The 62503-nt window shown below is 32.8% G+C and overlaps 2 protein-coding genes across 2 annotated transcripts; both read left to right on the top strand.

Moving 5' to 3' along the window:
- Positions 1–24900: 24900 nt before the first annotated feature.
- LOC134706286 (uncharacterized) lies at positions 24901–30662 on the top strand. The gene is made up of 3 exons (XM_063565075.1): positions 24901–25173; positions 29859–29930; positions 30148–30662. Exons 1-3 carry the CDS (start codon positions 24930–24932, stop codon positions 30624–30626), a joined length of 795 nt encoding a protein of 264 aa, XP_063421145.1. The 5' UTR covers positions 24901–24929; the 3' UTR covers positions 30627–30662.
- Positions 30663–40017: 9355 nt separating this feature from the next.
- Positions 40018–41467, top strand: LOC134706279 (uncharacterized). Its single transcript, XM_063565061.1, has 3 exons — positions 40018–40193; positions 40408–40479; positions 40955–41467. Exons 1-3 carry the CDS (start codon positions 40079–40081, stop codon positions 41446–41448), a joined length of 681 nt encoding a protein of 226 aa, XP_063421131.1. The 5' UTR covers positions 40018–40078; the 3' UTR covers positions 41449–41467.
- The last annotated feature ends 21036 nt before the right edge of the window (positions 41468–62503 follow it).

The following is a 62503-nucleotide window of genomic DNA, read 5'->3' as shown; positions in this document are numbered from 1 at the left end:
ATGATCAACTATGGATCGTTACGGATGGTTCTGTAAAAAAACATGGCTTAGGCGCTACCCTTTACATAACACGTGATGATAAAATACATGTTTCAGGATTTTTTAGTGCAAAACTGCGAAAACGCCAACTAACGTGGCTGCCTTGTGAAATCGAAGCACTGTCTATTGCCTCAGCTATTAAGCACTTTAGTCCGTATATCATACAATCAAAACATAACACTTGCATATTGACCGATAGTAAACCCTGTGTTCAGGCATTTGAGAAGCTGTGTAGGGGAGAATTTTCAGCAAGTCCACGTGTTTCGACATTTCTTTCAACAGCCTGTAGATATCAAGTAACAGTAAGACATGTAGCAGGAGCTGCTATACTTCCGTCCGATTTTGCAAGTCGCAATGCTCCAGACTGTGAGGATTCAGCCTGTCAAATCTGTACATTTGTGCAATTTACTGAAAATTCAGTTGTTAGACATATCTCAACAAAAGACATTCTTGAAGGGATTCAAAAACTTCCGTTTACAAGCAGGAACGCCTGGATATCAATCCAAACAGAATGCTCGGACTTACGGCGAACACATGCTCACTTGCGCCAAGGGACCCGACCGTCAAAAAAACTTACCAATGTGAAGGACATAAAACGCTATTTGAACAATGCGTGTATTGCTAAAGACGGTTTACTCGTTGTTAAGAGAAACGAGCCGATGGCTCCTACACGTGAATGTATTGTTGTTCCTCGTCAGGTTTTAGATGGACTACTTACATCGTTACACATTAAACTCGACCATCCTTCAACCTATCAACTTAAATCTGTCGTACACCGTTACTTCTTCGCACTTGATATGGACAAAGCAATTGAAACTGTCAGTAATGGATGTCATCAATGTGCCGCTCTTCAAAAAATTCCTCACAAGTTAAATGAACAATCTACAGGTGACCCACCAGAGACAATAGGGTCTGCATTTGCTGCAGATGTGATGAAGCGTGAACGACAGCTTATCCTAGTTGTGCGCGAATATGTTACGTCATACACAGCCGCTCGCTTGATCACAGACGAGCGCCAAGAAACTTTACGTGAGTCTTTATTGTGTCTTTGTGTTGAACTATGTCCACTCGATGGACCATTTGCCGTTGTTCGTACCGACCCTGCACCAGGATTCCAAGCTCTGGTCAACGATGAACTGTTGCGTCGACATAGAATTACCATAGAAGTTGGTCGTTTCAAAAACAAAAACAAAAATCCTGTAGCCGACAAGGCAATTCAAGAGTTAGAAGACGAAATTTTGCGACAAGATCCGAATACACGATGTATATCACCCCTGTCACTCACTCTGGCTATTGCCCGTTTAAATTCTCGCATTCGTAACCGGGGTTATCCGCAAGAGAAATGTGGACTCAACGTGACCAATTCTCAAACAACCAAATACCTTTGACAGATCAGAGTCTTATTCAGCGTCAATATGAGTTACGAAAATCGAACCACAGTTACAGCGAAATTACTAAAGCTCCCTCTGGAGCCCTACCCGAATCTCCGCATTTAGAAGTTGGTGATCTAGTTTACTTATATAACGACCGAAACAAAACTTGCGCTCGTGACCGATACCTAGTTGTTTCTACAGACAATTCTTGGTGCAACATAAGAAAATTTGTTGGTTCTCAGTTACGCAATACATCATACCGTGTAAAAAGGAGTGATTGTTATAAAGTCCCGTCACTATTAAACACTTTACGCCAACAGGATACTTATAGTTACGACAATTCTACATCTTCAGACGAGGACGATAATACAGGAAAACCACAAAGCCCGCCTAAACCTCCTGACATTCCGAATGTAATATCCATTCCTCATTTACAGGAGTTAGAACCGGAACTTTTCGAAAACGAACCAAGTGACTTAGGCTTACCAATAGGCGAAAACGAATTACAACACGAACCTGATGATCCAGTAAACACCGATGTAATTCGACGATCCACACGGGAACGCCATCCTCCTAAATTTCTTCAAGACAATTATTTGCTATCTTAGTGAGAGACAAATTATTGCGTTCTAATATAACTAGTGTGGACTATTAGCACAAAAACAATTTGCGTTGGAATAGCAAATTTAACTATTAATTGTTTGATTATTATTATGTATAAGTGGGGCAGAATAATCCCCGATATCACTTGAGGGCAGTCTACCCTATGAAAGTGTGTTTTTTTCTACAATTAATATGTTTGTTCTTGTAACATTTATGCAGAGTCTTAAAAGTAACTTTAATTTCATATATGAGAGAAAAAAAAGAAAAACTGGTAACGCCATAATAGGCTCTATTGTCCGGAACTGTCAACTATGTTTTAGCTCGCTCTCTCTCTTGGCTCTCCATTGTAAACCAAAGATCATTGTATACATGTGTTAATCTAAAGCTGTATTAAACAAGTAACATTCAATTGCAGTTAAGTAATGACTTAATGCCCTGGTGGAGTTTCATCCTAACTGGCGAATAATACTTTATTTCCGTAAGCAAATACAGCTTATTGGATTTACACAATATAAATATCCAAAAGATAATATACAGCATAATATAACATTTATACACAAATTATACAAATCAATGAAAGAATTAAGCGGAGTATGACATATAGACATATTAAACTAAAAATAAACATTTGAATAATTAACCAATACGTGCTTTTTCTGCAGAAAATAAATATTTTCCTAGGTTGTTTAGCTCTTTGACATTTCTTACAGATAACAGTTGTACTAATTTAAAAGTAGATGGTTTCTCAAAATAATAACTCTTTAAATATTTACATCTGATGTCGTTATATTTATCACATTCTAAAATAAAATGATACTCATCTTCAATAGCATTTTTATTACACATGCTACACAAACGTTCATTTCTGGCTATATTATAGTATCTACCTGTTTCTATACATAGTGCATGAGCATTTATTCTATATCTAGTAATATAAGATCTATACAAACTGTTTAATGGACGACTAAGGTAAAATTGCATAGTGTGGCCATCATGTAAATACTGATACAAAGTACATTTCGACGAATTTTCAAAATATGATAAACCTTCAGATATATAATTATCTATTACTCTTTGTTTAAATTCACTCAAAAATAAATCACTGTTTCTAACTCTCTGTGAAAACCAAACATCACTGAAACCATATTTACATAATATATCTCGTATCTTACAAGACCAATTTAGCTTGTCATTTGGCTTCACACAACTAGATTCGTACATATCTTTATATACATGTTTTAAAATACAGTTCTCTGTGTCTAACAATCTCAACCAGTAAGTTACCATTTTCACATATCTATTTACATACAAGGGCACTCTGCCCAACTCAAAATATACCATGTTATTAACAGTTCCTTTTCTAACTTTTAAAATTCTTTTCATATAATATAAATGCAATTTTTCTATATCTTCGGCTTTATGAAAGCCCCAGACTTCACTGGCATAATTCATTATACTTGTAACATAAGTATCAAATAAAGATAGTAAAGTTTCTATATTAAAAAATTCATCATATGTTTTGCTAAGTAAGCTGAAAGTAGCTTTTCTACCCTGTTCAGTTAGTGTCTTTTGTGTTACAGTAAATATACCGTTATAATTAAACAATAAACCCAGGTAAACAAATTCATTACATACTTCTACTATGTTACCATTTAAATACCATTTTTCATTATCTCTTATTTTACCTCTATTACGAAAAATTACAATTTTTGTCTTACTTAGATTTATATGTAGCCCATACTGGGTTGAACACTCATTCACTGTATTTATCATTTTTTGTAACTCAATTACACTTTCACTAAAAAGAACTGTATCGTCTGCATACATGAACAAATATAAATTTAACATTCTGACTTCATATGGCTCAATACCCTGTTTGATTAATTCTATTTCTATATCATTTACATAGAGCGAATATAAAAAAGGAGATAATGACTCCCCTTGCATCAATCCTGCGTTACAACTAAAAAACTCTGAAAACTGACCATCTAACTTAACACTTGTTTTCAATTTAGAATACATAGATTTAATTAAACACAATAGATTACCATTTATTCCACACTTAAGCATTTTTTGCCATAAAATAAGATGTGAAACGCTATCAAAAGCTTTAACATAATCAACAAAGCAACAATATAACCTTTTTCCTTTACGTAAAGATTTAGCTATAACAGAATGAAGAGCAAAGATTGCGTCCCTTGTACCATATCCTGGAATGAAACCGAATTGCGCATCTGTCAAAATACTGTTTTCTTTACACCATTTCATCAATCTAGTATGTATCACCGATGTGAATAACTTTCCAACGTGAGAAACCAGTGATATTCCTCTATAGTTACCCGTATCATTCATCGAGCCTTTCTTGAATAGTGGTACTAATACGCTAGTAACCCATACTTCTGGGAACCATCCTGTACATAATATAACATTAAAAAGCTTGCACAGTAACGGTAAAAGGACAGTTTTACACTCTTTAATAAATTCATTTAAAATATTGTCATATCCTGGCGCCTTTTCACGTTTTAGTTTCTTCACACATATATCTATTTCTTGTTCTGTAAATGGGCGATCTAATTCTGAATAAACCACATCATAGTTTTCATCATTTCCTTGACCGTCTATAATATTGTCTTTTGATACTAAGTTCTTGAAATGTGCGACAAAGTCATCTAATGTTAAATTGCTATTTAGTGTTTTTCTTTTTCTTCGAAATTTTCTGCAAAAGTATTTTGGGTTGGTTCTTCTCATCGAACTAAACAAATCTCCTCTCTGGGTTTTGTAACGCCTTTTTAAAGTATTTTCCATACGCTTAAATCTTTGTTTTGAAATATTTAAGTAAAGCCTATTTTCCTCACTACTGCATAAATTAAACTGTGATAATGCTCGTTTGTAAGTCCGGTATAACTCTTTACATTCGTCACTTATCCACGGCTTATCTCGGTTAAAATCAGTTACTCCTAAATTTCGTTTTTTGCCGTTACAATAATCACACTTAACAGTTTTAATCACTTCTCTTTTTGTGTATTTTTCTGTAATGTTTAAAAAAATGTCGTTCGTTTCAGCCACAATTTCGTCAATATTGTCCGTTTCATTCATTCTATTCACAAGATCGCTTATTTTATCTGCACTAGCACAAAGGTCTCTCTTTACATCATCTTTATACTCTTCATTCCAGTTATAGGTATTATATTTTATAATTTTACATGAACAAAAATCAGTTAATGATAATCCTTTCAGTTTGAAATCAATAATTACAGGAGCATGACATGAAAATGTATTAAAATTACCAATCATAAAATTATTTACTATAGAAAAAGATTCATGAGATAATAACACATAGTCAATAACGCTACAACCATTTTTATTTTGAAATGTAAATTTACCACTGCTTTTCCCGAACCGTCCATTACATACTCTAACCCTAGACGATTTACACAAGTCCAAAATCTTTCGACCAAAAGTGTTAGCAGGCTTTATGTCCTCAGTAGTTCGCTCACTCGGTAAATCGGGTGTGTAATCAATTAAACCACTTATATCACTTTGTAATTGAGTACTCAATAGATCATGCCATATAAAGTCGTTTGCTTTACCAATTCGTCCATTCAGGTCACCAATTATAGCAATGTTACCTAATGCACCATGATGCTCTATATGTTCCTGTAAAACTTCAAATACGTCACAGTCATATTTGCGGTAAAATATATTTTTATCTGGTGGTACATCTATAGCACATAAATATAAATCTTTACAATCAGACATAATAATATTGCTTATTTTCAACCATATCATACTGTCTGCACAACATTTTAAGACCTCAAGATACGAATTTAACCACTTTTTATAAAAAAACAATAACACCGCCTCCATTGCATTTCTTCCTTTGCACATAATGTTTTTCGTAACCTGCTATCTCAAATTCTTTTGGGCATTTAACCCAACATTCGTTAAAACATAATATGTCATAATCAGCAATTTCATGTTGAAATTCGGCGTCGGCTAATTTTCTTATCAAACCTTTAGAAATGTTCCAAGAACATACTTTTAATGAATATTTAACGATTTCTTTTCTGTTTTTATTTGTATCATCCCCCGCTAATTCCTATTCATCGTATAAAACTCCCTCAACGTATAACTTGTCCCCAACCAAGTACGCAGTCTTCTTTTCTTTTCGTTTTTCCAACATTACCGGTATTAACTTTTTTCGTTTGGCTAACACTTCTTGTGGATATTGTGGACTAATTCCGAAATCTGACCCCTTTAGTCTTTTTGATGACTTTCGTACCATCTCGCGGTCACTGTACTTAGAAAATTTTACCACTATTGGCCTAGGTCTACTTTCTCCGACTTTTGTTTTACCAAGTCTGTACGCTTTTTCTAATTTAAGGTTTGCTTTGGCATTTTCAATTTTCAATGTTTGTTCACAGAAGTCTAAAATTATGTCTAAACAGTTTTCTTGTATGTTTTTCTTTCCTTCTCCGATATGACCTTCATCTACATTACCCTGAGCCCCGTTCGTCTCCATTTCTACATTTACTATTTTTTCTTCAATTTCAAAAAATAAAAGATTGTTACTCAAGTTTTGCGCTTCAACACCTGCTAATCTCTCCTTCACTGAATTACTGGTAGTTTTTGATACTTCAAAACTTTTTGTCAGAGTTTGAATTTTAGCTTTTATCGATTTGTGTTCATCTTTAATGTCTGACATAAATGCCGCACTATGTTCCAATACACTTATTCTTTCTTTACATTTAATTATTTCGGTATCGACATTGCTAAATTTCTGTTCAAAATTATTCAATCTGTGTTCAATAGAATCCAATTTATTGAGTTTGATTTCAATATTGTCTACTTTACAACATAAAGTTTTTAGCATTAACTCAATATCACACGTATTTTGAAGCTGCTGTGGTGTTGGAGGGGGAGGCGGGCTTGTGAAAGGATGTGGGTACTGTTGGAACTGTTGTACAGGCGTAAAAGGGTATGCCACATTTGGGGTACTGGACTGAATTGGCGTGTATTGATTGTAACCTTGATTCATAGTATATAAGTCAATGGTAATGTACATTCAATGATTAATCAGATTAAACTTACTAAGAATGTGTTTGTACAAGCCTAGAGGATGGTACAACAAACAACCAGATGTTCAAGAATTTCATAGATATCTAATTAATCACATTAACTATAATAAGATTAAATACAAACCCAATTACAACAAGCATGTTGCCGATCAAGAAATTGTTTCTGTGTAGAAAGCATGGTAGATTACGAATATAAAGAAATATGTTACATCTGGATCAGTGACAAGATCTATATTTGCTAATCGGGTGAAGTTTTTCAAAACGATATTTGATGATTTCCAACCTTGCAGAACCTTAGTAGCATTTATTATCATTCATAATTTTTTAGGAATTGCATACTTTTCCGGTTCATCTGATTAACTGTTAATGAAAAAACCTATTCAATTCATTGTAAATTGATTTGAAGTACTTTTAAATTGAATGGGAAAATAATCACAGCAGGTACCAAAACATTATAAAGTGAAGATTTGAAATGTGAAATACATTTGTGTTCATCTTTGCTGCGAAAAATCCGGTATACCGTTAACCAAGTTTTATAGCTGACTATGCGGTATGGGCTTTGCTTATTATTGAAGGCCGTACGGTGATCTATAGTTGTTAATTTCTGTGTCATTTGGTCTCTTGTGGAGAGTTGTCTCATTGGCAATCATACCACATCTTCTTCTTTTTTTTTTTTATATAAGATAGGAAGTGAGTCCGTAAAACTGTCTCTTGGTTCAGTAGTTTTCATCTAAACCACAAATCTCTATCAAAGCAAACCCTGATAAGAAATATCAGCTCTGAATTTCTAATTTCTACGTCATTTTGGTCTTTTGAAATTTGTCTCATTGGCAATCATCTCACACCTTCTTATTCTTATTCTGAATGATTGTATGAACTCAAAAAGGAAAGTCCTTTATCAAATGGCAAAATCAAAAAAAGCTTAAATTCATCAAACGAATGGAAAACAATTGCAATATTCATGAATTGGTACAAGCAATTCCTTTTGTAAGAATTGGTGATTGCATCGGAAGATACCTCTAAATAAAACTTTGAATCTTGAATCTTTCAAAATATTCTATATCAACAAAACACAATGGACTTGCAGTATAGATTCTGGGAACTGACGTTGTTTATCATCTAAATAACATATTATAGTATTCTTTTATTTGTCATTTTGATTATTACTTTAATTGTTGCGTAGTTTTTTTTATATCAATTTGAAGTGGCTCGGTACTTGTACATCCCGTCGTTGTGTTATTCAATTTGTTTGTTTTTTTAGTGATTGTAACACACATTATGTGATTGTAGCACATTGTTGACTGTTGCACTCCTATTTTGACATGTTACCTGTTGTGTCTGTTTGTTCTGTTCACACATCATTGTCAATAAGTTGGAATTGTATGCGGCTGTCATATAAGTTTAACTAGCTATACAACCGGTTAAATCCACCATTTTCTTCCAATCATGTCCAAGATTTATTCATATGTCGATGTTCGCTATAAACATCCCTGACACACTTAGACATAGCTATAGCTTCATAAGACAATGCATGTACAAAGCCACGAATGAGACAGTTTCTATCCATTCGTTTGATTGTTTGATTTTGCTATTTGATAAGAGGCTATAATCCGTTTAGAATTTTCCTCAGATTTTTTTTTCTTTTTTTTTTTTATACTTTTTAAATCAGGTTTTATAGATAGTTGAATAAATTACACATTCACAACTACACACACAAAATAATAAATATTGAACGTTTATAATTTCAATCATATGTATGTGTATGTTTTTTGTTTAATTATTAATAGTATAATTTTTTATAAAGTTTTAAGGAGATGTGAGAAAATTGAGGCGGATATTTATAGAATATCGTTGAGATGACCAATCTGTTTATCGCTATTTTACCTATGATGACGTTGTCAATTTCATGTCAATTTTATTAGCAACGTCACGGGCGTCCTTACTTTCTAGCGATAATTTTCCATCTCAAGCGAGTAGCATGATATGAAAAATTATCACAAAAAAAGATCAATGGAAAAATGCACAAAATAGATAAGTAATTTTATTGCTTCATTTTAGAAAATTCCTTAAAATCTGAAAACTGGACTTTGAAAGTGCCAAATTAATATCTAAGGAAAACATAAAACAAAACCAAAAGGTTGGTATATAATATTGATGCAGTATTTGCTTCTATAATTCTTTACATTTACACCGTATGCATGATAAAAGTCTTTAAATTCTGTAAATAAACTCATAATAGTTATCAGGATTACAATTTGTATATACGGCAGACGCGCGTTTCGCCTACAAAAGACTCATCAATCCAAAAAAGTTAAAAGGGCCAAAAAGAACGAAGTTGAAGAGCATTGAGGACCAAAATTCCTAAAATGTTTGCCAAATCCAGCTAAGGTAATGATACTTTAATAAAACAATGGTTTGCGCTTTGTGAAATGAGGATAATTGTCCAACTTCAATTTATTTATGTTACCATTACTAAGTATATGGAACAGTCTTTAATTTTGTTTGGAACAGATTTTTTTATATACTAACTAACAAAAGAGGGGCAAAAGCTACCAAAGAATAATCAAACTTTAAAGTTGAAAATAAACTGACAATGTCATGGAAAAACAGACACACAGACAAACAATAGTACAAAAAACACAGCATAAACAACTATAGACTGAACACCATCAAAACATTTTTTGAAATCAAGTGCTCCAGGAGGGTAAGGAAAAATAAAAACGGAAAGTTATTTATCAAATGGAAAAATAAAAATCTAAAACACATCAAAAGAATGAAAAACAATTATCACATTCCTGAGTGACTATGAGCAGACATTTCTTTGTGTAGACAATAATGGATTAAACCTGTCTGTTTTCATTGAAGAAGGCCATACAGTGACCTATATTTGTTAATTTCTGTGTCATTTGGTCTCTTGTGGAGTGTTGTCTCATTGTCAATAATACCACATCTTTTTTTTATGTATCTAATAGTCAAATATGGTGTACAGCAGTCGTCATTGTACGTGTTATAATCTTATTTACTTTGTCAACAAAAGAAAACAAAATTGCATATGACATTCTATTGTTTAATATGCACATATACCAAGGTGAACGAGAGCCTCTAGTTGTAATATCTTTTTAGCTTGACACGGAATTTTTATACCGCCTTGCGTTATTTAGCAATGGTCATTTTTTTGACAAAAGCGAAAGACAAGAAAACAAAAAAAAAAGACCATTGCTAAATAATAATTGTAGCAACACGAATTTTCAGTAAAGTAAGATCTACAAACACATCACCATCATCAAAACACATTTTTTTACGAATTTATCTGTGTCCATTGTTTAATATGCACATATACCAAGGTGAACGAGAGCCTCTAGTTGTAATATCTTTTTAGCTTGACACGGAATTTTTATACCGCCTTGCGTTATTTAGCAATGGTCATTTTTTTGACTAGAGTCTCTCAAGAGCGTGTGTCTCTCACCTTGGTCTATGTGCATATTAAACAATGGACACAGATAAATTCATACCAAAATTGTGTTTTGATGATGGTGATGTGTTTGTAGATCTTACTTTACTGAACATTCTTGTTGCTACAATTATCTCTATCTTATAATGAACTTGGCCCAGTAATTACAGTCGAAAATATTTTCTAAAAATCTACAAAAAATTATGAAAAATGTAAAAAAATGACTATAAAGGGCAATAACTCCTAAAGGGATCACCTGACCATTTCAGTCGTGTTGACTCTTTTGTAAATCTTACTTTGTTGAACATTATTGCCGTTTACTGTTTATCTCTATCTATAATATTATTCAAGATAATAACCAAAAACTGCAAAATTTCCTTTAAAATTACCAATTCAGGGACAGCAAACCAACAACAAATCGTTCGATTCATCTGAAATGTTCAGGGCAGATAGATCTTGACCTGATAAACAATTTAACTCTATCAGATTTGCTCTAAATGCTATGGATTTTTAGTTATAAGCCAAAAACGGCATTTTACCCCTATGTTCTATTTTTTACCATGGCGGCTATCTTGGTCGGTTGACCGGGTCACGTCACACATTTTTTTTAAACAAGATACCCCAAAGATGATTGTGGCCAAGTTTGGATTAATTTGGCCCAGTAGTTTCAGAGGAGAAGATTTTTGTAAAAGATTACTTAGATTTATGAAAAATGGTTAAAAAATTAATATAAAGGGCAATAACTCCTTAAAGAGTCAACTGCCCATTTCGATCATGTTGACTTATTTGTAAATCTAAATTTGCTGAACATTATTGCTGTTTTTTTATCTCTATCTATAGTAATATTCAAGATAATACTAGTACCCAAAAACAGCAATTTTTTTTCAAAATTACCAATTCAGGGCAGCAACCCAACAAGGGGTTGACCGATTCATCTGAAAACTTCAGGGCAGATAGATCTTGACCTGATAAACATTTTTACCTAATTTACAGCCAAAAACTGCATTTTACCCCTTTGTTTTATTTTTGGCGTGGCGGCAATCTTGGTTAGTTGACCGGGTCACGCTACACATTTTTTAAACTAGATACCCCAATGATGATTGTGGCCAAGTTTGGTTCAATTTGGCCCAGTAGTTTCAGAGGAGAACATTTTTGTAAAAGCTAACGACGACAGACGACGACGACGACGGACGACGGATGACGGACGACGACGGACGACGGATGACGGACGACGACGGACGACGGATGCCAAGTGATGAGAAAAGCTCATTTGGACCTCTGGGCCAGGTGAGCTAAAAAACAAGAAAAGTTGAAAAAAGACAAAGTCAAATAAAAAAAACTATCAACACTTTTACTAGTTATTAAGAGGACTGGGTGTCTTAATAAATATAGGCAACAGTAGTATACCGCTGCTCAAAACTCGTTAATCGATGGACAAAAAACAAAATCGGGGTAACAAACTAAAACTGAGGGAAACGCATTATATATAAGAGAACAACGACACAATATTAAAATGTAACACACACAGAAACGGACTTTGCATTAGCCAAAAATCCATCAGAATAACAAATATGACAAATATAACAGCAAAACCAAATATATGAATTTGGGATAGAAAAGTACCGTGACACGTCTTATAGTAATGTGAATTCACACTCAAATATATTAAAGAGAAAACAATCGACAACACGTTAAAAATGTAACACACACAGAAACGAACTATAATATAACGATGGTCATATTCCTTGGTACATGATATTTTCTTAAAGAAAAAAATGGTGGGTTGAATCTGGTGTTGTGGCATGCTAAACCTCCCGCTTTAACGGCAATGTCAAATATAACATTAAAAAGACAACATAGCATTACAGGACTACAATACAAATAAATAGGAGAACATATAAGACAAAGAAACACATGAATAATAGCTAACAAAAGGCACCAGGCTTAAAATTTAATACACCAGAAGCACGCATCGTCCACACAAGACATACAAGTGACGCATAGATATAAAAGATCGAAAGTTAAAACAAGTACAAAGTTGTACAACACCGAAGATCAAAAGTTTAAAAAGGTTGTGCCAAATACGACCAGGGTTTTCTGCTTTGGATAAGAACATCCTTATTATTTAAAACAATTTATGCATTTGCAAACAGTAAATTATATCAAATGAATTTAAAAGATATACATGATGAAACTAAAGTATTAACTAATTACAGAAAACAAAAGCAGGATACATTACATAAACCAACACAAAAAATAGACATCCGATTTAGCCAAGGCCTCAACGCAAAAAGTGAGAAAAAAGTGACGTCACATACGAAGTAGTTAAAAGGCACATAAAAGACGTCACATTTGAAATTCAAAAACAGCACACAAAACAAGTGACGTCACATTTGAATGACTAAAACTATTTCTCAAAAATAAGATAGAATTAACCCTCTTGCTGCCGACCATTTTTCAAGGTTGCATTTCATATGCCGGAAAATACGACATCTCAACGTCTGTGACGTAACATGCCAAACAACGACGTCATTCGATATATGACGTCACGACATAATGACCGTTACATTTGGGACCCATTGAACAAAAACATAACACTGTTTTATTTTCGATATTTTTATTGAAAGAGATACAGCATTGATGAGAAGCTTGCATAAATTTAACCATGGACATATGTGTCCCTCCGGCAGCAAGAGGGTTAAACTTAATACTGATATAACATAATGAAAATACATAGAATATTTTAATTAAGTTGTCAAAATAAAGTTTTCATCATGGTTTTTTTTCAAAAATATGATTAAAAGTATGGGTCACCGGACTTTAACACGCTACATGTTGTGCAAAATTGTGAGTTTCTCTGTGTGTTACGTTTCGGTGTTGTGTCTCTGTTGCGTCGTAGTTCTCTTATATTTGATACGTTTCCCTCAGTTTTAGTATGTAACCCGAATTGGTTTTTTTCTCTATCGATTTATGAATTTTGAACAGCGGTATACTACTGTTACCTTTATTATGCATAATCTGTACAAAATCTGACAATTTTTCACAACCTGTAGCGTGTCAATCAAATGAATAGCAGTTTGCTTAGGGATTCCAGGATAACTCCACAAATAGAACAAAGGGAGAGAAAGCGAAAATAGATACGAGTAGTTTGCATGAATGATTGTGTGTAAGACGATAAAAAGGGAATAGAAAGGGTGCGAGGTAATTTCAAGCCAAATGTTTATTTGTCAGTTCCCAAGAAGCTCTGCATGCTAAAAGTATGTTCTTATTGGAGTTACTGTAGCGTTATATAAATATTGATAAAATTCGTAAAACCACCAAAAATAAATAAATAACAAGATGAAATATCAGTTTTTGATAATAGTTCTTTATTTTTTTTTTATACGATTTTAATTTTCAAATATTTTGGCCTCGAGCACCACAAAAAGAGATAATTATTGTCGAAATGATTACTATCAAAATACAATAATTAGTTCCACTTACACAGCTAAATTCTATCGAAGTTGACGTTTTATGAAAACCACTAATCCGTACTTTATTAGAAAAGGGCGTACAATACATGAAATTATACAAATAACGATATATAACATAATTTTGTTTATATTTTAGCTAAAACTCTTTTCAATATTTCAACAAATGATCTCAAATTAATGAATCTAATCAAATGCAATGTTTAGATCAACATTGTGAAGTATATACTCTTTCATCAGCGACAATGCGAAGATATGGATTCTTAAAAACTGTTGGCGAAGTTCCAGTCTCCAAGATATACGTTTCATATTGCTTTGTTGTAAGTGTGTCTCGGTATTTGAATTATACACTGTTGTACATAGTTTCATTATTGGTTTTATATTGACATGTTTTACTGGGTATGAGCAAAAGCCGAAATACTTCTATATCTATACCCATGCTACTTCAATTTTTAAAGATCGAAATGTTGCAAAGTACATCCATGACAAATATGTTGTTGTCCCCTCAGATAAAGCCTTATACACACCATCGTTTTGAAAGGTTCATCAACTGCTTGATAAATGAAAAAGGTATTGTCAATTCGCTTGGACAATCAACATTTACCACCACGACACTTACCAATAAATGAAATCCTAGATAATCATAGGTCTGTGCTATGTGCCTCTTGAAATTGCAAGCAAATATGAAGAACTGAATCGTCCTTCACTTGAAATGCATACCTAAACTATATAAATGTCCCTACACACAACGATACATTGTTGGGTCTTCCAAGTGCTCAACAAAAACCTTTTCTTAATAATAAAATTAACATAAATTTGTATCTACTTTCAAAGCCAGGTTTCAAACTTATTCTTAAACTCCCATTCTAAAATCAGATGTGAATACTTTTAGAGTACATACCTCTAAGACTCTTTCATCTTGAAATAGTAAAAAAAAGGTTGGAATTTTCTACACTTTACCCATTCCAAACTAAAAGAAAAATTGAAACAGTTGTTATTGTTTTGTTTCATACTGTATAAACGACAAACGTATATACAAGTATCTTGCCTTAGGGAGGGATAAATCCTACTTTGTAAAGAATCACTCAAATATTCTCTGAAACTGACATTACCAAGATGCTTAATTTATTGATTGACACCATATTTGGTACGTTTGATAGACGTGTTTTTCAACAAAATATCGACATTCCCATTGGATCCAACTGTGTCTTTCTTATGTTGACTTGTAACTTCTTAGATTATTTTTTTTTAGATTTAAGCACTATCCTTGATCTTAACTTTCCGCTTTATTGATGGTGTTCTCTTCCTACATAATTTAAAATTTGGTGACTATGTTGAACGCAACTATACCTTTGAACTAGATATATCTTGGCTTGCATCTAGAAATTGACAATGATGGTCGGTTGAAAACAAGTCTTTTAGACAAAATTAAGAGATGATTTCAGCTTCCCTAATGTGAACTTTCTATTTCTATGTACAGCAACATTCCAGCAGCGCCTGCATACGGATTATTCATATCCAAATTGATATGATATTATTGGAATTGTATTTCCTATCATGATTTCCCTGATAGAGGGTTGTTGCTGACAAGGAACCTATTAAACCAAGAGTTCCAAATGATGAAGTTGAATTATTCCCTTCGTAAATATTAATATAAACGTAAATTTTTTACCAACACCTCGATTTAGTTGACCGTTTTCGAATATCTGTTTCGTAGATGACAGCAAATTTGTTCCTTATGTCGTTACTACACTTACGTTCCTTTTTCACGAATGTGACCTACTAAATATGACTTATTACCGGGTTTGTACTAACAAGAGCGACACGACGATTGCCACATGTGGAGCAGGATCTGATATCTGAGATCACATTCAGTTTTTGTGGAGTTCGTGTTGCTTAGTCTTTACTTTTCCATGTTGTTTTTGCTGTACCATTGTTTGTCTGTTTGTCTGTTTTTCTTTTTCATTTTAAGACATGGCATTGTCAGTTTATTTTCGATCTATGAATTTGATCTGGTATCTTTTTCTCCTTTTTTTTTAGGTAGAAAAAAAGTAAAATATAAACACTACTGAACTCAAAATGAAATTCAAAGCATGGCAAAATCAAAAACTTAAATAAATATAACAAATGGAAAACAATTAATTTCGGCCTTGGTTATCAAAAGTACCAGGATTATAATTTTATACGCCAGACGCGCGTTTCGTCTACATAAGACTCATCCGCTCAGATCAAAATAGTTAAAAAGCCAAATAAATACAAAGTTGAAGAGCATTTAGGACCCAAAATTCCAAACAGTTGTGCCAAATACGGCTAAGGTAATCTACTCCTGGGGTAAGTAAATCCTTAGTTTTTCGAAAAATTCAAAGTTTTGTAAACAGAAAATTTATAAAAATGACCACATAATTGATATTCATGTCAACACTTTAGTGCTGACTACTGGGCTGGTGATACCCTCGGGGACGAAACGTCCACCAGCAGTGGCATCGACCCAGTAGTATAAATAGTTATCAAAAGTACCAGGATTATAATTTTATACGCCAGACGCGCGTTTCGTCTACATAAGACTCGTCAGTGACGCTCAGATCAAAATAGTTATAACGCCAAATAAATACAAATATGACATTTTCTTATCTAGAAAATTTTTGAGTAAACAAAAAAATGGACACATTACATGTCATTACATATGCTATCACTCTATGTTTATTTCAATCCCTTGTACAGTTTCGTTTTGTTTTCATGACATGATACGATATGCATTTATTTCTTTAATACAAACATTCCTTTCAAGCAAGAACATTTATTCGATAGAAAGAATGATTGTGATACTCAATGTGCATTTTTTGTTTACATTTCCCTTTCTTTTTTTTTTTTAGGAAAAATCCATATCTTTTAACGAAAAACTGCGTTTTTTTTTATTATGGATCTATGCACAGTAATTCTTAGAATTGTAAATAAAGCTGACATTTAAAAGTCACGCACAATAGAAATTAGAGGTTTTGTATTACATTGTTGTTGCCAAATAAATAAGCAAATCTTTTTATCAACACAGAACACAGGATTTGTATATGGACACCTACTACTATAGGCTTCTGATATAGATATTACATGATCATGTTGAAGATCGCTTTGATTTTCCTTTTGTCCTACGTTTATTGTCACGTCGGGAAGTCCGGATGCTTAAAGAACCACCTGATAAAAGAGATGGAGAGAAACTTGAAGGATCTACAATCAATGCATGTTCACAACGGTGGTATGTTTTTATTTCTTTTAACAAATGGGCAAAGCTTCAGACAAAAAAAATCTTAAAAGTTTTAACTTTGCATTTGCTTGCAGTTTCATAGATGGAAATTCAGAAGATGACAATATCTTTAAATACATTCCTTCAATAAACAACAAAATATTTATTTATGTAGATAGAATGATAGAACGTAAACAAAAAGACATTGTAATTATGATTCTATGATTCTTATCAACTAAATAGTATTACCTAATAACCTATGGATGGATGTTTCAACCTTTATCTTAACTCTTATTTTTACAATATTATTTGTAAAAATAAATTTTACCAACAGACTTAACATCTTTTTTGTAATGTAGCATTTTACATATTATAATATAAGTCTAAGTAGTGTCATTTTTTTTCCAGAGAACTCAGGCGAGACGTATATTAGATGGGGGAAATCATCATGTCCAGAGGAGTCAAATCTTGTTTATGATGGTAGGTTATAACTGCATTCATAGCAAACAGTTCTTAATATAAAAAGTGTCAAACATTACAATATTTTTAATTTACATTGAGCTGTTATGAAATTGTGCTTAAATATGAAACAGAACTCCCTTCCTCTACTTTTATACGAAACGTGCCATAGCTTCTCAATATCAGATAATTTAAAAATTATTAACTCTAATTGATATCATTTTTAAGAAAAATAAAATGCACGTGCACATTTCTTGACAATCTTTTAGGATATGCTGCTGGTAAGCATCTCAAGATTGGTGGGTCTGGGTCAAATATTCTCTGTTTATCAAAGAAGCCTGAATGGAAAGATTATATAGACGGAGAGAACACGTAGAGAGGTAAACTATATGGTATCGAATATGAATTTGGAAATAATAAGCCATATCCAAATACGTTTCGCGATAAAGATATGCCATGTGCTGTATGCCAGTCTACAAGATCAACAGTTTTGATGGTACCAGGTAAAGTAACATGTCATGACGGATGGCATAAGGAATTTTCTGGATATCTTTTGTCGCAAGTAAGTATAAAAGATCGAAAGCCATCAGAGTACATCTGTGTTGACGTAAAGTTGGAATCTGTGCCTGGCGGGGATTCGAGTCATGATCAGGCTGTCGTGTATCCAGTGGAAGCCGTTTGTGGAAGTTTAAAATGTCCACCGTACGTTAATGGCAGGGAACTAACTTGTGTTGTTTGCTCCAAGTGAAATACCAGACTGAAATAAAATATGTAAACACAATAAATTTTCTTATTTTTTTCAAATTCTATGTATTGCATTTCAGATCGAATGTTTTTGTTCCTCAGGTGAAATGTTAGACCATTTGTTGTCTGACCTGTAAAAGATGTAAAATAAAAATTATGAAGTTCTCAACGGAATTATTTTTCTAAGCAAATGACATATTTCAAAGATGAAACACATCAAACGAATGGATAACAACTGACATATTCCTGACTTGGTAAATTATTTTTTTTAATCTGTAGAAAAGGTGAATAAAACCTGGTTTTAAATATAGCTTAATCTCACACTTGTAGGACAGAAGCATATAAATTGAACAAAACAAACACATGATAGGTAAAAATGTCAAAAAGGGGTACATCAGTCAATATTGTATTATAGTCTTAATCACTAAAATATGCCAACAAAGAAAAACAAAAAAAGCACATAGACAAAGCATATACGAAAACTAGAGGCTCTAAAGAGCCTGTGTCGCTCACCTTGGTCTATGTCAATATTCAACAAAGGACACAGATGGATTCATGATAAAATTGTGTTTTGGTGATGGTGATGTGTTTGTAGATCTTACTTTACTGAACATTCTTGCTGCGTACAATTATCCCTACCTATAAGGATTGGCCCAATAGTTTCAGTGGAAAATGTTAGTTCAAATTTACAAATTTTATGAAATTTGTTAAAAAATTTACTATAAAGGGCAATAACTCCTTAGGGGGTCAATTAATCATTTTGGTCATGTTGACTTATTTTTAGGTCTTACTTTGCTGTAAATTATTGCTGTTACAGTTTATCTCTATCTATAATAATATTCAAGATAATAACAAAAAACGGCAAAATTTCCTTAAAATTACCAATTCAGGGGCAGCAACCTAACAACCAGTTGTCCAATTCATCTGAATTTTTTTTAGAGCAGATAGATCTTGACCTGATTAACTATAACAACCCCTATCAGATTTGCTCTAAATGCTTTGGGTTTTGAGTTATAAGCCAAAAACTGCATTTTACCCCTATGTTCTATATTTAGCCATGGCGGCCAACTAGGTTGATTGGCCTGGTCACCGGTCAAAATTTTAAACTAAATACCCAAATGATGATTGTGGCCAAGTTTGACTTTATTCAGAGGAGACGATTTTTGTAAAAGATAACTAAGATTTACGAACTAGAGGCTCTAAAGAGCCTGTGTCGCTCACCTTGGTATATGTGAATTAAACAAAGGAAGCAGACAGTTCATGACAAAATTGTGTTTAGGTGATTGTGATGTGTCTGTACATCTTACTTTACTGAACATTCTTGCAGCTTACAATTATCTCTATCTATAATGAACTTGTCCGTGTAGTTTCAGTGGAAAATGATAGTAAAAATTTACAAATTTTATGAAAATTGTTACAAATTGATTATAAAGGACAATAACTTCTTAGGGGGTCAATTGACCATTTTGGTCATTTTGACTTATTTTTTAGTCTTAAATTGCTGTACATTATTGCTGTTTACAGATTATCTCTATCTATAATAATATTCAAGATAATAACCCAAAACAGTAAAATTTCCTTAAAATTACCAATTTAGGGGCAGCACCCTAACAACGAGTTGTCCCATTCATCTTAAAATTTCAGGGCAGATAGATCTTGACCAGATAAACAATTTTACTCCCTGTCAGATTTGCTCTAAATGCTTTGGTTTTTGAGTAATAACCAAAAACTCCATTTAACCTCAATGTTCTTGTTTTAGCCGTGGCGGCCATCTTGGTTGGTTGGCCGGGTTAAAAAACACAAACTCTAAACTAGATACATCAATGATGATTGTGGCCAAGTTTGGATTAATTTGGCCCGTTAGTTTCAGAGGAGAAGACTTTTGTAAAAGATCATGGATATTTACGAAAAATGGTTAAAAATTTACCATAAAGGGCAATAACTCCTAAAGGGGTCAACTTACCATTTTGGTCATGTTGACTTATTTGTAAATCTTACTTTGCTGTTTACAGTTTATCTCCATCTATAATAATATTCAAGATAATAACCAAAAACAGTAAAATTGCCTTAAAATTACCAATTTAGATGCAGCAACTCAACAATGGGTTGTCTGATTCATCTGAAAATTTCAGGGCAGATAGATCTTGACCTGATAATCAATTTTAACCCGTCAAATTTGCTCTCAAAGGGTTTGGTTTTTGAGTTATAAGCCAAACACTGCATTTTACCCCTATGTTCTATTTTTAGCTATGGCGGCTATCTTGGATGGTTGGCCGGGTAAAAAAACACAAACTTTAAACAAAATACATCAATGAAGATTGTGACCAAGTTTGGATTAATTTGGCCCGGTAGTTTCAGAGAAGAAGATTTTTGTAAAAGATCATGGATATTTACGAAAAATGGTTAAAAATTGACTATAGAGGGCAATAACTCCTAAAGGGGTCAACTGACCATTTTGGTCATGTTGACTTATTTGTAAATCTTACTTTGCTGAACATTATTGCTGTTTACAGTTTATCTCCATCTATAATAATATTCAAGATAAAAACCAAAAAAACAGTAAAATTTCCTTAAAATTACCAATTTAGGGGCAGCAACCCAACAATGGGTTGTCTGATTCATCTGAAAATTTCAGGGCAGATAGATCTTGACCTGATAAACAATTATACCCCATGCCAGATTTGCCCTTAATGCTTTGGATTTTTGAGTTATAAGCCAAAAACTGCATTTTACCCCTATGTTCTATTTTTAGTCATGGCGGCCTTCTTGGATGGTTGGCCGGGTAAACAAACACAAACTTTAAACTAGATACATCAATGATGATTGTGACCAAGTTTGGTTTAATTTGGCCCAGTAGTTTCAGAGAAGAAGATTTTTGTAAATGTTAACGACGACGGACGCAGGACGACGACGACGACGACGACGACGATGACGACGACGACGACGATGACGACGACGACGACGATGACGACAACGACGACGGACGCCGGACGCCAAGTGATGGGAAAAGCTCACTTCGCCTTTTAGGCCAGGTGAGCTAAAAATGGTTAAAAATTGACTATAAAGGGCAATAACTCCTAAAGGGGTCAACTGACCATTTTGGTCCTGTTGACTTGTTTGTAAATCTTACTTTGCTGAACATTTTTGCAGTTTACAGTTTAACTCTATCTATAATAATATTCAAGATAATAACAAAAAACAGTAAAATTTCCTTAAAATTACCATTTCAGGGGCAGCAACCTAACAACAAAATATCCAATTCGTCTGAAAATTTTAGGGCAGATAGATCTTGACCTTATTAACAATTTTCCTCAGTCATCTTTGCTCTAAATGCTTCGGTTTTTGATTTATAAGCCAAACACTGCATTTTACCCCTATGTTCTATATTTAGCCATGGCGGCGATCTTGGTTGGTTGGCCGGATCATCAGACACAATTTTTAAACTAGATACCCTAATGATGATTGTGGCCAAGTTTGATTTTATTTGACCGGGTAGTGTTAGAGAAGAAGATTTTTGTAAAAGATAACTAAGATTTACGAAAAATGGTTAAAAATTAACTATAAAGGGCAATAACTCCTAAAAGGGTCAACTGACTATTTTAATCCTGTTGACTTGTTTATAAATCTTACTTTGCTGAACATTTTTGCAGTTTACAGTTTAACTCTATCTACAATAATATTTAAGATAATAACCAAAAACAGAAAAAAATCCTTAAAATTACCAATTCATGGGCAGCAACCTAACAACGGAATGTCCAATTCGTCTGAAAATTTCAGGGCAGATAGATCTTGACCTGATAAACAATTATACCCCATGTCAGATTTGCTCTAAATGCTTCGGTTTTTAATTTATAAGCCAACACTGCATTTTACCCCTATGTTCTATTTTTAGCCATGGCGGCGATTTTGGTTGGTTGGCCGGGTCATCAGACACAATTTTTAAACTAGATACCCTAATGATGATTGTGGCCAAGTTTGATTTTATTTGATCGGGTAGTTTTAGAGAAGAATATTTTTGTAAAAGTAAACGCCGGACGATGACGACGGACGACGGACGACGGACGCCAAGTGATGGGAAAAGCTCACTTGGCCCTGTGGGCCAGGTGAGCTAAAAATGAATGAAAAGAAAACGGAAATCTGCCATAGTACAACAACACAATGACTGGATGAATAATAATAAAATATGTCAAGTTTGTCAACAAAGAAAACCAAAAAGACATGTAGACAGCACACATACAAAAACGAAAGACAACAATACAAAAATGTATAATAGCACGATTACACAATGACAGGATGTATAAGTACATGAATATAACAAATTATAGACAAAACAGTAAAAGTATTAAATAAAGAAAAATAAATCATGAATACTATAACACGTCATTTAGATAATTAACAACCTAGAATTTATACTTCAAGATCATCTTGTATTATTTTCGAAGTTGATACTCAATATTTATCAACAAGGTCTTAGTATCTTCCTATTTACTTTTACTTTTATAAAAAAGGACGAGACGTTATTTGACATACCCCTGGTTCATCAACTTGTCGACAATTATACTGCTGAAGAAAGAATACCAATAAGACATAACATACACTCTGCCAAATTGTACGGCCTTATATTTTACCTCATCTTCGCTAGCCAAGGGTTACGATCCACTCTCGCTCTCTTCACCCTTGGCGGATTGAGCCAACATTTGTGATAACAATGTTGCGCCATCTATCGGAAGATAAAAATCACGCCCATTTCGAATACATTATTCTTGACCAATGGTAGCACTTGAACTCTTCAATTTGGAGGTAAAACACGGTGGCGTCTAGATTCTACACACTTGGTAAAGCCGGAAATGTAAATTTACGTCAACATTCATGCATTTATGCTTGAAACATACTCACGAACTTCTATTGGTTGATTAAAAACATTCAAGTTGTCACTAAATATAGTCGTGTGTTAAGAATGTAAAGACTTTTTGCACAATAAACACGTGGTAATTGTTTACAAACACTTTCGACATTTACATGTGATCATGTTATGGGCGCTTTTTGATTGGATGCAGCGAGGTTTGACTGCAACCAATAAAAATCATTACCTTGTGTCTCCGAAATGTTATCTCAATCCGCCAAGGGTGAAGAGAGCAAGAGTGGATCGTAACCCTTGGCAAGCGAAGATGATTTTACCTATCATATGTGGGTCTTATGATGACAATTTTGAATTTTCTATCTTTTTGTCGCTGTTTAACATATCCCGAATAATGCGTGATGCCCGTGTATGTTTACGCTATACGAACTTTATTAGCAGGGTACGCCCCTTACACAAAAACTGCTTCAACAGAATTATCCGGATGACCAACGACTGAAATCGACCTGTCATTAGATTTACGGCTTCACAAATTGATTGACCAATATGATATGTCTGATAAGTGTCTTTACGTTTTGAATTTTCCTCGGAGTTCGGTTTTTATGTTATTTTAATTATTTCTTAACCTACAAGAAACATGTTTTCGCAGTTTTCATTCTTTAGATGTCATTATAGTGGTCCGAACTTTGATGTTTAACAATTTTGTTCTATTCCGATTTGAAACATTAAATATAATTTCATTCGATGGCAAATATGGTCACAAATCACACCTTCTTCGATATATAAATCTTTGATTGGCTTACTTTAAAGAACTCCTCTTTCATTCAAATACATCTTTTATAGAATTCCTCTTTCATTTAAATATATGTGTGTATAAACAAAAATAGCAACGCTGTGATGCCTAATTATTGTTTATGGCTATTCACTTGGACTAAACATTACTAACTCTCCTGCTTTCCCTAGAGAACTAAAAGGTTTATCCCTCAAGTATTGACAAGACCATATAATTCACTACATGCTTTTTTCATGGACAACTCGATAACTCGTGTAACTTTTTTCATATTTAATTTTTTCATGATATGTGTATACTATTTTGCCTTTGATAATTAGCTGTTTTGTTAAAAAAAAACGCGTTTATATCACAAAAGAATGGCCACTGAAACCATATGGATAACCAAACTCGTAAGTCGAAAAAGAACTGACAATGCGTTGGTTAAATAAAAGAAAAAAAAACTACCAACAGACAATTAAAAGTACAGCATTCAAAACTTTAGAATAATTTACACGAATTAGCCCGAAAACCAGGTAGAATTTCAGTTAGCCCAGGCGGGTTTTTTCATAGCACGTAAAGGTATTGATTCGGTTTGTAGAATAAAGAATAATCGATTTACATGGATATACATTTACATAAAGAAAGATAAGAGAATAATGGGATGCTTTAACATTTACACTAGGAAGTAATGAAATGAGATAAAAAAAAAATGCTAACAAGTTAAAGTATACAGATCTGAAGACCCGTCCAACCAGACCCCAATGGATTTTAAACTTTTGTGCAAACAGCATTTAAAAAATTCAGTCACCCGTGAATTTAACTTATAATATGAAACATAACGATAATGGAGAATTATTTAGTTGTTTTGCTAATGTCTGTATTTGTTTTGCTTGGTGCATTTTATGTACACACTGTGGAACAAAGATTCCAAATAAAACACGAGTTCCTCCAACACGGAAATGAAATAAAGAAAGTGAAAGAAGAATTAGAATCGACCACAAAAAGTCTTACGCAAGTGAAAGTAGAATTGGAATCGGCGAGAAATGCACTTGATGCGTCACGTGATGAAATAAATGAGATTAAAAAAGGTAAAATAGAAAACAGGCAATAATACACACAAGCTATACCGTGATACGTGTTTATAGTATAAATTATACATTAATGCATAGTAAGTTAACGTTTTAATCACATAATATATTTATGACTTCTGAACAGCGGTATACTACTGTCTTTATTTATGGGTCATTGTGAAATTAATTTTTTGTCATATTTGCATAATGGTTTACTTTTTAAATTGTTACTTGGATGGAGAGTTGTCTCATTGGCACTCACACCACATCTTCCTATATCTATCATATTTGCTAATTTTTGTGAGGAAAACATTGATATAAATCAATTTATCACAACTTGTATAGGATGATTACGGAAGCAGCGATGACGAAGTTATCCCTTGTGAATCTGTTAAAGACCTTCAGGCTAATTAGAGCCAGATCACTGCGCTGTACTAATATGATTTACCCTTTAGGCTTAATATTTTGATCAATGAATAATATAACTAGTTGTGATCTATCTTAGTTCAATGTTCAAATGTGTCAAGGTGTAAAACTGTCAAATAATAGTACGTCACATTTGTTTTTATTCGAAAAAGATGTGGAACACATTCCCTTAAATTTGACAGTTGTAGGAAATTAACGATGCATTACAGTTGCAGGGAAAAAAATAGAGTCATAAAAAATATCTTGGCAACTTTTTTTTAAGGTAAAGATAATTATCCACCTAGTTATAGTTTAAATGAATTTTGATTCAAAGCAACTTTATAAAAAATACATCAACTAACACCAATACAAATTAATTCCAAATTTTATATTCTATTTTCAGAAATTTACCTGTGACATAATTTTTTGTGGCGTTGACGCACAGTTCACAACTTTATTGTGCTCCATTTGTGTACTCCCTAACCTAAATTAATTTCCGGTGTTCCTTTATATTTTGAAATGTACTATTAGATTATTTATTTATGAAAAAAGTAAAATCACAAAAATACTGAACTCAGAGGAAAATCAATTTGGAAAGTCCATAATCACATGGCAAAATCAAAAAACAAAACGCATCAAAAACGAATGGACAAGAACTGTCATATTCCTGACTTGGTAAAGACTTGGTATGATTTTCTATGTCCTGGGTGTTCTTGATTTGTTTTGTACTGTATTACTGTCACATAAAGTTGTCATTTTTTTTAAAACATTGCCATACAATCTGATGGTTTCAGAGTTCAGAGTTTATATTGTTCCTTTTTTCTCTTAGATGTTATATGTTTCCTCTAGTTTTGTTTTGTGACCCGGATTTGATTTAAGTTAATTCCATTTATGACTATTTTACTGAATATTTTTTGAATGCTACTATTGTGTTTCATTCACAGTAGACAAAAAAACTTTGTGTTATAACAAGCTACTGGTATATATAGTCCAGCACCGTTTCATTTGAGTTTTTATCAAAATGAAGAACATTTTGTGTTTTATCATATGACAGTTTTTATAATGACATAGTTTGTTTTGCCTGATTATTTTTTTTCGACTAAGCAATATACACAGACGTCATAATTCTGAATTTAATTTTAAATTTCTAAAATCATTTCTGGGAGCTAAGGTCTCGTTTTAATTAAAAAGTCCTATCGTTTAATTTGTTTTATTGATATGATCTATTCTTTTTCGAGTTTGGTTGCCCTTCGGTGTTTCTGTTGTTCCTTTGTTTTCCTCTTATAGTTGTTGTGTTTCCTTTGGTAATGATTTGTAACACGGTTTTTTTTATCTTTCAATATTTTTTAAGCTTTTGAACACCGGTATACTCCTGTTGCCTTTATTTTCCACGAAATATTTTTTTCAAATCTAACATTTTGTCACAACCTTCAGCTTGAAAAGAATCTGCGTGACAAAACTTGATATTATATAACTTTCATTTGACCGTCGATAAATGATTAAAAAATATATGTATAATGTAATCCACCTGTCTACTTTAAGTGACCGAGTTTTGCAAAATGTTAGATCTGTTCAAGACTGCATAGTTTCTTTCTTGCTTCTTCTGCATTTTTCGTTCGTAGACTGAGACTTAACATAAAGTATAAATACACTATGAATCCAGAATTATGTTTTGACTTATTTCTTCACTTCTTCTAAATTGGTTTATGTGCAATCTGATATGGGTATACGAAATGAATACGATTTACATTGTTGGAAAGGACTGCTACGAATTTATTGCGATAACAAAGGTGTGCTCAACATGTTTAACTGGGGTAGCTAATAAAGAAATTGAAATATAATGACAATTCACGACGATCGTATCCAGATATTCTGCTATTCTTCCGTAAACAAGAATGACAAGCATTTACCGTAATAATACAAAGAACATAATTTAAAGATGAAACTCGTAAAACATAACTTCTTGAAATACACATATCTACCGTGAATATGAATAGTTATCAATCTTTGAGAAAACAGTCAAGATAACAAATTGAAATGATTATGGTACTTTTAGCAGTGAACTTCTCTTTTACAGCTATCCCTTAACTTATATAATATCAAGAAATAAAATAGACATATGTTTACTGTAAAAAGTGCAGGCCGGCATTATAATGTTAAACCTTAACGTTCCATTTCATTGACCGAGTTTCTCCATGAACTTTGTGGAGGTCGTTTAAAGATGTCCATCCTTCAGGTGTATGAAATGATATTTTTAAACTTACCTGGTTATTCATTTTGAAAAACGTATGGCAGTTGCTGCTTTACTTTTTCTCTATTTCGGACTGTTCGTCTATTCATATAGTAATACAGAAATCCTTATTAGAGGCATAATGATACACAAGTAGCTGCTATGATAATGCACTCAGCGGTTTGTTAAAAAACATTTTATAGTTTAATGATCGGTCGGATTTTGACAATATTTATAAGTAAACTTTCATAATAGTCTTAATTTATTGATGTTTCTCTATCTCTTAAAATCATAGCTGCAACTTTAACTACTTTTAACAAATCATTTTATTTCACTGAAGACGTCTTCAACTTAGAGTGAGGTATGATCTATTCTTTTGTGCACATTAGATTCTGGAACCTGATTTCGTCATTGTTGTTATTGTATGAGATTTCCAAATGCACAATACTTTGCGTACATATAATTATTGTCAAGATTACAAGTAAACCTGTATGAACCAAATAGGGGGGATGCCGATTTCAACCATTGGAAAGAGAAATAAAATATTGAATTATTTCTTCCGGTGCTGGAGCATTTATAGAATATTATTAATACTAATTGCTAAAAAAGAACAATTTGAAACGGTTAAAAGTACACGACCTATTTTGAAATTAAAAGAGTAACAAGTACTGTAAAGTAATTCTGGGTAAGTTGTTCAAATTAGACACTCAGAAAAAAAACCAAGGTCGTTGACACCATTTTTTCTTTTCATTTTCGTAAAAAACATATTTAAAAACTATCTTCTTATATTTTATTTCAAAATCTCATAACTTTTTCATTATTCACACTTTATTTTGCCATTTATACCTTAAGAAAGCACCTGGACTCACATTTTTAGCTCAACTGGGCCGCAGGGCCTTTTGAGCTTTTCCAATCACTTTGCGTCCGGCGTCTGGCGTCCGTCGTCGTCCGTCGTTCGTCGACCGGCATCGTAAACTTTTACAAAAATCTTCTCCTACTACTGGGCCAAATTAAACCAAACTTGGCCACAATCATCAATAGGGTATCTAGTTTTACAAAGTGTGTCCGGTGACTCGGCCAACCAACCAAGATGGCTGCCATGGCTAAAAATAGAACATAGGGGTAAAATGCTGTTTTTGGCTTATAACTCAAAAACCAAAGCATTCAGAGCAAATTTGACATGGTTAAAATTGTTTATCAGGTCAAGATCTATTTGCCCTGAAATTTTCAGATGAATCGGACAACCCGTTATTTGATTGCTGTCCCTAAATTGGTAATTTTAAGGAAATTCTACTGTCTTTTGGTTATTATCTTGAATATTATTATAGATATAGAAAAACTGTTTACAGCAATAATGTTCAGCAAATTAGTAAGATTTACAAATAAGTCAACATGACAGAAATTGTCAATTGACCCCCTAAGGAGTAATTGTCCTTTATAGTAAATTTTTAACAATTTTCATAAAATTTGTAAATTTTTACTAACATTTTCCACTGAAACTACTGGGCCAAGTTCATTATAGATAGAGATAATTGTAAGCAGTAAGAATGTTCAGTAAAGTAAGATGTACAAACACAATACCATCACCAAAACAAAATTTTGTCATGAATCCATCTGCTTCCTTTGTTTAATATTCACATAGACCAAGGTGAGCCTCTAGTTTATTATGTTTTTGAAAAAGGAAAAAAATCAAACGAAATCCCGGATATGTACAACCAATTCCGAAACAGTAGTAACGTAATTTCGTTTTCTGGGTTTGTTGCTATCCGAACGTTCAATCTGTTATATATTGAAGTGTTGTTCTCGCTATTATCAAAACATAAATATTATCATTATAGGGCAACGACATCAGTAGTGCACATGCTGATTTATCCGTATTATGCTATGCAGTTATTTGCTGATATCATTTAATAATAAGTAGTATTTACAGAAAACTTACTATTGAAGCATGACATGTGTTTTTGTTTTATCTTACCTTTTATTTTTACATTTTTAAATGTAAAATTTGATTTTACATAAAAAAAACTATATGTGATTATAAGAGTTTACATATGTAATATTTTTCCAGAAAACCCAGGCGAGACGTTTATTAGATGGGGGAAAACATCATGCCCAGAGGAGTCTAATCTTGTTTATGATGGTAAGGTGATACTTCCTTAAAGGTAAAAAAGATCTTTGTATAGAAACAAGTGTAAAACATACCATCAGTAACTTATTAAGAAAACTGTGAAAAAAGAAAATGTAAAAAACACTTCGATAATTCTTTGCAAATTATATTTCATAAAACTTATAATCTGGAACTGACTTAATATTTTGGAAAATAACATACATGTGGACATTTCTTGAAATTTTTATAGGATATGCTGCTGGAAAGCACTTCAATTTTGGTGGGTCTGGATCAAATTTTTTGTGTTTACCTAAGAATCCTGAATGGAAAGATTATACAGAGGGAGGTTACGTATGGACAGGTAAACTATATGGTGTCGAATATGAAATCGGTCAGAATAAGCCATATCCAAACACTTTTCATAATAAAGATACACCATGTGCTTTATGCCAGTCTAAGAGATCAACAGTTTTAATGATACCAGGTAAAGTAACATGTCATTCCGGATGGCACAAGGAATTCTCTGGATATCTTATGTCACAGTCAAGTACAAATGGTCGTACGCCATCAGAATATATCTGTGTTGATGAGATGTTGGAATCTGTGCCTGGTGGAGATGCAGATCGCAGTGAGGCTGTCTTGTATCCAGTGGAAGCCGTTTGTGGAAGTCTAAAATGTCCACCGTACTTTGATGGCAGAGCGCTTACTTGTGTTGTCTGCTCCATCTGAAACACAGTTATAATTTGAAATAAAATGTGTAAACACAAACTTTTTTTTCCTCAAGTTATTGGCATTGAAATTTTCAATCGGTTTTTTTTTTTAACTTCGGTTTAATGTTGAATCGTTTGTCATCTGACTTTATACTTCTGAAGATAGAAGACATTACCACTAAGCAGTAACATACACTCTGCAAAATCGTATGGCATTTACATCACGCTACTGCAATTTTACACTATGCGATTTATTTGTTAGAAAGATACATACAAAATAAAAATATTTTCGGACTAGACTACTTTACATTTTTTAGCTCACCTGGCCCAAAGGGCCAAGTGAGCTTTTCTCATCACTTTGCGTCCGTCGTCCGTCGTCCGTCGTCCGTCGTCCGGCGTTAGCTTTTACAAAAATCTTCTCCTCTGAAACTACTGGGCCAAATCAAACCAAACTTGGCCACAATCATCATTGGGGTATCTAGTTTAAAAAATGTGTGGCGTGACCCGGTCAACCAACCAAGATGGCCGCCACGGCTAAAAATAGAACATAGGGGTAAAATGCAGTTTTTGGCTTATAACTCAAAAACCAAAGCATTTAGAGCAAATCTGACAGGGTTAAAACGTTTATCAGGTCAAGATCTATCTGCCCTGAAATTTTCAGATGAATCGGTCAATCGGTTGTTGGGTTGCTGCCCCTGAATTGGTAATTTTGAAGAAATTTTGCTGTTTTTGGTTATTATCTTGAATATTATTATAGTTAGAGATAAACTGTAAACAGCAATAATGTTAAGCAAAGTAAGATCTACAAATAAGTCAACATGACCAAAATGGTCAGTTGACCCGTTTAGGAGTTATTGCCCTTTATAGTCAATTTTTAACCATTTTTCGTTAATTAAAGTAATCTTTTACAAAAATCTTCTCCTCTGAAACTACTTGGCCAAATTAATCCAAACTTGGCCACAATCATCTTTGGGGTATCTAGTTTACAAAATGTGTGGCGTGACCTGGTCAACCAACCAAGATGGCCGCCACGGCTAAAAATAGAACAAAGGGGTAAAATGCAGTTTTTGGCTTATAACTCAAAAACCAAAGCATTTTGAGGAAATCTGACATGGAATAAAAATGTTTATCAGGTCAAGATCTATCTGCCCTGAAATTTTCAGATGAATCGGTCAATCGGTTGTTGGGTTGCTGCCCCTGAATTGGTAATTTTGAGGAAATTTGCTGTTTTTGGTTATTATCTTGAATATTATTATAGATAGAGATAAACTGTAAACAGCAATAATGTTCAGCAAAGTAAGATCTACAAATAAGTCAACATAATCAAAATGGTCAGTTGACCCGTTTAGGAGTTATTGCCCTTTATAGTCAATTTTTAACCATTTTTCGTAAATTAAAGTAATCTTTTACAAAAATCTTCTCCTCTGAAACTACTCGGCCAAATTAATCCAAACTTGGCCACAATCATCTTTGGGGTATCTAGTTTAAAAAATGTGTGGCGTGACCTGGTCAACCAACCAAGATGGCCGCCACCGCTAAAAATAGAACATAGGGGTAAAATGCAGTTTTTGGCTTATAACTCAAAAACCAAAGCATTTTGAGGAAATCTGACAGAGATAAAAATGTTTATCAGGTCAAGATTTATCTGCCCTGAAATTTTCAGATGAATCGGTCAATCGGTTGTTGGGTTGCTGCCCTCCAATTGGTAATTTTGAGGAAATTTTGCTGTTTTTGGTTATTATCTTGAATATTATTATAGATAGAGATAAATTGTAAACAGCAATAATGTTCAGCAAAGTAAGATCTACAAATAAGTCAACATGACCAAAATGGTCAATTGACCAGTTTAGGAGTTATTGCCCTTTATAGTCAATCTTTAACCATTTTTCATAAATCTAAGTAATCTTTTACAAAATCTCCACTTAAACTACTAGGCCTAATCATCTTTGGGGTATCTAGTTTGAAAAATGTGTCCGATGACCTGGCCATTCAACCAAGATGGCCGCCACGTCTAAAAATAGAACATAGGGGTAAAATGCAGTTTTTTGCTTATAAATATGAAACCAAAGCATCTAGAGCAAATCTGACAAGAAGTTAAATTGTTAATCAAGTCAATATCTATCTGCCCTGAATTTTTCAGATGAATTGGACAACTGGTTGTTGGGTTGCTGCCCTCCAATTGGTAATTTTAAAAGAAATTTTGCCGTTTTTGGTTATCTTGAATACTATTATAGATAGCGATAAACTGTAAACAGCAATAATGTTCAGCAAAGTAAGATCTACAAATAAGTCAACATGACCTAAATGGTCAATTGACCCCTTAAGGAGTTATTGCCCTTTATAGTAAATTTTATTAACAATTTTCATTAATTTGGTAAATTTATGTAAATTTTTACCAAATATAGTTCTCTGTTACTAATGGGCAAAGTTCATGATAGATATAATTGTAAGAAGCAAAATCGTTCAGTAAAGTAAGAACTTCAAACACATCACCATCATGAATCCATTTGTGTCCTTTGTTTAATATGCACATAGACCAAGGTGAGCGAAACAGGCTCTTTAGAGCCTCTAGTTTCTTATTATACACATGGAAAAAAGAATTGCAACACCTTGATTTTTTAAACCTTAAAAACTCAGTCTCTTATTCTTGATAGAATATGATAAACTATTTGTAAAATAATATCGAAACATAGTTAATGATAAAACGAATAAACAATGTATGAAAAAAAATGCTTCTTCTAACCACAATTTTGATAACAATATGAAGGTTTTTTTTTGTACCAAAAAAATGCATTTTATAACATTTACTGTAGTCCAACTTTACACTGTCAGACATTTCAAAATTAATCTTACGATGATTGTTGACATCATGGTTGATTGTTATACGCCATAGAATTAGTAATTGGTGCAGTCTCCATTCAAACGGATAACCGCCTATTCTGATTCTTGCCACCAAACGACTAATTTGTTGCTGAAGTAACCGCAACCATTCCTGATGAAGAGCATTCTTTATTTCATGACGTGTTTGAACTGCTGGTGTCCTCTCGCGCACTTTACTTTCAATACTGTCCCAATTATGCTCGATTTGGTTCAAATCCGAGCTACGCTGGGGTCAAGGAAGATAAACCGATTTCCATTGGAACAATGAATCTTCCTCCACGATGCTAATTTCAAACTTTGGCGGGCTCTGCACTATATTGAATACGGGCCACTGTATTTTTGTTCGTAAGCAAAGGTCCCCTAATCTCGAACAGTTCTTGTTTCAAGTCCTATGTTTGGCAACCACTCTCTTTTTATGATTGTAATGTTTGCAATGGGTTTCCTCCTGACAAACCTTCATTATGCTTGATTTCCCCTGGCAAATGCTATAGGGGGTCTTCTTGATTTCTAGATTAAATTCAAGATATAAGGCAGGCTTTACATATTTGTTTTTCGTTCATATCTTTACATAAATAAGGCCGTTAATTTTCTCGTTTGAATTGTTTTACATTGTCTTATCGGGGCCTTTTATAGCTGACTATGCGATATGGGCTTTGCTCATTGTTGAAGTCCGTACGGTGACCTATAGTTGTTAATGTTTGTGTCATTTTAGTCTTTTGTGGATAGTTTTCTCATTGGCAATCATACCACATCTTCTTTTATATATTAACTGCATAAGTTGTATCCTTTATTTCGAGTTCGATTGTACAGATGCGTTCAACATAGTCACCAAATTATGAATTATATAGTGAGAAAACATCTATACATCGGAAAGTGAAGTTGAAGAAACTTCTTTCCTTTCTTTTTGATACGTTTCTGTATTAGTCAGCATCATATGAATAAGGGAACAAGTCGGCAAGAGGGGTACTTATTGTTTCAATGGAAATGCCGATTGAATGTTAAAAATCATATCCTCCAAACGTAACTAATATGTTGTCAATCAAGAAACAAAGAATCTTAATAATGTCAGTTTCCGAGAAATTTTTGTTTGAATCAGAGTGATTATTTTACAAAATACAATTTATCAATCCCTATGATAATATACTTATTTCTACGTTGCCCTTTCTTTTTCACGAAGCAAAGTTGACCAATTTAAATACTGTTGATGTCTGAACTATGGCTGTATTCACGTTTACTTTCGTTTCAAAGACACATACCAGTCGGCAAAGGTTAAAGTCAAATCCGTAGACGAGATATGTTGATTTTTTTATTCAGATCATTGTAGCTTCTGGTAAAGTAAGTTTTTTGTTAGTTAAATTGCTAGCGAATTAAGCACCTGTTATTAAACTTACATCGGTTTGCAGTGTTTGGTTTTACATTAAGAAATGAGGCAGTGTAATTAACAGTAATAAAGGGTCGTGTAGAGGAACTTCACACGAGTGCGTATGGTGATTATTGCATTTATCATATGTATGGTAATCTAGATGTGTCATATTCATGATATTTGTCAAGCATGGTGATGAGAGGACACCTGCTATTTCAGACGACAAAGTGTCGATGGTGTCCTTTTTTAGACTTGGAAACGACCGAGGAAGTATCCTTTTTTATCTTCATTAATTCATGCATATTATGCTAATGGGTGGATGATATCTAAAATGTCCATTAGCAGAGCGATCGAGACAGTGGTAGTGAAAGAGAGACGAAAGATACTAAAGTGATACACAAGTTAATAAGTCGAAAATAAACTGACATCGCTATGTTTAAAAAGAAAGAGACAAACAGACAAACAACAGTACAAAAAAAAAACATAGAAAGCTAAAGACTGAGCAAAATTAACCCCACCAAAAATGGGAGTGATCTTAGATGCTCTTGAAGGGCAAGCAGATCCAGCTCCACACGTGGGTATTCGTTTGTTGTTCATGGTAGCACAAACCCGAAGATAAGCCCAATTCGAAAGGTCACATTCCAGGAAAAGGGGACGGACAATAGGAATATATTCGGCGTCATCTGTGAAATAGATATTCCATAACAGTCAACCAATTCGTTAGGTGCAAACTCCTCCAGGTTAAGTTGACCTTCGCTGAATCTGGCTATTATTTTTAGCTTCCTGTTGGTCATATGGAATTTCTTTGCATATATGCATTTCTTTGAAATGTTAGGGATTGGGAATTTCCGATAATGGGAAAAAGGCATCGGACGCACGAAATTTATAGAGTGTTATTTGCATTCGTTCAAGACGATATAAAATGTCAATTGATGTTTATATCAAGATTTGGTAAAAGTAATAATATATTCGATTATAATCAGTTGATCATATGTAAATAGATTTTGTTTAAATATCATTTGCACTGACACTGACAGGTCAAATTCGTTCTGAATTTATCATATCCTACTTCTGTATTATTGTATGAGATGAAGAAAAACAATGTTTCTACTGAAAGGGACATTTGTCTCACGACTGAGAATACAATTGTTGAATTCCTTGATTTCCAAGGTGCGAGGTATATAAGGATGGGACGTCCGTTTGTTTTCTTGTTCATTTATCTGCCTGTTCATTCATCTGTTTTTTGTCTTTCCGTCAAACATTTATATTAGCATCTGTTCCTAATGGAATAATGGGCTGACGGATTTTTTTAAAACCTTTCTACAATTTTTACTCATATGATGTACTATTGCATCTTTTATTTCTTTAAAATAAGCCTTCAAGCTGTCGTAAATAAAATGACCTATTGATGAACTGATGTTTCCGTTAAGGGTCCACTCCAAAATTTTAGTTTCGTTTTAGTATATATTCGTTTTGGATATATACTGGCCTCACTTTAGCTGTGACATTAGTATTGTTCATGTTAAACGTATATTTGTCATGGAAGTATCATCTCAAATATCTGACCAAATTCATACAATTGATGAAAGTCTTTAACTTAGGTCCATTGGTGTCATAATGCTTGTATTGGTCCTGTATTTTACGCAGTTATTGTTTGAAACATTATGATATTATTTGTTAGATTAGTTTCTCTTTGCAGTTTATATGATTTTTTTGCCTACAGCTTGCGTGTACTTCAGTGAAGAGATACAGCGTTATTGAGATCGAGCAAACAATTTCTGTTAAGGAGCGTCTTGATGTAGAAGATGGTGGTAACTTTCTGTGTTTTAGAATGAAGAACATGCAATTAATGCTTTGTTTTGCAGTTTAGGGTGCTGTAATGAACGTATGGGAATTTTGTTTCATGAATAAATGTATCTCAATTATACTATTACCATACTATAGAACCAGGTTTAATCCACCATTTTCTACATTTGAAAATGCCTGTACCAAGTCAGGAATATGACAGTTCTTGTCCATTCGTTTTTGATGCGTTTTGTTATTTTGTTGATTTTGCCATGTGATTATGGACTTTTCGAAATGATTTTCCTCTAAGTTCAGTATTTTGAGATTTTACATTTCATATATTATTCCATTTCATTGGCAGGGATTCTCTCGTGTTGTATGCATGTTCCCTTACTTGATCTGATATCAAAATACTCTGATATTAGACATTACATATAGCGATATATGTCGAAGCCCATCAATCCATCCGTCTTTACAGTCGTCGACCCATATTTTTGACTTTTGGATTTTGAGGATTTCCAATACAAACTACCTCAAATTAGCTTGCATTGCTTTCCTAGAAACTGCACTGTTAGTGAGATTGATAAAAGGAAGTTCCTTTTTTTTTTTTATTAATATCAAAATTGAGAATGTCTGGTTTTGTCAGTCCCGATTTAAAGACTTTATCTTAGGTTTATTTTCATACATGTATTATAATAACATATGTAAATGGAAATGTATGTTTGAATTGATTTATTGGAAACTTGAACCAAATTGCTGTGATTTATGAATATAAGATACCTTTGGTATCATTCTAAAAGGTTTCTTTAAATGAGAAATAAAATGATACACCGAAGATTAAGTTATCATTATGCTTGAGTTTCTGATGTTTGTTGAATTTAAAATCAAGTTATTGGCATTCCAATGGAAACCATCAATGAACCTCTCCTGGTCGACCTTTTCTTATTTTCATCAGACCCAGAGTTTCAAAATTTTGTTGAAATCAAGAATATCAAAAAAGCTAGTTCATTTGATTTCAAATACAGGCATATTGACGATACTCGTTCAATTACAATCCAAATGTTTCTGCTAGGGTCCTTTCTATATATCTTTCTGCATTAGAAAACAATTGATACAGATTCTTCCATCTCACTTCTAGACATGAACCACGCATTTTACTATAGGGATACTCTCATTAAGCGAATGTATATCACACATATCACACTAAACGATTTCAATTTTGAATACATATTTGATCTCGCCTGCCAAAGCATAAATATGCAAAGTTCACACAAGTTTGGAATTTTTATTTCTGAAATAAACGATATTTCAGAGCCTGTAACTACGACTAAGACTAAAATTTCATCAGTCCCTTTTCTCAAAAAAGAACTTTGAAAGATTCCAAGACCAAAGGGATGAATATTTAATGCCTGCTTCACTAATAATCCAAAAGGATTTAACCCCCAGTTCGGAGAAAACCGAAACCAAGGCAAATATATGACAGTTCGTTTTCCATTTGTGCCATCGATTGAAAAGGTATTATGTTACAATTCGTCTACATTATAGACTTTTTGCACCCTTTGAGTTACATTTGATTTCAGTATTTTTTGTTGAAACGTTTTCGATTACTCCTGATAGTGATAAAATGCTTTGTTTAAGAAATAATTCCTGCAATCCGTAGATTGTTGGACATTTACACATGGCCTGGGCCGTGATATTCAAATTTTATCCTGAGCGTAAATTAGAATAAAATTTTAATTCATTTTTTTCTATCAACTTTAAAAACAACTGTTACTATAGTAAACATTACAGTAATCATTTATCGCCTTCTCTAACAAAAAGCTCCGATTCTTTTGTTCTTTTTCATCCGAGTTTCCGCCTGTTAGGGTAATTGTAGAAATTTCATTTGATTTTAATTTCAATTAAGCGTCTTATTCTTCGCTTATAAACGACTCCTGAGATTATTCATCTGAAAGAATATTAGCTGTAACTGACCTGTTATCCATTCAAACTGGTGAGGTGGCTATCTTTAATAAAACGTCTGCTCTTTGTAATACTCAATGTCGACGTGTAAAATGTTAATGCATCATTATCGCTCTCTAGTGTATTTACTTTTGTATTTTGCAGTAAAGGTTATGGTGTTCGTACGCTGTTTTGCTCTTGATTATTATTACTAAAACAAAGGCGAATGTGATGCATTTCCTACAACTAAGTAGCGAGCGGCATTTCTGGTTTCCAAAGCAATTATAACATACTTTACTCTTTTAAATTATAGAAAAGGGGCGAAAGAAACCAGAGGGACAGTCAAACTCATAGATTGAAAAGAGTTTCTCTGTCCACATTTTGTACATTCTAGGGAAGAATGTGATTGTTTGTCATAAATACATGTTGTTTTACTTGTTCTTGTATGCTAAGGACTGGGTAATTGATGAGCTTTTCGGTTTAGCTGCTATGTTTATTGACGCAGTGGGAGTAAAACTATCTAGTTTTCTAAATAATTTATAGCTACTACACAAGGAACAAAAAGTATCATAATGCATTTAATTAAATTCTGTGATAAAGCATTAAGTCGGATTGAAAAAAAATATGTAAAGATTAAATCATTGTTTCGCAAATCTTGAGTTCGACTTATGTTTTCTTTCCGAATCTTATATGGTTTACGTCCAAATCATATAAACAGTCTCAGACTGATTTAGACAATTATTTGGTGTTTTTTGTGGATTGGTCTAGTTATTTCTAGAGTTTGAAAGTATCTTGCAACAGGTAAAAATGTCATGATAGGGACACAGCTGTCAACATTGTGATATAATCTAAATCACTATAAAAAAACAAACTAATGTGATTTTGACTTCCTTGTGATTTGTTGTCAGGTTTGGGAACTTTTTGCATCGTTGTAAATATAATGTAATTTGATGCGACTGTCATACAAGTGAGAGCTAGCTGTAAAACCAGGTTTAATCCACCATTTTCTAAATTTGAAAATGCCTGTTCCAAGTCAGGAGTATAACAGTTGTTGTCTATTCGTTTGATGTGTTTTATCACTTGATTTTCCCATTTGATAAGAAACTTTTCGTTAAGAATTTTTCTCGGAGTTCATTATTTTTGTGAATTTGCCTTTTATATTTTTGATGTATAATCCTGATATATAAAGTCACATAATATTTGAATATTTATTCTGTTTGTCCTTGGATCTGTTAATATATAGATTTATTGTACCTTGACTAAAAGAATTTGCCTAAGAAGACCCTCGTTTAAGGATTAACGATGTATCCAACATTCATTCATATCATCTCAATTCAAGATGACATTTAAAACAATCACGCACTATTGTAATTACAGGTTTCATGTTGCATTATCTGTTGCATCAACAAACATAAAATATTTACATCAATAATGAAAAAAGTTAACATTCTTTTGTATTATTACACGTACTGATAGCCTTCTGGTAAAGATATCGAATTATCATGTTGAAGATCAGTTTGGTTGTACTTTTTTTCTGTGTTTGTTGTCGAGCTGGAGAGCCAGAATATCTCATAGAAGAAATTGAAAGGAAGTTGGAAGATCTACAATCCATTCTGGGTAATAATAATGTTATGTTGCTCCTTTTCACACATTGCTTATGTTATTTTACTATATAGACAGCAAATCTTCTTCGTTTTAATGTTACTATGTGATTTGTAAAAATAATAACGTTCAAATATTTGTGTTTATATGTTCGGTGTAGAACATGATTCGTGCCTTAATAAATGATAAATGTTCATCAAAAATCTAAATATGATCCTTTTTCCCTTAGGAAAATCAGGTGAGACGTATATTAGATGGGGGAAAACATCATGTCAAGAGGAGTCAAAGCTAGTTTATGATGGTATGTTGTTACTGTGGCTCTATTAAAAGCGCCATTATAGAAACATTTAATGAATTTAAAAAAGTGTGCATACAAATCAGATGTCTTAATTAAAAACACTTTCCAAAGTTCATAAGAAAAGTGTACTTACGGTCATGTGACTTGTTTACTTTATGTTAAAATAGATATAAGAAGATGTGACGTAAGTGCCAAGGAGACAACTCTCGATTCGCAATATTATAAAAGTCAAATTACGGTCTTTAAAACGGAGTCTTCTTTTACACCAAACAGCAAGCTATAAAGGGCCCTAAAACAATACTAGAGTAAAACCTATTCAAACGGGAAAAACCACTGTAATTCATATTAATAACGAGAAACGAGAAACACTTATGAACCACACCAACGAACGGCAACTAAGTAACATCAGAATCCAGAGTTGTTTCTGACTGAGAGATATTAATAATGTGCATTTTCTATTTAATTGAACTCTTTGTAGGATATGCTGCTGGTAAGCGCCACAACATTGGTGGGTCTGGTGCAAATGCTCTGTGTTTACCAAAGGTTCCTGAATGGAAATATTATGATGGTAGAGTGAACACATGGACAGGTAGACTATATGGTATCGAATATGAAATCGGTCAGAATAAGCCATATTCAATGAAATTTCATGATAAAGATATGCCATGTGCTGTTTGCCAGTCTAAAAGATCGACAGTCTTGATGGTACCCGGTAAAGTTACATGTCATACCGGATGGCATAAAGAATTTTCTGGATATCTCATGTCGCAGGCTAGTAGAAATGGCCGTACGCCATCAGAATATATCTGTGTTGATGAAAAGTTGGATTCTGTGCCTGGTGGAGATGCAGACCGTAACGAGGCTGTCGTGTATCCAGTGGAAGCTGCGTGTGGAAGTTTGAAATGTCCACCGTACGTTAATGGTAGGGAGCTTACATGTGTTGTCTGCTCGAACTGGCAAAAAAATACATAATCTGAATTAAAATATATGCAAGCACTAACATTGTTTTTCATGTTATTGGTAGTTTACAAATTTTAAAACGACATTGAATAGTTTAATGTCGTTTTGAAATATGTACTTGAAAGATAAAAAAGAAAAGATATTGCGATTTTATTTTTTTTTACTTTTAAATAGATCTTTAATTTAAAGCATAGGCAAAGGATTTTTATTTCAATCTATATTATAACATAGGGTTATCCTGGTTCGAAGTTATGATCATGGTTGTTGCTATAGAATATCTCTCAGTAATTCAAAAATAAGAAGATGTGGCATGATTGCGAATCAAATAATTTCCCATTATCAGAGACACATGAAGTAGAATTTAACAACTGAAGGTCACCGTACAACCTTCAAGACTAAGAACATCATATACCGCAAAGTTAGCTTCAATACGCCCCAAAATATAAAATAAACAATGCAAACGTTGAGTTATATGATGTACGCATTATTAGCATGTACAAAAAACAGATGTAAGGGATACGTCAACGACACAAAACGAGAGGCCAACAATACATTCTACAATAAAAGTCAGGCTTCTAAGTTTATTCTAAAAGATTTTATTATGCTTAATCTTTAGTTTCTTTGTAGAGTTACGTTTTTGTCTTTCGTCATTTTTCTGTCGTTAAAAGGGATGCTTTGGTTTTTGACTAAATTTTATAGATATACAAAGGATATGGAATGTCTACCAATCAATAAAATCAATGCATGCACCACAAAAAAGATAATTAGCATTGTTAACTTCTTAAGTATCGCCTTACTTTTTAAAACCACAACTTCTTTCTTCAGAAAAATTACACAACATCCTATAAAATACAATATGAAATAAACATGATTTGAAAGTCTTTCTGAAGAAAACAAACAGAATGAAAAGGTAACAAATGAATGTCTTTCCGCCCAAGTTTATTTATTTTATTTGGCCTTTTTAATTTTTTTGGATTCAAGCGTCACTTCTGAGTCTTTTGTAGACGAAACGCGCGCCTGGCATATATACTAAATTCGGTCCTGGTATCTATGATGAGTTTATTTTCAACCACTGGGTCGATGCCACTGCTGGTGGAGACTTATTTCCCCGAGGGTATCACAAGCCCAGTAGTCAGCATTTTTTGTACTGACATGAATTGTCATTGATATGGTTATATTTATAAATTACTGTTTACACATTTTTGAATGTTTTGAAATACTAAGGCTTTTCTACCTCAGGGATAGATTACCTTAGCTGAATTTGGCAAAACTTTTTGGAATTTTGGTCCTCAATGCTCTTCAACTTCGTATTTTATTTGGCCTTTTTAATTTTTTTAAATTCGAGCGTCACTGATGAGTCTTTTGTAGACGAAACGCGCGTCTGGCGTATATACTAAATTTGGTCCTGGTATCTATGATGAGATTATTTAGATATGAAACTAAAACTCTTTGATGTTAAAATTTAATTTATCTCACTGATTGCCAAAAATGCAATGCTTAAAACACTTTTGTATAAATCAAAGGAGACAGGATTTCACTTTCTGTACAATCAAAGTCACTTCCGGTGTAAATAATAGCTTAATTTACGCTGATTAAAAAAAAGCGATGGTTGCTATACAATTTTGCTTGTAATAAGGAGATATGTTGCTTCTTCCAGGTTACAAATTATCACTTCCTTTTTCAAAAATATATAGTTTTAGGCTTTTTTGAAATCATAACATGGGAGGCTACTTCCAATTTACAATAGAGCACTTCCGGCTGACTCTTTTTAGGTCGTCTATCTACCAACGTAATACAAGCACCCTATGACTTTATAATGTATAAATATGAATTTACACCAAAAGTCAAAATCTAGAACACCAAAACTATCTTCTTCCTTCACCTTAATTTCAAGGTCAGAAACCAAGGACATCAGATCAAAAACCATGTCTCTACTATTTACCGTTATTGGGTTATAAATTCAGCACAGTTTAATTATACTATTTACCGGATTTGATATCACATAAGCAATACGACAACCACATGTGGAGCAGGATCTGCTTATTCTTCCGGAGCACCTGAGATCACCCCTAGTTTCTGGTGGGGTTCGTGTTGTTTATTCTTTGGTACTCTATGTTGTGCCATGTGTACTATTGTTTGTCTGTTTGTCTTTTTCATTTTTAGCCATGGCGTTATCAGTTTGTTTTAGATTTATGAGTGTGACTGTCCCTTTGGTATCTTTCGGTCCTCTTCTAATTATTTAAGGGTTGAGAACACCCAATGAATGTCAACGCACACTTTTTACCAAAGATATTCGTTGTAAAATTTCTCAATGACCAGTTGGGTTTAAATAATTTTTGGGATATGGTTGGTTTTGATTTGTCAATACGCCAACAAAATTTTGAACATTACCATGAACTCGTTTCTATTTGAAAACCAGGGACTTGTAATCAAAGGTCTCTATAGCCTTTTCTATTATGGTTTTCCAGTTACAAATACATTTCACCTATATCTAAAACAGAAGGGTGAATAACTCTAATTTGAAAAATCTCGCTTCAGGTTTAGGTCAGCATACTATATTTAATATATATCTATACTGCAATTAGTTGTGTTCATTTCCTCAATATAGTACCACAGCTATATTTTGTGTAATGTCAATTTTATCATGGAATACTTTTTCCACAGTCAGGGATTCTTTAAAGGATGAAAAAAAGTTTGAAATTTGTGTTACAAAAAGTTGACGTTTTTCTGACATTGACCTAATATTGTATATATATAGGTGTGTATACGATATGCCAAAATCTAAATTTTCCTAAAACTATAGACTAACAAAGACATACTGGCAAAACCATAGCTTCCTAAATGACAAACTAAGAACAAAAAACATGGACTAATGAGGCTCCTGATCTTAGACATGTATAAATTTATGGGACAAGCTTAAAATAATCTATTGTAGTGTTATAGTAGTAAGCCCTACTTATAAAATTTTTGAGAAAGTCTATTAAAAAAGTGAACTTATTTTGTTAACACTTAATGCAGCATAGTCTTGGGTTTGATAACAGTTAAAAGTTTAAGAAGTAAAATAACAAAAATACCGATCTCCAAGAGAAATTCATAATGGAATGGCATAATCAAAAGTTCAAATACATTCAGTAATTGGCATTTTGTTTTCTCGTAAATGGAATACAATAGTGAATATCTATAATTGTCATGATCAGCGCATTTAGTGTATGTCTAAAAAACGTTATGTACAAAACGTTATAGAATACCAATAGTTGTGGCCTGTGTGTGTAATTAAGCTTTATAAATATTAATAAGTGGTTCATGCTGCTGTTTCACTTCAATCGTTTAAAAGATATGGCCTGAAGTTCAATGTTAAGAATTATGCATGACCAATCAAAAATAATTATAACACATAAATTGGATTCGATTGGCCTATTCCAGAAAATTATAGATATTGTCCCCTTTGTAGAAAATGTCAAATATTTCTTATGTTAATTCAAGAATGAATGCATTTATCATGAATATACTGTTGTGCTATTTACACTGGTTATGTCACTTATGTATGAATTCTTTTTTTTTTATCTCTTTTTCTCCTACTGCTGTAATATATCTGCTGTGTTCTTCAGATTCGTGCGTCTGTTTCGAGTCTGAAGCTAAAGTTTGATATTTCTACCAAAGGAAATGATTGACAAAAGTTTTAGTATGAAATTTCAAACCTGAAGCTTCAGAAAATGTATGTACACAGATATGAAAAAGCAGTTGTTTGTCACTTGTTACGTTGGTTGACAGTGTTTGGGTTTTTTAATGGACTTCAACTTTTTGAATCTAACATTGTTTCCGTATTTTTTGTTTTACCTTTTTAAAGCAAATAATATATTTTTGCTTTTTAATAACAACTTCTTATACATTTCATGTAGAATCTTATTCTATAATCAATAGACTACACTAATATGGCATTTTGAAAGTTAAGGGTTTAGAAAAAAATATTGTTGGTACTTTGAAGGACAAATTGGTGGAACCTGAGATATCTTCCATCAATGCATGTTCACAGAGATGCTATGTGTTTTGTTTTCTTTTCCACATGTTGCCTAGGCGATTTTGTAAGAACTTAACTATTCAATCATATTTATTCATATTAACGTTGAATTTACGTGGCATGGGATGTTAAACCTGATAAAATTATAAAAATTGCACCTTGATAAGGATAAAATCTTTATCAAAAATCTTTATACGTCCTGTTTTCTCCAGAAAACTCAGGCGAGACATTTTTTAGATGAGAGAAAACTCCATGTCCAAAGGGGTCGTATCTTATATATGATGGTAGGTTGTTATCAGGGATCTGGTATAAACTCTAATCATAAAAACAAGTGCCAAGCGTGACATATAATTTTGTTTAATCGTTATGAAAGGATTTTTAAAAAAAGTGATAAATAAAATTCAGAAGGTATTGAATAAAAAACAAATTAACAAATTGCAAATTAAACTAAGCTATTTGTTAAATCAATGTAGCAAAAACTGAAATTGTAACGTATGTTCTTTTGGTGAAAAAATAAATCAATGTTTTTAGAATGTGTTGCCGGAAATCACCTGTAGATGGGTGGGTCCAGGTCAACAAATTTCAATGATTACCAAATAATCCTGAATTTAATGTCTACAAAGACGGAGAAAACACAAAGAGCGGAAAAAATTATGGTGTCGAATAGGAAATGGCTTATTACCAATCATTTACAAATAATTTATCCAATAATGTTATGCCATGTGCTTTATTTGGGTCTACAAAAGCAACCGTTTTAATGATATCATGACGGATATCTTATGTCGTAAACAAAAACAAATGGCCATACTGTATCAGAAAAAATATGAGTAGAATAGAACCTGGAAAACGTGCCTGTTTGAGATGCAGATATGATGATGTTGTCGTGTATTCAACAGAAGCAGTTTTTGGACGTCTGAAATATATACCGTAGGACAATGACAGAGAGCTTACGGAATACGAAGTGTTCAATTTAAACGTGTTAATCCGTAATTTTAATCACCAGCATAGCTGCAGAAAACTAATCTCTATTCGTTCAATCTGTCAATTTTTATGCGCATTCGGTGCCGCAGTTAACCTCATGGCTGTTGCTGTTGAATATCATTCGATTTATTAGCTATGGGATTAGAAATATATGTTGTCCATCAATGTTGGTTATGAATAAAAGGCAAATGGATAATATGTCAACGACATTCAAACGACACACAAATAAAAAAAAAACGAAGAGGCAAAGAAGTATCGAAAGATACCAAAGAGATTTACTCATAAGTCGAAAACAAACTGACATTAATCAAAACAGTTGAAAGACCAAATCAGTTATGAATTGAACGAGGATTTTAAAATAGCTAATTGTCAAAACATTGTAAAAAGTACTTTGATGACATTTAGCTGCCTAACATTTAGATGGTACAAAAATGTCCTCGATATTGACATAAACAAATACTGCTTATCATTTCACATAATCGAAATATCAAAGACAATGAAATATATCTCAAACCAAATTCATTTATATTATTGACATAGAAATCGTGAATAATGATTGATACATCGAAAATACGAAATTGCCCGTAAAAAATGTCTGATATAAAAATAACATTTTTAAAATTTCGTATGTTCGAAGCACATTTCATTGTCAACCTTCACAATGAACGTTAAAACAACACACATATAGTGAAATGAATCATAAAGCTGTATAAATTCCCGAATACGTTGGGGTCTATATGACTAAAAGAGAAATAAATACAATATTTATTAATAAGCTTGCCCATTTGAAACAAATGCATAAACCTGTAAAGGACCCATAAACACATTAGTCTGCAACGAGAAAGTTGAAATAGGAAAACAGCTAACGCTATGGTGATTGACATCTGTCTATCGACAAAGCACAACTGATAAAAGTTTTATACTACGTAAAAGCAAACTATAAAAAAACCACTTAAAGTAGCTATTCAGGCTTTGGCCTACAAAATCAAAATAACCGACGTTCAAAACAAAACCAAAAATATATACAATCAAAATACTTCCTAAAAGTAAATTTAAAATTTAAACAAATATGTTCGGAAGTCAGACCATTGATAGAAGATAAAAAACGATTTAATTTTAAGACACAAAGCTCTATAATACCAATATTTAAGCTGTGAACGTAATTCACCTTTATAAATATTGATGGCTTATGCATGGAGCCATTCCTCCTCAATCGTGTAAAAGATATGGTCTTAAGTTCGACTTCAAGAACTTAACATGACAAAAGTAAAATTCAATAGCCGTGTTTAAAAATAGTTTTAAATGTATCGGCCTATTTCGATACTGAGAGAAAACGTCCTGTTCGAACTAATTGAAACGGAATTTCTTTCTTTCTATTGTTTCTATTGCTACTAGGATGAAAGCGTATATGCTATTACTATATTTGCAATAGTGATTTCACGTATCTGTGATTTCTATATCTGATATTGCTAAAGTAGTACTTATACTTTTTTGTTTTGGGCTTTTCAGTTTATCTGTCTATTGAAACGTTTTGAAGTTGATTTTTTTTTTAAAAAAGAAAATTATTTGGCTTACAAAATCATAAACAACGTACTTAAAAAAATGTATATATATAAACAAAACAAATCACAAAAGTAAAAAGTAAAACTTACTAAAAATAAATTTAAAATCAAAACAAACAGTTTCGAAGTCAGCCCATAGATAGTAGGTAAACATGTTTTATTTACAAGACACAAAGCTATAAAATACCAATATTTAGCCTGTGTACGTAATTCACCTTTATAAATACTGATGGCTTATGCATGCAGCCATTCTTCTTCAATCGTGTGAAAGATATGGTCTTAAGTTCGACTTAAAGAACTTAACATGACAAATGAAAATTTCAATAGCAGTGTTATAAATAGTTTTAAATTTATTGGCCTATTTCGTAAATGATAGACAATGTCCTGTAAGGATGAATGAAAAATAAATCCAATTTATTTCTTTTGTTTTTCTCCAGAATGAATGCGTCACCAGGATGTGAACAAACTATCTATCGATGTGTATAGGTTTAGCACAACAAATCGCAAGCTTCCCTTTGAACAGGTTAGATAGAGTTTTAAACTTTTTATTTTATGATTTACAAAAAATGATTTAGCAATGAAATTGAGAATTAAAATTGGAAATGTGTCAAATACATTGAGAAAACAAGAAACTTCATATGTCACATTATTATTCCAAAAATGCAAATATCTTTTTTAAAAACACATGAATATTATGTCTTAAACAATAATGTGCCCATAGTTAACGGATGCCCCACTCGTACTATCATTTTATATGTTCAGTGGACCGTGGAATTGGGATAAAAACTATTACTTTGGCATTACAGCTAGAAAAATCATATCATAGACAACATGTGTACAAATTCCAAATTGTTCGGACTTCAACTTCACCTAAAACTTGCCCAATAACTTTAACCTGAAGCGGGACAGACGGACAATCGAACGAACGAACGCACACACAGACCAGCAAGCATAATGCCCCTCTACTATCGAAAATGGGACATACAAACCAAGTTAGAATTAAATAAAATATTTATAATTTAAAGGATTATCAACACAGGTATATGTGTTCCTGGTTCATATATTATCTCAGCAATGTTGTTGTTAGTTCTGCCATATTGTACATACATGTGTCTTCTCAATACTGATGTTTATAGTTTATTGAAAATAAAGATATAAAATTACCTAAGTATGAACACTAAAGCTCGTATTTACTTCTGAATTAAAAAGTAAAATCACAAAAATACTGAACTTTGAGGAAAATTAATAGACCACTTTCGAGTTCATCCGTCACCGGAAAAAACTCGTCAATTATACGCGCCTTTATCATCGTCATTTGTGCGTTTAGGGGCGTCGTCACTTCCTTCCAATGTTGAGCGAGTGGTTGGAAAACTATAATTCTATATTGTACGAATTATTCGGCAAATTGAATTCTCTAAATTGACAATCAACACTGCTGTCATTAGGGAATTGTCAGTAAGTACCTACAGAGCAACCATTATTTCTAGTTTATCCTGCACAAAGACGATCACTAAGACGCTTGATGCGCGTAAATAGTGCAGGAATACAGGCGAGCCCCTCTATCTGGTAAATGACGTCATAAAGGCGTGTATAATTGACGAGTTTTTGCCGGTGACGGATGAACTCGAAAGTGGTCTATTCGGAAAGCACATAATCACATGGCAAAATCAAATAACAAAACGCATCAAAAACGAAGGGTCAAGAACTGTCAAATTCCTGACATTTTCAAATGTAGAAAGTGGTGGATTAAACCTTGTTTTATAGCGCTAACCCTCTCACTTTGATGACAGTCTCGTCAGATTCCGTTACATTTACATTAATGCGTTAACTAAACAGACACAATAAAATAATAAAATAGTCAAAATATGGGTACATTAGTCATCATCGTATAACAATTTTAAAAGGAACAATTAAACAGAACACAAAAACATATATCTACAAACACATTCATTGATTTGTGTGTCTGACGTGAGAAAACTTTATACGTCACATAGATTTGTCATCCAATGTGCATACAAACAATTTTAAAATTTACATAGGCATTATTGTTCTCTTACAATCATTTTCATTGTAAATCATTCTTGTGTCTGAATAATATTTTTTTTTACTAAGTATTCAATTACTAGAAGTACTATTTTTCACGAAAACAGACAAAATTAATGGTTGATTGATTCTGCCTTTCAATCAGGTGTGGAAGAGTTGATGTAAAGGAGGAGCAAAACCTACCAGAAGAATGTTCTAAATCATAGATAAAAAATAAACATACAACGTCATGTGACGTATTGTAATTTTACAACACAGGGGTACTAGCGGTAGGTTTGTATAAATAAGAAATACACAGGTTGTACTTTCAATGTTCTATTGTTGAATTCCAACTAAATCAATATAATTACATAAATCAAAGTTAAAATTGAGAATGGAAATGGGGAATGTGTCAAAGAGACAACAACCCGACCAAAATAAAAAAACACAACAGCAGAAGGTCACCAACAGGTCTTCAATGTAGCGAGAAATTCCCGCTTCCGGAGGCGTCCTTTATATTATTACATATTACATATTATGGAAGTCCATAAAATAATAACAACGGCACAGTCCGTTCGAAAGTCTTTAAAAGTAGCAATACGAGTTCCGTATTCTAACGTTCGATAATTCTCACTTACAATATCATATGGATTTGAGAAAGATTGAAACAACATAAAACTGAATTAAAGAAAAGTTCGAAATAAAGTCACAGAAATTTACACACCATGACACATAGAGAAAAAAGAAAAAAGAACAGAAAACTAACAGAACACAAGACACAACATAGAAAACTGAAGACTAAGCAACACCTTAAACTGGGGAAGAACTCATGTGCTCCATAAGGATAAGTAGATCCAGTTCCACACGTGGAACCCGTCACATAAGATCATGAACCATACATTGCACTACATCGACCCGATGATTTTTAGACGTGCTTATTCTCAAAATAACATTCAGCGTGTCACTTTACCCGTACACATTAATCGGACTCTGAACAACCAGTCATTACAATTACTCTAAAATGCCATGTGATCATGCAAGTATTAGAATTTAGGAATTTCAGAGAAAACAAACATCCTGTTCACTTTCTCTATGTATGTGCCTGTACGAATTAGGGAGCATGTAATTCAGTTGTTATCGCTTGTAGATGTGATAGGTATTTGTTTTTCGTTAATTTTTTGTTCATAAATTAGGCTTTAAGTTTTCTCGTTTGACTTGTTTTACATTTGTCTTTTCGGGGCCTTTTATAGCTGACTATGTGGCCGTTGAAGGCCGTATGGTGACGTATAGTTGTTAATATCTGTGTCATTTTGGTCTATTGTGGAGAGTTGTTCCATTGGCAATCCTACCACATTCTTTTTATATATATATATCTCCATGCCTTATATATCATGTACTGTAGTACACCGCTAGATTAACACTGACGAGGAAAGTTAACACACGGCCACCAAAAGCTTTATTTTTGTGAAACCCAGGTGGTCGTGCGGTCTAGCGGGACGGCTGCAGTGCAGGCGATTTGGTGTCATGATATCTCAGTAGCATGGGTTCGAATCCCGGCGAGGGAAGAACATAAATTTGCGAAAGCAAATTTACAGATCTAAAATATTGGGTTGATTTTTAGACGAGTTGTATATATAGAATGTACACAGCCATGCATCACCATCATTGCTTGTGATCCGCTGGATACATCTGTTGTAGAGTTGTCACTGACTCAGACGTTCTTATAAATATACAACTGCAAATTATACCTTGTCCATCGGATTTCTTATGATTAAGAAATACCAGGCGTTAAAATATGTATACAGTGCTTAGAAAATCAACCTATATATATGTGTACAAATTTGAAAGCCGTTTTAAGTTTACTCATTTTAAAAATTCCTCTTTCGTTAATACCTCTACCATGTACAAATGTTGAGTAATGAATACATTTATAGCTGACTATGCGGTTAGGGATTTGCTCATTGTTGAAGGTCGTACGGTGACCTATAGTTATTAATGTCTGTGTCGTTTTGGTCTTTTGTGGATAGTTGTCTCGTTGGCAATCATACCAAATCTATTTTTTACATATCGAGACGTTCAATCTGTCGACGCATACGATATCGCTCCGTTTGTTTTCATGCAATTCAAAGCGTTTGTTTGGAACCTCAATTTGTATCGACCTGAACATCGGTGAACCACTTTTGCCAAAGTTAACAACATCATAAGTATTAGCTTGTGTTTTTTAATTTAAAACAAAAATTATACTATGTAAACAATAATTCCAAATATTATATATTTCTGTACAAGCGTTTTATTTTTGGACTAATCATTAAAATGGTACGAGAATACCCTTCAATTGTGTACTGATGAAGGCGAAGGTATAACTATAGAGACCTTATTTTGCCCTTAAAACCACAAAATAATAAGGTATATCAAGACTTTTCAAAATCATTTTACTTACATATTAAATGCACACATTTAAGTGCAATCAGGATACACTAACGTTAGTAATGTTCCATTGCAGTATAACATATTGGGCTTACAAGATCGCATACTCTAGTATTATTCTCTTGACAATTGTTTAACAAATTTCAGTTCAATAACCCTATCTGATCTTTAATCTAATAACAGTAAAGTATGTTATTATCAACAACACAAAGTGAAAAGATAAAGCACAAATGGAAGTATCGAAACATATAAAAAAATATTTCAAACATTGCCTTTATACATCCCTTATAATTACAACAATTGATTTATATCCGTACAATGGTGTTGTGATGTAAACGATATAGATTATCTTTATTTATTTAAGCCTGTCTGCGTTAACAATCTTTATGAATATTCATGACTCCTTTCTTCTTCATCCGCATGAAAAAATAGTTTTCAGTTAAATAAATGAATTAAGCATAGTAATGGAAATTCAAAAATATCAAGTTAAAAATAGATAGGAATTGATTAGCGTATTTTTATAAATGATAATTAGTCTCCTGATGATATAAAGTTATAAGATTGTGAAAGTTTTTTTCATTCGAGGACAAGATGCATGCATTTCTCATTGTACTACCAGGTAAGCTTAAAAACAAAAACATAACCGCTTATCTGTTCTGGCAATAAATATAATTCATATCATAAAAAAGTGTTATTGATTTACCATTGCGTTTTCAGATTTTTTTTATTTTTACGTTTTTAAAAACTGTCAACTGATCGCTTTTTTTGTTTAAAAATTGGTGAGAAAACTTAAGAAAATGGTACAATTGGAATCCGCTTATTATGAATTAAAACGAAAGCATATAAGTTTTATTTCTTATATCAGTATTTTCAGGAACATATTCCTAGGTATTTTATAACATTATATATTAAATAGTAACGATTATACAAAAATAGTGAGAAAGCCAAACAAATATAAAATTGAAGAGCATTGAAGACCTAAAATTCCAAAATGTTTTGCAAAATACGGCTAAGGAAATTTATGCCTAGGAAAAGAAAATGCATAGTCTTTCAAATAATTTTAACTTTTGCAAACAGGAGTATTATCAAATTAACCATATAATTGATATACATGTCTACACTGTGATTTGACTGTTAACTGATTGTCTTCAACTTATTTTTTATTAGAAAAATAATGGAAAAAAAGAGTACTTTGAAATCAGATTATTGTGAAATAAAACGAAAACATATTCAACGTTTTATTTTTTAAATCAGTATATTATAACAAAAATATATTGAAATATAAAAAAACCTGATAGCAATCCAGTAAATATTAAAAGATAGCATGAACTACCATGGAATTTTCCGGTTTTATGCTGATAGCAATTGTATTTTCATTGTCCTTTTTCTTCTTTTCAAAATAAGATAGAATATTTATAAACAAACAAAAGTTAAAAATACTGCAGTCAAAGAAAAATATGAAGATAAAATTTAGTTCTTGTTATGAAGTTCCTTTTAAAAGAGTGGCGAAAGATACCAGTGGGATATTCAAACTCAAAGATCGAAAATAAACTGACACAGCCATGGCTTAAAAAGAAAAAAGACCAACACACAAATAATAGTACATAGGACACAACATAGAAAAACTAAAGTCTGCGCAAAACGAATTCTTCCAAAACCTTGAGGTTATCTTAGTTACTCCGGACGGGTAAGCGCAGATCCTATTGCACATGTGGTACACGCTGTGTTGCTGATGTTATTACGAACCCGGTAAATAGTCTAGTACGGTAGATCACATTCGTGAAAAGGGAACGGGATGTTAACAATTTCTTTTGTAAATCGAACGAAAAAAATCAGTTTTTAAATTTCTGATATACCTACTTATGTTAGAGTATGAATACCGGAATTCTAAAGATTTCTTTCAATCTGTAAACTTGTCAGCAGACTACGCTGTATCGAAAGAGGAGAGTAACGGGGGAGGGTATTGGGGGGGGGGGGGGGGGGGGGTGTCCAGGTTGACACCAAATTTCAGAAAAACTTCAACTTAAACAACTTCAACTTTAACTTTTTTATCTTTTGATAAGATAGGACTCTGAATTCCGCTTAACAGAATGATAAATTAAATACTCTCTTATTGTTTATAGTATCAATTAAGTCATCAGAGATTAATAACCTCATACAAATAAAAAATTGTCATCAAAACAGTTTTTGTTTTTAAATAATTCAACTGCGCTACATTTGACTACTCATTGTTTGCTAGCAGTTTGACTTCTTAGACCAAGAAAAACAAACCCCAACTTTCAATGCGAATATCATTTATGTTGGCATTTGCATGCGATCATTTTAGTCATGAATTTACTCAGTTGAAATTTGTTGTTAAACAAAAACAAACAAAGAACACTTTCAATGTGAAAATCATTCATGTTACAAGTCGCACGCGATCATTTTAGTGCTGAATTTATTCAGTTGACATGTTTTGTGTAACATTCCAGTCACAATGACATATTTAGTATGCATCCGAAATGATACTGACAAGACAATAAAAAAAACCTATCTATATGTTACCGATTACTGTAGAATACTTTCTGGTTATTGAGTAAATGCTTTTGAGCTAATTGAATCCAGGGTTTCAGATTGCAAAAGGTTATTTCAAAGCTTTATAATTGTGTTTCAATGAAGGCTTATTTCGGATATTTAGATATTTAAGGTTGATGTCAGGAATATTACCTCTATTCTTTGGGGTCCATCCCTTTTCAATTAAATAAAGAATACAATATACCTGTCTTTGGGTTTGATTTGGACACCAATTACGCCCCTTTATTTAAACCTTTCATTTTAGTGTTATGAATCTGAGTTTATGCCTAAATTCAGTAAAAATCATACCTCCAAGTAGGTGTGCTTTGCCTTGATTGTGATTTTTAAGTTTCACATTAGTGAACCTGTGTACTTGAAAATATCAGTGACTCCGCGACTAATTAATCAGGAAATTCTCGGATTTCCTACTGCTTCTTATGGCACAGCTTTATTTGTTGATCTTTTTGTGATTTTTAAGAATCTGCTTTCATGGGAAATCAAAAAGAATTTCGTTTTAGTCAGGCTTATATAAACTGTATATATATTTTACATTTTAAACATAGATTTAATGAAGAAAAATAGGGGAACATTGCAATCCTTATATACATGCATAAAGAGACGACTTTACCTTTTTGGATGACAAAGTTCCTCTTAGAATAGCGTACGACGTGTTCATTATTCAACTTGTCAAACAGATTATGTTTTAACGAAATAAGGGTCAGGGGCGTAATCTCTCATCAGAATAAAACTTATTTTTGTCACTATTGAAATGTGTAAAATGTTTTGAACTGGCAATTATGTATTTTAAATCGAAAACATTTTCGTTTCAGGTATATTTTGCCTAGTCCGCTGCACACCTGAATTACTGTGGCCATTAAATAATGAAACGTATACGTCAGAAATCATCAACAATTCACCACTTCAAGATCGAACTGCCGGATGCAATATTAAATTCGCACAAGATATGCCAACTGATTTTTCAAACAAGGCTGTTTCTATCGTAGAAGGTGATGTAGTTGATATAAGAATTGAAGATATCCTTGATTCTTCAGGAAAGGACTATGCCTTTTCAGGATGGTTTAAGTCATTTAATCCTGATGGCGCTTTATTTCATTATCGCAGTGATGATCAGACTGGAGACTTCAATGAGTTAAAAGCAGTACTGGTATCGCAAACAATTAACATGACTAGAGGTTTAAAAACTACAAACGAGATTGGAATAAGTAGTCCGATAATTTTGAATACATGGTATTATTTTTCATTTGGAATTGATATAAGCAGTGGAAAGATGAAAATACAACAGGATACAACCGCAATTTTGGATTTGGATGTGAATTTCCAGGATGGTGTTGATATTGCATTTCCGGGTACACTGCGAATAGGTGGAAGTTTTGATGAATTAGATTCTAAATTGAACGGTCATGTGACTTGTTTTGCATTTCATTCGAACGAACACGATCCTCCTTTGTCAGAACCAAAAAGCCAATGCGCAGTGACTCCACCCGGATTTTGTAAGTTCAATAGAAATATCCACAGAAATACAATTAAGTTGTGAAATGATGTTTTGATTATTTATTTTTTATCAATGCGGTTGTCTTTTTGTTGCACTTCGGTGTTTCTGTTGTTTCGTTGAATTTCTCTTATAGTTGATGTGGTCCCCTCGGTTTTAGTCTGTTCCCATGATTCGTTTCCTCTCAATCGATTCATGACTTAAGAACAGCGGTATACTACTGTGGCGTTATTTATTTTTTTATTAAGTCCTAACAAGTTACAATTTGATATCACTTGATATCAATTTGCGTTATTTAATTTTAATATAATGTCAACGCTCATTCGTTGAGATTATTATCACTATTTGAATTAAACGAGAGTTGATATTAATATAACAACACATACTCGGATGAAGGTTTTAGAATAAAGATTCATAATCAGCTATCGTCAAATGGAGTATAATTTTTCATTTGACATTAAAATCTTACCTTAAGATGACAATGGTCAACTATCATATTACTGTATTATTGAATACATTGACCGAATAATGTATTGCTTTACAATATTTAAGAAGATAGGCCAAAGAAACTCGTATGGCGATAACGTGCTGACAAATAATATGGTTGAAAACAAAAAACGAAAAAAGACAAACAAAAGTACGCAAAACACAAAATGTTGAAATAAAAACTGTACTGTTACACCACTGTCCGCGGTTAAAGGAAAATAGGAAACCAAACTCTTTATTTATTTGAATTAAAGAGGATATTGTTTCAAAAGAAGGACGAAAGATACCAGTGGGACTACCAAACTCATAAATCGAAAATAAACTGACTAAAAAATTAAAAGACAAACAGAAAAATAGAGTACACAAGACACAACATATAAAAAAAAACCGCAAAAGACTAAGCAAAACGAAGACAACAAAAAACTGGGGGATGATCACATATGGTCCGGGGGGATGATCACATATGGTCCGGACGGGTAAGCAGATCAAGCACCACATGTGGCAACCATCGTACATATCCGATATCATCTGTCAACCAGTTATAATCTCGTCAAAGATACCATGCTTAAAACGTTAAACGCCAAATGTAGGTTTTTCGTTTAAGACTTTTCGGTGACGTTCGAAAAAAAAAGGGTAAAAAGGTTAAATAAAGATGTTGATGATTTGATTCGTTAACATATTTTTTACGTTATTTACAAAATGCAGTTTCATGAAGATATTTTTTTTATTCAAGAAGATACTGTCTTCCATTATTAAAAATAAAAGTTAGATATGTATTTAAGCATGAAAATGATGTATTAAGCATTTACATGTCTACTAAAACATCTATATCATAAAACTGTTAATTGTATTGAATAGCTTTATGTCCAACATCTGATCGTTAGACACTGATGTACTCTATTTTGTTACGTAGATATAGTTGATTGCGATTAAATAAAGAATGAGATAAAACTCGAGAAAGTGAAAGGAAAAAATAAAACATGTTCGACGAAAGACAAAAATAAGAATTTCCTTTCCTTGCCATTTTTACATGAATCATCTAGCAAAACAATATATATTTTTGTTCAGATTGAGCTCATATCATAAAATTACCAATTTTTAATGTGGCTAGGTTGGCAAATTGACAGATTTTGACAAAGCTGTTATTTACACCGTTATGGCTGCTGGAGTATATTTGTTATCGCATTAACCTTGCATGTCTCTTCGGGTTGCTAAACCAATTTTCTCATAATAACGGAACAATATATAGAGGTCAAACCAAAAAGGCTTTAGCTAGCTGTAAATCCAAATTTAAACTAACTTTTCGTTCGGAAAATGCATGTACCCAGTCAGGAATGTGGCAGTAGTTTTCTATTTGTTTGGCTGGTTTGTAATGCTTTTTTTTTTAGTTTCTATAAATTTTCCTTTTTTCAATTTACCTTGGAGTACTGTGTTTGTAATGAAAGAATATGAATATATATAAAATCCTTTTTTGTTTTAAACATAACAAATATTTTCATCAATCTATATAATAAACTTTTTTTTTTATGCAAACGATGCATCAAAGAATTGCAAAAAGGTAAAGACATGGTCGAATTTCTACCTCAGTTTGATATTAATAGGTATTGTAATTTCATTGTTATTAAATGAAATAGCAGTATTACAAATATAATTTTAATTCAATTTTTTAAGAAATAGTTGTAGTCATTCAAATGTGACGTCACATTGTCCTTTTTTTAGAATTACAAATGTGACGTCACTTTGTGGTGTTTTTTTTTACTTTTTCAAATGTGACGTCACTTTGTGCTTTGATGTTATGGCTTACTCGGGTGTGTATTTTTATATTTTTGTGCTGGATATGGTGGTTTATGTAATGTATCCGTTTTTATTCTGTAGTTAGTTAATACTTCGGTTTAATCATGTATATTTATTATATAGTCATTTTATGATATTTACTGTTTGCAAAAGTATAAATTATTCTAAATAATAAGGATGTTCTAATCCCAAGCAGAAAGCCTAGCCGTATTGGGCACATTTTTTTTTAACTTTTGGTCCATAGTGCAGTTCAAATTTGTACTTGTTTTGGCTTTCGAATGTTTTTCATCTGAGCGTCACTGGTTAGTCATTTGTGGACAAAACGCACTTTTGGCGTAGTAAATTTTAAACCTGGTGCCTTTTGTTAGCTATTATTTGTGTGTTTCTCTGTCCAATATCAATATGATTTCTTATTTGTTTGTATTGTAGTCCTGTAATGTTATGTTGTTATTTTAATGTTATATTTAACATTTGCCATTAAAGTGGGAGGGACCTGTAATTCAGTTGTTGTCGTTTGTTTATGTGTTACATATTTATTTTTCGTTCATTTTTTTACATAAATAAGGCCGTTTTTTTTTTATCTCGTTTGAATTGTTTTACATTGTCTTATCGGGGCCTTTTATAGCTGACTATGCGGTATAGGCCTTGCTCATTGTCGAAGGCCGTACGGTAACCTATAGTTGTTAATGTCTGTGTCATTTTGGTCTTTTGTGGATACTTGTTTCATTGGCAATCATACCACATATTCTTTTTTATATTAGCTTGCCACCCTCTCCCTATACCTCTAGCCAATGTAGAAAAAAAACTGTATCAATAAGGAAAAACGGCATATCTTTTATTTTATTCTTGTCAGTTTTCTTTACAAACAAGTAGAAATATATTGTATCTTGACACCGTAACCATGACCAACAAAGATAGATAACTTGAAATCGACAGGTGTATAGTAACCCCAAGGTATATTATAGTATCTTATTGTTGCATTAATTGAAAAAAAAAATACTAAACTAAATATTGTTGCATTGTGTGATTTTTTTCAGATCTTCCTGCATGCATGGAGAGAAATATGGGAATGTACTCCAGTGATGGTGCACCAACAACCAATCTTCGCGTTATCAGTGCTTCAACGACGTGCTCCGTATTCCAGTGTGGAGTCAAATGTCTAAAGGAAAGATCGTGCAGATATCTACAGTACGATTTGTCCACAGATAGTTGTAAACCCTGCTATCTTTTAACTATAGGTTCCGGAAGTTTTGATTTGATCAACGGACAGGTTTTTGAATTGGAATTTTTCAGCAAGGAAACAAAATAAACGCAAGCGGTTTTTATGGTAAATTTAATGAATAATGCACTATGGTATAAATTATCCCATCAAAGTTCGTGATCGTTACTTTTAAAAAAAATTATTTTGAATCAAACGTCCACTTGATACGTAATTAATCTGTGCTGTTGGGAATCCGCTTACAATTTTATCTTCATAGTATTTAAATGGGGGTCACAATACCATGAGAGATAAAGAGCGCTTCGTGTGCAAAATCGATGTTTAAAAAAAATATTAAAAAAAAATAGTTTCTTTATCTTCATTTGGTTATAAGAAATATTGGTATGTCGAAGGCGTTAGGTGTTTTCCTTGGTGGTCCGTCCTTCTGTTGTTCAATCCGACCATCTTTGTTTCCGTACTCTGTTAACGTTATTTGACTAACGCAGACAGAGTTTGGGGATTTTTAAATATATGGCATCGAGCATCACTAAAGAGACATTGATTGTCGAAATGCGTTTATGTCGTTGTAAGTCATTTATCGTTATTTCCCTTTTCTACTTCAAACAACGCAAAGTTTGAGCAGGGGGGTTTTATTTTTACTTATTCATAAGTTACTGTTTCTGATATCTGTATCGTCGTCTATTGAAAATATTGTAAATGTTTATTTGAATATTCAATACTACAGCATTGTTTCGATGCACAATCTCTCTATGTTCTTCATTTTCGCATTTGGTTTGGTCCCAAAACTGAGCGTCGTTGTTGAGTCTAAAGTAGACTACACGAGCGTCTTGCGTTCATAGTTAAAAGGATGATATATGTGATGAGAATTTGTTCCAGTCATGACGTATATCTTTCCGCCTCATAATTGCCAATGGGGTCACTAAATTGTTCTGGACTTTACACATACAGAATCCGTATCTTATTTCGAAAGAAAAATAGCTATTTCAAATACATTTTTATATATGAAATTAATTTAATATCTTGTAATGTATCATTGTAAGAATAAAGGTAAACCTTAATGTATCATTGTAAGAATTAAAGTAAACATTGGTTGTATTTGAATTTACTTTGTTACCCTAATTAAAGTGATATCTTAGAATTATGAATATTAACTTATATTAACGTGAATTTGAATAGATATGGGAAGATGTGTTGTGAGTGCCAATGAGACAACACTTCACTCTAATTGCAATTTATAATGTAAACCAGTATAGGTCAACATACGGCCTTCAACACGGAGCCTTGGCTCACACCGAACAACAAGCGATGAAAGGCCCCAAAATTACTAGTGTAAAACCATTCAAACGAGAAAACCAACGGTCTTATCTATATAAAGAACGAGAAACGAGAAACACGTATAAATTGAATAAAGAAACGACAACTACTGTACATCAGATTCCCAACGTAGGACAGCTGTAAACATTTGCAGCGGGATAGAACGTTTTAGTGGTATCAAATCCTCTCCCTTTTTCTGAAACAATAGCATAACATCACAACATAGAAAAACTCACGATAAAATCTCAATTAGCAGGCCTAACTCAATCAGAAAGCGTAAATTTACCCACTTTGATCAAATAAATTTGATCTGCGATATCTGAATGCAAATGCACAGCTTATTAAATATTAGGGACACACATTGAAGGCCAAAAAGCAAACAAACAAGTCCAAACAAAGCCATGGAAAGACACCACTGCGAAATTATAACCCTTCGAAAATAATCACTTTTTGAAAAAAAACCGGATTTAAATAATACAGGTAAATGAAAATAACTTTGTCCTTTTAGGTATACTACTTATCTGTGTATAATTCGTCCAACAATTAGGAATACCAAGAAAGTTCTGTCACATAAATACACAACTTAACACTTTATAGGTATATAGATAAGATCCATATTGATATGAAATAACAAAAAAAGCATTATAAACAGTATAAACAGGTCAAATTAACAAGAAAAATACGATTTGAGAGTACTCGCAGTTACTGACAGCAAGTTAAAAGCCAAAAACAATTAAAAATTAAAAAAATCGTGCATCAAAGACTAAAATCAAATAAAACACATCCCAGGGATTTCGTATGTTAACATCATGAACAGTAAAAGAAGACATGTCTTGTGCAATGCCAAAAATAAATGTATCGACAGGTAGTAAGATAGTGAGGAGCGACTTCTATAGAGATAAAAAAAAAATCAATGTGTCTGTGTCTTTAAACATCCCGCCTCAAAAGAAGATATAATTTAGTTATGTTTTAATTTTCTAATGACAAAATCGATATTAGTGCCAATGTAAACTATATTCAGAGATCTAAGTACAATATTGTTACGATAACCCTTACTTACAAGTTTGTTTAAAGGTTCCATGAGTTTACACGGATCACATAGTGATTTCCTCGCTTTACAATAAAATTTAGGATGTGAAATACAATTTTTAATAAGTTTTCTACAGGTACAGCCAAATTTA

Source organism: Mytilus trossulus, chromosome 1 (assembly GCF_036588685.1).
Source record: "Mytilus trossulus isolate FHL-02 chromosome 1, PNRI_Mtr1.1.1.hap1, whole genome shotgun sequence".
NCBI classification, from domain to species: Eukaryota; Metazoa; Mollusca; class Bivalvia; order Mytilida; family Mytilidae; genus Mytilus; species Mytilus trossulus.
This window is presented reverse-complemented; position numbering and strand designations above follow the sequence as displayed.

Bases quoted from the DNA above. Each gene is read 5' to 3' on its own strand.
- LOC134706279 (XM_063565061.1), top strand. From the start codon at position 40,079: ATGTTGAAGATCAGTTTGGTTGTACTTTTTTTCTGTGTTTGTTGTCGA. The intron at 40,194-40,407 runs GTAATAATAATG...TTTTTCCCTTAG, and splicing joins AGATCTACAATCCATTCTGG to GAAAATCAGGTGAGACGTAT. The intron at 40,480-40,954 runs GTATGTTGTTAC...AACTCTTTGTAG, and splicing joins GTCAAAGCTAGTTTATGATG to GATATGCTGCTGGTAAGCGC.
- LOC134706286 (XM_063565075.1), top strand. From the start codon at position 24,930: ATGGAGAATTATTTAGTTGTTTTGCTAATGTCTGTATTTGTTTTGCTT. The intron at 25,174-29,858 runs GTAAAATAGAAA...ATATTTTTCCAG, and splicing joins AATAAATGAGATTAAAAAAG to AAAACCCAGGCGAGACGTTT. The intron at 29,931-30,147 runs GTAAGGTGATAC...AAATTTTTATAG, and splicing joins GTCTAATCTTGTTTATGATG to GATATGCTGCTGGAAAGCAC.